Source organism: Motacilla alba, chromosome Z, assembly GCF_015832195.1.
Source record: "Motacilla alba alba isolate MOTALB_02 chromosome Z, Motacilla_alba_V1.0_pri, whole genome shotgun sequence".
NCBI classification, from domain to species: domain Eukaryota; kingdom Metazoa; phylum Chordata; class Aves; order Passeriformes; family Motacillidae; genus Motacilla; species Motacilla alba.
Window position 1 is genome coordinate 17484806 of NC_052046.1, and position 72089 is coordinate 17556894.

The 72089-nt window shown below is 41.2% G+C and overlaps 1 long non-coding RNA gene across 1 annotated transcript; it reads right to left on the minus strand.

Moving 5' to 3' along the window:
* Positions 1–11178: 11178 nt before the first annotated feature.
* Positions 11179–31340, minus strand: LOC119696172. Its single transcript, XR_005255516.1, has 3 exons — positions 31287–31340; positions 18215–18315; positions 11179–17262 (listed from the first exon to the last, which is right to left on the minus strand). It is a non-coding gene; the product is annotated as an uncharacterized LOC119696172 (long non-coding RNA).
* Positions 31341–72089: the final 40749 nt, after the last annotated feature.

Genomic DNA, 72089 nt, shown 5'->3' on the forward strand with positions numbered 1-72089 from the left:
TTTGTTGATTAAGGACTGGAGAAGGTTTTGTAACTCTGGGCACATTGAAGAGAAGCAAGGTTGATCTCTTTCTCTGGGTCTAGCTGTAGGAATCACAGAAAAGGCCACAGAAGGATTGCCCAGACCTTCAGGGCCCTGAGCACAGGACTGACTGTCATGGTGCTATGTAATGATGTTGTCATAAAAAACCAAGACTAACCAAACCAGGTCAGTCCAGAACTCCTACTAGCCAAGTGCCCTATCTCCAAAAGTGGGCCACATTCACAAAGAGAACAAGAATAAAACCAGACTTGTGGTAATAATTCCTCAGAATATTTCTCCAGAAAGTGTGTGGCAGATGGGGGAATGCATTAAGGCAGAGGGAGAAGTTTGGATTTCCCTCATGTGGATACACAAGACATAGTTTTGTCCCACATTGCAAAAATATCACAAAAGGGATGGGAAAGTGGCAGCTATTTTAATCATGACCTGTGACATTCCTGAAACTAGGGATGGATGGTGACAGTGATGAATAAAGGTCAGAGAATGTCGCAAGACTTTTTAAAAGGAAAAATGAGGAGTGGAAAAATCAGGAGGTATTGTCCCATGTTTGATCTTTTCATGTTAGTGACTTCTGCTGCTGCTTTTGACAAGTGAGCTGCCCTCTTAAATTTCCTCAGTGTTAAGGTTCAGGTGTTATAGGAGTTTATAGGTGCTGACATCCAGCACATGTAAACAGTGATTAACCATTGATTAGATGGTGTTAGTGTTGCAAACTAGCACGTCCCAGTTACTGCAGTTCTTCCCTGTATTTAGAATCAAAAATAACTGTGGTGACTGTGGCCTCTGCTGTCAAACGCTGACTTTTGGAGTGCTGCCTCTTGTACATTGGCTTCTGCAGTCAATGTATTTGTACGTGCTCCCTATAACAAATAAGCAGGGAAACAACATAAAACACATTCCAGTTAGAACTTCAAGGGCACTGAAAACTCAAAACCATTAATTCTACCTCATAAAACATTTATTGTATTAAAAATTGAATGAAATTATGAGCGAAGGGCTTGTGAAAAGCTTATCAGGAATAAATATTTAGAAAACTTTGCTATCACAGCATCATTCCTGACAAGTTTATCTTAAAAAAACTCTTGCTTTATACTATCATCCAGCCCAGAACTTGCACAAAAATGGACATTCAAAGTGGTTTCATCTGAAACATATTCAGGCTTTCCATATCTGTGTTTCTAATGTTTCCCTAGACACCACTTTGAACTATTTAGGAAATCTCAAGGGCAGTGTTTGTTTAAGATTGGTGAACAGAATGGCACTGCAGCCTGGGAACTGCACAAGCAAAAGAGAAATACTGTCCTCGTGAAATACGCTGTGGATGCCTTGAATTGCTTTGTGTTTAACTGATGCTAAAATTAGCATTGGAGTGTTATTTTTGCAGAAGCACAGGGAGTGTGCTGCAGCACAAGCAGAGCTCCAATGGCAGCACCCAGGCCTGGACAGGATGGAAGCTTCCACTGTTCTCCTGCTTGCAAATGCCATGTTTCTCTTACATTTCACAATTCTGAAAAAGTACTACTTTTACCCTGTGCTGAAAATACATGGTGTGTCAACTTTCTTTCTCTGAGTACACTGAAAATCACCATTATTTTTGTGTGCTTAATGCTTTAGTCCTTGCAGTTGTGAGGAGAGCACATGAGCAGAGGCTGAAGACACAGGTATTTTCATGAGCAGGGATGTTTCATATTGATGAAAAGAGACTTGGCATTTTATTTTTACCTTCCAGCAATGGCTTTTTATTAGCCATTCATACTATTGTCTGAGTAAAATAGAGACAAACAATGAAAGAGAGTTTTCTCCAAGGTTGTCATGACTGCTTGTTTGTTATGTTTTTTCTTTCTAAAGTACAGAAAACTGTGACTAGAACTTTCAGCCCAGAGGCGTGTTTCTACTTCTAGCTGTGATCCAGCCCTTCTATGCTTATATGTCCTCAGACTCCTTGTGAATGTGGAAACAGATATTTTTTTTAAAATTTATTTAAGGAAACAGGAAAATGATCAGAAGCTTGGCCATACTCCCTATGGTTTTATACAAGAAAAATAACAGAACAAAAATTGCAATCACAGTTTTGCCCATTGTCTGGAAATAAATAAAAAATGCGTAGTTTTATATTTCAGGCATCCCAGTCATATTTCAAGTTCCTTCCTTATCCAGCTTTGCTTACAGACTCAGATGGGAACAGGGCTGGGCTCACTCTGTCATATCTATTTACCTGCTTGGACACTCTCTGTACCAGCTCTTTAGTCAGGTCCTCCTGTTCAGTTCTGTAACCTCTTCTGTGTGGGCAGATAAATTTCCACTGTTACTGGTCGGGACTGGTCATGCTACAAAGCCCGCTTCAGATCAGCTCTGCTCTTGGGTCTCAGACTCTTCCTGGGATAAGGCGGCTGGTCAGAGCAGGGCAGATTCCTCCTAGGCAGCAGCCAGCCATCACTGTGCCACATTAACTCAGAGCATGCTGGGGAAACCAAAGTGTTTGCTAAGCAGAATGTTTGTGAACCAGTTCAAGATGTCACATGGAGAGTAAAGCAAGTATTGTTCAGGACATTAGCCTCTTACCAACAGCCTGTCCTTATCCTGTAGGTAGCTACAAATGTAGCTGGGCTTGTAAATTACCCTGCAAGTGAATGAAAAATTTGCTGACAAAAACCTGGGTGTTTTTCAGTATAGATTGAATATATAACTATCTCCAAAATGCAGCAAAAATCAAGCAGCCAAGCAGAAGATCCTTTCTTTCAGGAACCTCCCATTGGCACTTTTCCCCTGCAGGAGAACAGCTTTTACTTAAAAACCACTCTGCATCAGAGGTGTGTTGAATCACAATGCATGCAAAGAAGCTCTGGTGAATTTTCAACGACACTTTAAAATGCTGTCCTTCTCCCCAAAGCTGTCTGTTCCACTTATCTGACAGAGGCTGCCACTAGCACAGGAGAGGATCATGGCAGGTCCAACCTGCTTACTCCCGTCACAAACACAGAGATGCTGGCTGGGGGCAGCAGCACACAATAAGTCTGCTTTAAAGTGCATGCTGCTTGGTCTCCATGGGTTGTGCAAATATTTGCTTTGCTCCACAGTATCATGGCACTCCCTAAGTTTCTGCTCTGAATGGGGCCAAAATGCTTAAACTGAGACCAAGTGAAACTGCCATTCTTCAGGTGGTTTTGCACTGAAACCACATCAAGGTACATGATTACTATTTCACTGAGTGTTGTGGAAAGGTATATTTAGAAAAGATAAAAAGGGCAGTGACACTTCAGCAAACTGCGGTATTTAGAGTTACTTTACACTGAATGGTGCCTCCAGAGCCCTCACGTGTTGAGCTAAACTTCATGCTGTCCATATTCATTCAGCAGTGTTTCCAACACATGATCTTTCATCCCCCAATATTTAAGATGCGAAAGCATCAGATGAGGTCCTGACTCACCTTCATTCCTGGTCAGTCCAAACACCTGACTGTGGTGTCAGCTATCCTCTCTTCCTAGGGGAGGACTAGGGCCTCAGCTGAAACTCAGGCTTGACATTAATATTATCAGAAACTATTTCATGGGAGAAATTGTTGTAGATAACAAGCCACGATTATGTTAGCTGAAGAATAGCTGGAAAGAATAATTACAGTAAAGAATAAGATTAGTAGCACATAGTGACCAGATTAGCACTTGATGGGCTGCTGTAGGTTAAAGATGCTAAATCTCCCCTCTACCCACAATACAAACTTAACAGCTGGTGACTTGAATTAAAGCTAGCCACTCCTGTCACCTCAGGTGAGCTCAGAGACTGTGTGCTTTTTTTGTACTGGGGCAAGCCTACATTTAAATTACAATGTTTATATTTTTCCTAAACCCTTACATTTTTGCTAGCAAACCTCAATACCTCTTTTCAGCAGTGACCTTCTGAGCAGAATTCATTAAGAATTTAAAATCCTTTTGAAAGCAGAACATACATGTGAAAAGCAGCGGTAGAGCACTAGCTATCAGGAGTACTGTCTCACCCAGAAGGAAATAGGTGACTGTGCATGTCTAGACTGAAGCTGCTTTGCTGCAGAGTGCAATCTGAGCTACTGGGCAGATGTCCATTCCCAAATATGTCTTCATGTAGTGTACAACATATAAAACTTAATACTGCAGGGAGCAGTGGTTAAATGCCTTTAATGTTTAAACTACCTTAAAAAAAGTAGCATAAGCGCTCAAGTCACTTCAGCCTGTCTGACCACGTTATTTTAGTTGCTGAGTGGTAATGCTTCAGAAGTGTAACGTGACACATTTGTAAAATAATTTGATTTTTCTTTAGAAATGGCTGTCATGGAATGTAAAACAAATAATCTCTTGAGTAAATAAAGACATAGCATGAGGGCAGTGAACACTTTCAGAAAGCAAAACCACAGGTAAATCCAGGACAGTATACCATCTTTTTATCAAAAGAACAGACAAAAATGAGGGAAAACAAGCCTACAAAAATTTAATCTTGAAAGATGTCCTGAAATGCTAATACCTCAAGACAATATTGGTCATTAAGGCTTGTATTGACATGTCAACCAGGCCACATCTCAATTATGTCTTTATCCATTCAGAATCATTGAGGACTGATGCTATGGTTCAGCATCAACAGCTTGTGCTTTCAAAGGGGCAGTGCTGGTATAGATGAGATGCACACAATGGCTCAAACTGGGCAGGGAAGGGAAGGCACTATAGCCAGGAGACAACAGTTGGGCAGTGCTTGCTAGTATACTGCATTTTCAGGTAATTTTAAGTGTTTTTTCCCTGCAGACGAATTAGAAACTCTCGTTTGTATTTATTCAGTAGGCTCTGCAACCTGCTGTTGAAGAGAGGATCAGAAGATAATAGCAGCTGGACTCTTCCCCCCTCCCATGCCTGCACACTGCTCCATGCTATGCTCAGTCATATATTCTGGGACAGATCCATGTTTTACTGTGAGGTTTGGTTTCTGACCCCACAGACTGTGGGGACTGGCTGGTGTTTTTAATCCATCTGCTGCAAATATCGGTGAAGAATTCTTGTTTGGAACCACTTCCTTGTTTGTATTTGACAGAACGATCTACAACAGACTATAAGAAATGAAGAGAAAAATGGGTGTGTGTGAGAGTGTGTGTGTGTGTGTGAGAGAGAGAGAGAGAGAGAGTGTGTGTGTGTGTGTGTGTGTAGAGGAAAGGCAGAAAAAAAGAGAGAAAAATGATTCAGAAATGTGTCTGTTCTTTCCGTTCAAGCCACTGTACAGAAACTATGCTTCTATTGTGGGACAAAGAGCTTTGAGCACAGTGAGATGTGTTTATGCTGCTCCTATCAAAGAGCCTTTCATCTCCACAAAGCAAATTATTAACACATTCCACTGAAGATGTGGGGGTGGAGGCCTGGCCTTGGAAAAAAAAGCTGGCCAAAAATGAACAATTTTTTTATAAACACTTTTAATGATAGTGAATGGCGCCTTGCCAAGACCCTCATGCCCAGTGAAGCACTGCAGGCTGATTGTTTGTCTGGAGAAGTCCCGTGGGCTGAGTCTTTTGTGCCGAGGAATTTCTCATTTGAAAAGCAGTGGTGTGGGAGGTGTGGGCCTTTCCAGGTTCATCGAGTTAAGGCCTGCACTGCCAGTTGCCTTAAACCTGCACCGGAGACTAATTTATTTTGGATGAATGAACAACCGCCTCTGTTCCAGGCAGTAAATCTTGATCTTTCAGAAGAAGCTCAAAACAAGAGGAGTACCCTACACAAAATATGCAGAACAGCTCTGTTAATAAACTACTCCCCATGCATTCCCAGCATCCTGCACAGATGTCTAGCTATCTAGCAAAATTTTTGCTTACTGTTATTATGAGTGAGTAAATATTTTATGTTTTCTCCCTTGCCCTGTGGATCAGTATTGGCTTGCTTATGGAAAAAACTTATTGTTAGTAAATGAAGACCTGAAGTCAGTGTAAAAATAGATCTGTAAAAAATCTGGTTTATTTTTTATCCCTATCTTTTTTTTTTTCTGTTTCATTTGAATGTAATGCCATTATTTGCATAAGCTTCATATTTCTTCACTGCTATTATTGCCATGAAACTACATATATATATTGCAAGTCATTTAAATACTTATCTATACATACATATGTGTGTGTGTGTGTGTGTTTGTATTTAAATGAATTGCAGTAATTGCAATGAGCTCGACAAGTTTTGTATGATTCAAAGTACAGCTGTCCTTGGAAGACAATATATTTCTTCTATGACAACACTGAAATTTAGTTCAACTCACTGTAAGGGGAGTACCTTCATGTTTCTGTCCATGCCCAAATGCCTCTTTCACAGTGAAGATTTGACCTTTGGGCAATCATGGATCCCAGAGTGGAATGAGAGTTTCTGTTTGCTTCAGTTTCTATGTGCTTGTGCATCTCTGATGTTTGTGTTCCTGTATTAGATGATTCCCAGGTAACTTAAGACACTTAAGGAGATGCTTCTTGAAAGGTTCTTCTCAAGATATAAACGTTCATATCCAACACTGAGAAGTATCTCTGGAGTGTGAAGTAACCCACTTGCCAGTTCCAGTTTATAATGCATAGACTGGCCTGTGGTTAGTATTGTGGAATAGCACCAGTTGAGATGATAAAAACTTTCAGCTTCCTGCTGAAATAAAAATAGACATTTCATGCTCAAAAATGGAATCAGAACTGGGTGGAAAAAACTGCTTCCAATTTGTGGAAGATACCAATACAAAAAATTAAATCTTGATCTATATCTCTATCTATATCTAATCAAGAGTTTAAAAGCACCCCCTGAAAAGAGGGAAGATACTGGTTTACAGTGCATACAGTTTCTAAGCTATAAGTCATAGGACTCCCTTAGTCTTAACTTGAAGACATCTGATCTGAGAACTGAGGGCCTAAAAAATCCTGAGGGATGCCAAGGGCTTATTTTCTGGGTAGCCAGAACACCTGGGTCCTTGGTCACCTTGGGACACCCTTTGGTCTAGGTAGACAGGTGAGGAAAAACCAGGAAAAAAATTCTACCGAAAACCCACCATGCAGCTAGAACTTTTACAGTTTTGTACAAGTTGGCAATTTCAATAAAAAAATTCTTGTCAAAAGTTTTCCAGCAGTCTTGATTTGAGTAGAGCTGAGTTAGGTGTAGCCTAGCAATACAATGCTCATTATTCAAGGGTTGTAAACCAATATAATGTTTAGTATACCCAGGAATATGAATGTTTCATGTTCTGATCCCTAGACAAAAAGTCTCACTTAATGAGTTTTTCTCTCTTTGTATATATGCCCATAGATGTATAACATATGAACGTACTCCATAAGTTGCAATGATATTGATAAATACAAGACTTCATTATTTTTGAAGCACACTTAGGCAGGTGGTTTTGGTTTTGGTTTTGTGATGAAAGGAGAAAGGTACCTTACAAACAACTTGGCAACTGTAGCTGATCTTTAGCATGAACAAGCTAAATGTATGTCTCAGAAGTGCCCATTGTAGTTGTTCACTTGAAATGGAAAAAAAGTGGGGTTTTTGGTAATACTTTTTTTATACTTACACATTTTGATAATTCACTCAAATAATGAATTTTCAAAATGTTTTCATAATAAGTTTTTAAACTTCCCGAGTGGATGCTGTTTATAAGGTGTGTGTCCTCACTGAGCTCAGTGGTTAAAGCCTGGCTCCCCTGCAGCCAAAAGCAAAGCTCCTGATTGATTGTGGCAATAGCTAGGATTTCACTCATCCAGTTTCACTGACAAGCACATTTCTCCATTCACTCCTAGCCTCCTTTTGGTTTTTCTTCTCCAGAAACCCAGTTATTTGGCATTATTTTTTCCTCAGTCAGCTGTTCTCTGTTCTGCTGGAGGACAGCTGAGTCCAAAAGATCAAAAGATTCCCAGACTCTTAATCTACCCTTACTTAGAGGGGTTTGTTTTGTTTTGTTGTTTGCTTGCTTTTCCACTGAAAGCTGTTTCCCTGCTCTACTTACCCTGCGTGAGAAAGTCTGAGTAGAAACAGTCCTGAAAAGACTGTCTCTGCAGTATCTGTGATCAGAGGCATCCTTTCACCAGGCTAATGGAAAGCAATTGTTCAGTGAGAACCGGTTCTGGGATTCACACTGTCGAACCCATCAGGATGTTTGTTGTTTTCTACACCAGGGAGCAGTGCAAACATGCACATGGGAACAGTCTCTACTGCAGAAACCTTACTTATCTACTCTACCAGCTTAGGTATTAGGCAGTAATGTCAGTAATGTCAATGTTTATTATGTATCTTATACACAATGTTTCAAGAAGATTTTAAGGGTTAAGACAAGTAAGATTCAGTTCTCCTCAGATGCATGAATCTGTGTAACTACTTGGCAGGCAATATGTTATTGAGGCTATGAACACAAGGAAAGACTTCACAGTTTAACTGTGAAGTGTTTAATTACCCCAATGTGTGAGGATGTGTGCTTGATTAAAGTTAGAATTTATCCTCCTGTTCCTAAATAAATTCAGAATAAATTTAAGAACCTCCTAGGATTCCATACTGTTTCAAGAGGCCTATCTTCTGATTTTAATCCATATGTTCCTATGTGATAAAATCAATGATTTTCCAATGACTTTGGGGGTTGCCATGGTTCCTTGCACTTTGCTTCTCTTTAAAGGTAGCTGCCCTTCAATGTGATTTTATAAAATGCTCTAGCCAACACAGTCCAGTTTGTGGTTTTGAGTTCTTGTCTCAGCTCTGCTTGCTGAAGCTTCAGTGGTTCCACATTTGGCTTGAATGTAATGCTAAACATTAGTAGTATCTACCTATTTTAGACTCTTGATTTCCTTTCAGCCAGCACTACAATGTCACTTGAAAATATGAAGGTTTGCACATATCAACTGTCTTTGGCAGCATAGTTTCTAAAATATAAAGTGTCTGTTTTCTGATATACGAAAACACATAATCACAAATGTTTTACTTGCTGTGTTTTGAGTTGCATAACAGGCCAATGCTCTGGTGAGTCATAGGGACCTGACACATTGATGTCCTGCACATCATGACTATACTTTTGGGGTTATGTATGAAAGTTTTCAAGCCCTTCTCAGAGTTTTGTTCTACATAATTTTTCTTCGTTCAGAGTGCATTTGCCATTTCTGTGGGACTAGATCAAGATTTCATAAGATTTCATAAGATTTCATATTCTTTATTATAAACACCAATGTTTTGCCTTTGTTCATTTTCCTAAGGGGACTATTTGAACTTGGACTTTTGTTTCTAGCTCTTTGCTTTTCTGCACATTATAGGCTTCAATTATGAGGGCTACAGTCCCATGCACCTAATCCCAGCCACCTAATCATACCTAATCTGACTTGCCTTTTAAGGATGTATATCTTCTCCCTTGGGAAAAACATTTATTTTACAATGTGACACACTCTGATATTGTCTAGGCAATTATAAATTCCAGGTTTCCCTTAATATTTTAGTAGGAAGAGGACTAAGGGAAGTAAGTCTAGGTTTGAATAAACTCAGTGACTGAGTGAAACAAACATTACCATCTGAGCAGGACTGGTATGTCAGCCTGCCTTCACTCCTGGTTGTGCAACACTGCAAGAGGGAAGCCCAGCGGCTGGAAACACTGCTTGTTATTTGACTGCACAGACTGAAGTCCAGGGCTAAGATCTGTATGGCTGGCTCTGGCAGTAGGTTATCCGAGACATGATGGTTAAGGATACAATCACAAAAATTAGTAATGTCTATACAAGTTTAAGTTCTTTCCTCTTTACAAGGGTCCAAGGACAGATTTCACATAAATACAGTGACAAACACCAGCTCTTTATAATATTCTTTCAGTCTATGGCTTAGTTGGAAGCTTAGTTTCCTATTCCTCTTTGATTCTTTTCTGTTACAGATTTGTCACTGCTGCCAGCAGCTGATTTCTCTAATAGGAGACAGGAAGCTGCTAATGGGGAAACACCTTTCTGTCTCTTGGTTCATTTTTCATCAGGACAATATTTCCTAGGATAGGAAACTCTCAAAGGAAGTGAGTATGTTAGGAGGATGGGAGGAAATTGAGAAAGAGGGAGTCCTAAATGGTCTGACAACAGCACTGCAGCTGCTCCAGCCCTCGCACAAAAAATACCTAGCATTAAAGGACTTATTTATATGTGTGCTTTTAAAATATATTTTGATTTCCAGGTAACTGCCTAGCTGAGTTAATTTTAGATAATTTGCCAGGATGTGAAGTACATTGTATTATTTTTAGCCCAGAGTAAACCAGAGAATTAAGAATCTGAGCTTCCCACTCTGGCATGCAGCAGCTCCAGCTTCATACAGGGTCCGGGAGAGAAACAGATGCAAACTGTTTGTCACAATTTTCTCCAGCCATTATCTCCCTCTCTGGCCTTTGCTAGTAGGGCAGCAAGGTATGTGGCAGCGGCCTCTTCCTGATGATAAACAGCAGCCATAGCCAGCAGAAGGACTCCTGTCTTTGTTTCCCTTAATGATGCCCTGAAAATGATCAGGGTGCTGAACCAGTACAGGCACAGATACCCAAGAGTCTTAGAATAGTGTCTATGCCATCTCAGCTTGTGTGTCCTAATCCTGCCCTGAAAAACACAGCTCTCTGCACTGCTCCATGCTGACAGTGGTTGTTTTTGGGCAGTACTGAAGCAATGTTCCCATCTGCTTTGGCCCTGTTTCTGTCTGATAACGCAGGCTGCTGCCTCTCTGGCACTTATCCATCATGTTGTGTCTGGAAACTGGGTCAGAGAAGACTAGCTTTTTGACATACACTTTATAATCATCACTCTTCTTTGTGAGCTGCAAGGTCACACAATTTCGTGGCCTGAGGAGAGACACGGATGCACTGAACCACTGCCAGAGCAGCTGAAAAAGAGCTCCTATTCATTGCAGATTACATGTTTTGACCTAACTCTGACAGAAAAGCATACCTGTCAGCTCCATGGCAGGCTGATTAGGTTAATTAAGTCCTTGTCTATGAGTACAATAATTAGAACTGCCAGTTGTTTAAATGATAATAGAAGAAAGGCAAGATTCAAGGAGAAGCACTGGAGTTTGGAAGTACTAACAATCTAGGAGGGAATTCATAAAAGGCAGTGATTTAACACTTCCCTTCAGGCAACCTCATTTATGAATAATGCTGAGGAGAGGAGAAAGTTGTGTTCAGTGGGAGTTTATTTTGTTTTGCACTGAAAAAAATGAAAATTGAGATAGTCAATAAGTTTACAAATCAGATTTACAGGCTGCAAGCTTAACTGTAGCCTTGGGGTAACCTTGGAAAACACTCTTTTCACAGGGACAGTGTACAGAACAAGAAGAGTAGTGTGTATTTTCTCATCCTCCCAACAAAGGTATGAATGAGGAACCATCTTGTGTATTCTTGTAGTTTTGGATTTGTCAGTACATGCCATGCAGCAGGGCGATAAGTTATAGTAGTAACATGGTTAGTAGAACAGCATGGGAAGAAATGGAAGCTGAAAGAAACAAACTCAGGAGATCTATATGTAAGGCTAAAAAATAGGACTCTGGTCATTACAGAGAAGCCTCCTAGCATGTTTGATTTTATGCCTTTTATTTTTAGATATAAATACATTTGCAGGAGATCAGAGAAAAGATAACAAAATAACAGTGTCTCTGGAACACACACTTGCTCGGACCAGAATAGGATTTTCTCAGTTCAAAACCAAGATAAGGCTGTGGAGGAAGAGAGGATCCTCACAGTTAACCCTTCCAACTGGGTAGGTGGAAGTGTGATATTCACTGAATCACATGGCAAATCATATGGCAAGTGAGAGACAGGAAGAGATCACCTGTCATTGTAGGCAGGAAAGAGTATGATGGAATGAGAAAACTTCTAAGTTTTAACATGTAGATATTAGAGAAGGCTTTCTAAGGGTATGTTGAAATACTGGAAAGAAGATGATAGGTAAATATTTATTTGCATTAGAGGAGGAAGATATCTTGCCACCTCTTACAGCTCTATCCACTGGTGGCTGTGTAGGGGATTATGCTTTAACCATATTCATGCCAGCAAACCATCTCCTACAAAGATCAGGAAAAAGAGGAGAACAAGGCTGGAACAGAAGGGACTGAAAATATATACGCAAGACAATGTTGGGAACTGCCATTAGGAGGAGGTTTGAAAATATGAGTAGATCAGTTTATGCAAGGAAATGTGCAGAATGGCCTTACAAAAAGTCCAATATCTCAAAAAAGCAGTACAGACACCCCAAAAAAGGCTGTTGTAATGATAGACAGAGAGCAGAAATGAAAAGATGGAGAGAAAAGTAATGGGGACTGATCACTTTTTGTAGAAGAGAGTATGAGTACCAGCACGTCTGAGGACAAACCGGAGGAACAGAGACCAGGAGACTTCTCCATGGAGTTGTCATTGAAAGCCTCAGTCATGAAAGGACTAAGGTACTGTGTTTTGAGGTACAAGAAAGTCTTTTTGGTAACTACACAGCATTAAAATTATATTTAAATAATTTATTTGTATGAGTTTTTTAAAAGAGCACATCTGTCCCAAATTTTCCTTCATGCATGCATACATCACACACACAAAAAAATCATGTAAGCCCAACAACAATTAGAAAAAAACCCTCCAGAAAACACAATCAACCTGTATTTGTGGAACCAAAGACTTTCTCATCCTACTTGCACAATCAGAGAAATATAGTGTTAAAAAGTCTGTATGGATTGATTTGGACGTGGTTTGTGGAAGGAGGGGTAACACCCAAATGTGAGGTTCTCAGACATTTCCTCACCTTGCTTAAGAGAATATAGTCATTGTAAAGGCGAGAATATTTCATAAACATGGCAGTGATAACAACCTCATTTTTAACTGACACTACATAAATCTTCTGTGCAGTTGGCACCAGATACTGGAAGAAGCTTGTGAATTATATCCATCTCAAGAAGTGCCAGAGCCAATCCCTTTCCCACCAGCAGGAACTGCTGATGTGTATCAGCAACTTTTACAGTTTCATAAATTTTGTGATTAAAAACAGTGATTCCTCAGGGTAAGGATTGCTGGTGCTGTTTTATGTTAAGCAGAGGCAACATCTCTGGCCAGCACAGTAAGTAATGCTGCCTGCCCACTGCCAGCTGTTAAATGCAATTTGTTGAGGAAACCTCACTGCAGCTTTTTTTCTTTTTTTCTTTTTTTTTTTTTCATACAGGAGAAAGGTAAAAGTTATTTAAACATCACAATATAATGCTGTGGTCTCTGACTATGGTGAATATCAAGTGCTTTAGCTGACATCTAAAGATGAAGATCACAGGTTCTGATAACAATGGCATTTCTTATCCAAGCCCTTCCTTTGCCCTGCAGTGCTCATCCCTGGGCCCCAGGGCACACAGACACCAACCTATCTCCTCTACTGATAAATGCAGAAACAATGGTGGAGCCTCTGCTTTACAACTAAAGTAATTCAGAAATGAACAGGGACTAAATCTCCAAGTCACAGTAATGCCCTGAAATTGGGTTAGGAAGAGAACACTGCTATTTACCTTCCTTTCAATGCTATTTAGCTAAGGAAGCCAGAAGTGTCTGTACTACTGAACCATGAATATGAGGCATTACAATTTTATTTTTAAATACTTTTTCTTCCTAGAGATCTCCATGTATAGAACACTGTCACATTTCAGATGCTAAAATTGGACTAGTGGCTACCTCACACAGTATTTTATAAAGTGAAAATACTTTATAAAGAAAACTTCCAGGTTTCAACATAAAATAAGTTACCACAGGATCATGAATCTTCACTCCTCAGCAAGCAGACTGGATTGTGCATGGCCTCACCCTACTGCAAGTATGTGGGGAGCTGAGATCTCTGTGTATCACAATGAAACAGGGAGAAAAACCCCTGAATTTATTGAGGGGGAAAGGGTTTCATCACAGCCACTGAATATGATGCTCTAACTCCATTTAAGGACTCAGTTTTTACAGACCACTCAGAAAAAGGGGACAAAAAAGAAATTATATTTCAGCTGGAGCTCTAGGAAATTTTGACTGAACTGAGTTACACCTCTTAATTTTACAACTTCTGAAAACCTGTAAACCCACATCTTTTTGGCCCTATATTGGTCTCTTAAATTCATATTTAGTGACATCTGCATGAAAAAGGCATGGCTTTCCTGAGCAGGGTGGCTTGGAGATCAGAGCTGGTGCAGTGGGTGAAGGCTGAAACTGGTCGACGTGGGTACCCAAGGGCAGGCATCCAGCCACACGCTGCACTGCACAAAAGGATAAATGCCTGCAGACCTGCTGCACCCTGTGAGCTTTGGATGTGGGTTTTGTATGCTTCTGTGTAGGTTTCTGTGTAGGACTGCTGCTTTTGGACTTGGCAGAGGTATCTGCACCTAGAGCACAATTATTCAGGTGCGGAATTCATCCAGAGGGGCTTTGTCTTGTAAAAGGTGGTTTCAGGGAGAAGCTTGTGGTATTCTGGAGGTATTGCACATCCAAGCAGGAGACAAGACAGGGTTGGTCATTTGATGCCTTCCTGCTCTGGATTTACAACGTAATTGCTGAAGCCAACAGTGCATAATGAGCTGTATTGATAAGAGAATTGTATTTATAAGAGATAAGATTATATTGTATCTGTAAGAGAAAGACAATGGAGGACAAATCTTATGCTGAGGGGGTAAAGGCTAAGAGAAATGCCTCGGGGGCTTTTGAGCATGTGCATTTCATGGTCTGATGAGGATGTCATTTATCTAGTGTAGCACATACAAGATGCCAATGACATGAATAAAAGAGTGAGGGTTAACTGGAGGTGGACTTGTAAAAAAACAAATAACAAGAAGAAACAGAGGAAGCAAGCAGTAAAACCTCAGATAATAATGTCAGACTTTAGCTGCAAGATGAAGATCAAGACCAAGGACTTTAACCCTTCCTAAATTAGAGATTGTTTGGATGTGTGGTTGTATTTCAGGCATGATTCTATTTATAAATAACAAAAAGGTCTTCATGCAACCTGCCAGTTTATGCAGATGGACAAAGACAGCTTTGGAGGCTTAATAAAGGCTTTTTTGTTTTACAATACTACATCTGTTTTAGATCATGCAGGAATGCTGTTTAATAAGATCTTTCATATATGCTTCCCATTTAGTATCTCTCCATAATCAGTTCAGATGCTCATATTAGCAAAATTAAACTATACAAATGGTACAATGACAAGAGTCAGATCTGAGCAAGAACATAAACCAGTAAACCAGATGCCATCTGTAGAAATGCCCTGGTCAACAAACTAATAAAATTTTCTTTTTTTCCCCTTTGATAAAGGTTACATTTTATTAAGGAAGCCCCTTTTGACAGCTATGTTAATACAGTTAGATGATGTTTCTGATAAACTAATCAGAGAAATGTCTGGAAATAGATGAGGTCTTCTCTTTGATTTAGAAACAGAGTGAAATTTTTAATAAGACCATTTAAAAATAGATTCAGCCTCTGACTTGCTATTATTAATAACTCACAACTAATTTTTTGACTAAAATCTGACAACTTGGCCAGAGTTTTGACAAGATTGCAAGATCAACAGTGTCCTTTTATGTCTGATGTCACAGTAATTCTGAACAGCATTCAAGATTTTATCTGATTTTATCATTTAGAAAAACACAGAAGAGTAAAATTTATAATGAATCTCAACTGATATAAGCCCACATAACCTCTTTTGCAACAATTCTGTCAAAAGCATGTGCCCATTTAAAATTTTACTGCATCCTAAATCCAGTAAGGTTAAGTTTTTACCTTGAGGACTATTTTAAGTGCTGCAGTTTAAAGAGCCTTAGCAAATATACTTAATTTTGCCTATATTATCTGTGCTGACTCTCTGCCTCCCCTGACCAGCTCTTGAATAGAAAAATGGGTAGTGGCAGAGATTGCTTATGAACATCAGAAGAAGGTGTAGAGCTGAATGCCTGTCTTGCTATTCCAGACAACATTGCTGAAGCTTGGTGCCAAAATAATTTTCCAGTCGTGCTAATTCCTTAATAGTAGCATTGCACGCTCAACAGCATTTCTCTGCTCTACATGGCTTGACAGAGACCTTTTGTTAGCACTGATTGCAGGAGGAAGTTTCTCAGGTCCACTGAGATCCTCCACCCAGTCAGCTGCAGACTGCTCAGCAGCCCGAGCTTACAGTGAGGGAGGAACAATCTGCATGGAACAATCTGCATGGCTCCTGCGAGGGGATCCTGGAGACCAGTGCGGCCCTTGGCTGGCGGAGCATATTCCTGGTGGCTGGCAGAGCGTATTCCCTGAGCGATGCATGGTCTCCAGCAGCTGCTGGAGCAGCACCAGCTCCTCCCAGATGGCTGGGCCATGGGGTGGCTGTGGGTGGGGGCGAAGGGAGCCCTCCCAACTGCCAGGATTTGAGAGGAAGCGCTGCCATTCATGCAGCCCAGCTTGGCCCCAGCCTTGCCAGCACACTTGGCACATGGTGACAGTGTAGCCTCTGTTTGTGTCAGTGGCTCTTTCAGCCAGTGTGCATTTGGAAAGCCAGTGTGCTTCAGAGGGAGTCACTTTAGCTGGGGGAACTTGGGGGTCCTGTCAGAGGAAATTCCCTCATCCCCACAGTCATTTGCAGGCATCATGGTCCAGGTGCTGAGTTGTCAATGTCTTAGATCACCTTAGAACACCTGAGTTGTCCTCATGTGGGACAGAAGAAGCAAGGCAGGAACCCCTTGTGTGTTCTTGAGTGTGTCCATGCAGGTATATGAAAGCTAGATTGCTTGGAAAAGGCCATGAAGTCTGTGAAATCAGGGATTTAAAACATAAACAATCCAAAAAGTTGAAATTGAACATGGAGAGCGGGGAGGAGCCAAGACCATTGCAATGATGGCCATTGCAATGGGAGCCAGGAGGAAGCTTGTTATATCTCACAGCCTTTTGCAGACTATGCCAGCATGGTCTGATGATTCCACTTGTCCATTGTCCATCCTGGGCATCCAGGTCCTTCAGCCCAAAGGACAGTGGGCAAGCACAGCATTGGGGCCTGCTGCCAGAATGCCCTTGTTGCAAAGGCTGCTGAAGATGACCTCCCAGTCCCCATGGCCCTGATGGTGCTTGGTGGCACGGTGTGCACGGGGTCCTGCCAGAGGGTGAGGAATGCACTGGCTGAGGGAGCCTGGGAGGACGGTGAGACCTGGAGCCATGGGCAGAGGGGCAATCTCCTTCATGGTGGAAGTCAGCAGAAGCCAGCAGTGCTCTGACAGGAGCATGGCACTTTTGTTCTTGTCGGCAGTGAAGGACCTTGAGCAAAGAGGGTAATCATTTAAGATCTCTTATTGCACCCTAAATGCATTCATAATTCATGATACTCTGAGTCTGAGGCAGTACTGCTTTTATATGTGTGGCATAACATCAAAACAGCCCACTTTAAAGTATTTTCCCATAGGTTTTACTGATAATGAAATAGAGGCATTTTGGAAATGTTGTTCCACAAACCGTTTTAGCTTCTATTTTGAACTAGCTACCTTACCTGTTACTACAATTTTCTTAGATTCTCTGAGAAAGCAACAAGTGAGAAGGCTTTCTGATTAAACCACAAATGTTTAGTGTCCTCTGCTGCTGCACTTTCATATGTATTTAATAAAACTGTATAAAAACCAAGTGCCAAATCCTTATCTGCAGGTGGATTGCTTAATGCACAAAGAACTCTTGCATCACAGTTTGCTTTCCTCACTGCAGTGATGGTCTGTGGTGTGGTGAATCAGGAGGTCCCCAATCTGACACTGCAGCTGCTAATATGAAGTAAAAGGTCCTGACTTCACTCTATTTCTTGCTGTCTGCCATCACCTGCTATTGCTCCTGCTGGATGTCACAGGAAGCAGCTATATTTTCTTCTCCTTCTTCCTAAATGTGGACATAACCAAGGTGGTGGTGATGAAAACATCTCTGAGGAGGACAAAGGGAGCACAGGGAAGATTCCAGCCTCTCTGCATAACAGGAGATGAACAGTTGCTGGCCAGTTGAACAGGCTTAAAATCTCTGTGGGACTTGAAACTTGTCTCTCTGCTGCAACAAATGGCCATATATACCCTGGGGTAGAAATCAAACCTGAGGATGAGTGTTTGGATAGGAATTGAGAATCAGAAGTTGACATCTCAGGAAGCAAAGTCTTGATCGTCTCTGATCTTTAAGTTCTTTTGAACATCACTAAAGAGATGAATTATTTATCACCTCAGTGAATCTCTCTCCCTACCTGTAATTCCCTGGGTGTGTTGAGTTGGCCATCACAGTGATAAACAGATGATGCAGTCCTGACTGTCCCTGGCAGTGGAGTTCCTGCATGTGTTTTCAATCCTATGGGAAAATAATAAATATTGTGAGCATCCCACACACACGCATACACAGGCATATCACAAACAGCATGATGTCATGTTCAGTTCCTGCAAACTGTTACTATTGCAGTGGATTCTCATATGGCGGACTGCAATGAATTCATTTTTCTTATTAAAAAGTCAAGGGAATAAAACAGGCTTTCTCTGATTAACAGAGAAACCAGATGTTCTATAATTATTGAAGTGCAGGCAAATTCAAAGCCAAATAAAGCAAGCATGGCTGGATATAGTCTCTTCAAGATCTGTTTTTTCTCCTTTCAGTCTCTCAGTGTGAAAAAATAAAAATCTTGCTGAGTGGTAACACAAAAGTTGATGATTAATTGTATAACTTTCTCTCTGGGGTATTTAATTTCTGGGAATCATGTCACACACAGCCCTCACTGGGCTACAAGCATTTTCCATATGCAGTAAAATATTATAAAGACTTCTCCCGGCATTGGACCCCTCTTATGATGTAAATAATGTCAAGGGCCCAATTTTGCTTCCCTATGTAGAGTTGAGGCACCATAATTTAGGAACGTTGTTAACAACATTTTCAACTTGAAAGGCAGAAACTCATGAAGGACATGGCAAACGTACTCATGACAGGAATGAGTTATAATTTAGAGTGAAGATTTGTTAATTAAATTTTTGAGACATGTGTATGTTTGGTGAACAATGTGCTTATTTGTATATACAAACATGGTAACTGGGCTTCTACAAGTAGAGTATTTCTCGAATGTGTAGTTTTTTTATAGTCCATATAGAACAATTAGTTCTTCTGTTCAGTAATCAACACAAGGCAAGTGCCAATTCCTCAGGTGTCGGTTTGTGCCTTTTAAACAGTGAAAACATATTCACCTTTCTAAGTCTAGGGGCCTTTCCAGAAAGAAAATTCAGCCAAATTATCAGTTTGGGGGGTGTGCAATAGGTCAGTCCTTTATGATGTTTTAGTATATACCTTCCTTGGCACAATTTTTGAGCATGCACTGCACTCTGCAATGCACACAGATGCACAGCCCTACTGTACAGAAAGGTGTTTATTTTAAACTAGAAATACTTTCTTCTTGCTGGAAGAAGGAGCTTGGCTTTGGTCTGATTTGATTTTTTTGGCTTTACCCCTAAAGGATAATTTAGGAAAACAAGTAATATACAGAAAATTTGTAGGATGTAGACTTCAAAAAGCAGCAAGATTCATTATACCAATGTCTATTGATGTTGAGCAATCACTTGATAATGAAGTCTTCAAATCAAACCCTACTGACACACTTGAATTTAGTAACTTGACTGAACAGAAGATAGGGATCATTTCCTTTATTCTTTTGTCCAGTATATTAACTTTGATCTCTGTATATGGGCAATTCTCATTACACTACACTTTTCTTAAATACGAACTCCCTACATAAATCTTGTATGTATTTTGGGCTATTCACTTTGTTTACCACCAAAGAAAAGGGGCTGTTCAGCTGGATATGGATACTTTTATCCTAAAGGAGGTCAGAACAAACTATGCTTTCTTTTGTGTATCACAACAAAAATCTTATCACAAATTATTTTTCATTAATCTCAAATTCAAAATATATTGCAGCAGAGGTATAAGCCAAGCTGATATCTTTGATGGATCTCCATTCTTAAATGAAGTACAAAGAGATTTTAATTTTACAGCTCCATACCCCTTCTCAAGTTGCCGAGATGAACTGTTTTTTCCAAATTTTGAAAGAGAAAGAGAGTTGCAGACATATCACTCACAAGCTGGAACAAAGCTTGACCAAACTGTGGAGTCCCAGTTTTGGGGCACTAAGGATGTGCCTTGTCCTCGTGTGCATCTTTACACAGTGCTAAAAGCAACAGCACCACTGTCAGTATAGCTGTGATTGCTTTGCCATACTGGCTCTCACTCTCTGCCTCACTGCTTGTTTTTGATACACAGCATATTTTCACTGCAGCTAGGCCATCCCAAACTCCAGAGATAGCCTTTCATCCTATCTGGCTCAGTGTAGAGCAGGTTCTGCAGGGAAGGCACTGACCAGGGATGCAGTGATCAGAGCTTACTGCAAGGCACGGATATGTGTAGAAAACCAATCTAGCTTCTGCCCTGACACAGAAAGGACAAGAGCACATGCTGCTCTTTCCCAGCATGACCCTTCTGTGTTGTTATTCTTTTCTTGTCTCCCACCTTCTTCCTCATCTAGCCAGTTTCTTAATTCTATAATCCAGTTCCCAAACTGGGACTTGGAGACCTGATGTAACCTAGGGTAGCCATGGTTAAGACCACAAGTAAAGGTGTGTAGAGCTTCAAGCTAGATCATGCATGGTAGTAAGCAAAATCTTCAGTAAAAAGTGCCAAGATGTGCTAGGAGCTACCAAGCACAAGTAAATTGTAGATTTGAAAGGTCTGTAGCTCTGCCAAAAGGCGACAGGCTTCACACAAAGCATTTCTGCCTCACCTCATCAAAAACTCAAGCGATGGTCTTTCAGTTTCCAGAGCTTAAACACTGAGAGAACATGTCAGTAACAGCACAATTACATTTGGATACACTCAAAACCGTTTCCCTCAGCCCGAGACTTCTAGGAGTAAAAACGGCCCGGGGTGGGGTAAAGTCCATGGCATGGAAGAATTTCAGCTCAACATTTAAAGTGCGACAAAACTCCCTACAGCAGAAAAGGGATACCTCTGCCAAGTCATGCATGTGAAATAATTAATCCATGGAAAAACAACCTCAGGAGCTGCTGGATGCCCACGGAAGCACCACGTGGCCGTTTCAGTACCCAACACGCTATTCCCCTGGGAAAGTATGAAGAGATTAGGCGAGCCGCCAGAATTTAGGGAGAAACCGCACCAAGGTTAGCACACCCTTTCCTGTTTCTTCCCGTTTTCCCCGCGGGAGCAGCGGCGCGGGCGCTGTCCGTGGCCAGCAGAGGTCAGCGCGCCCCAGCGCAGCCCCGCCGAGCGCCCGGGCGGCACCGGGCGGCACCGGGCGGCACCGGGCGGCACCGGGCGGCACCGGGCGGCACCGGGCGGCACCGGCACCGCAGCTGCCCCCGCGCCGCGCAGGGGCCCCGCTGTGCCTCGTGGGGCCGAGCAGAGGTTAGTGCTCTGCTTCATGTCCAAGGGTCTCTACGGATCTCTGCTGAGCCCCTACAAACGGGGGCAATCTCTGCCGTGCGGAGCCTCCAAAATCTTTCCAGAGAGGTGAATTAACTTTTCACCAGTGTCGTCCAGTAGGTTAGCAGAAGAATGTTGCATTTTCTGAGCCCACCTTTGGGAAACCAGCCTGATCTTCTGTGTGTCTGAGTGATTCAGAAAGCTTCAAGGCTAATTCTCCAATAATGCAACATTTGGCTGAATACATCTTCACCATTTTTAGGTTGACAGGCCTCTTCTTCAAGCATAAATCTGTCACAAATCCAATACAATGGCTCTTTCCCTCTTTTCTCTTGTTGTTCAGGAATACTCCATTATTACTACCTTCCTTCCTTCCTTACACTGGGCTGCAAAATCTCTCACCTCATTTGGCGATGCTGTGCACAAAAGCAGAGGGACCCCATCATTCCTAAGACAATTCATTTAAAAGATGCAGAACAATATTCTGGAAAGTTGTTTTCCACATGAGAGGAACATCCTCTTCCTGAATTGCTTACATTATAAGGTATTCCTTCCAATGCCTGGTAAATTCCAGGTTATTGCTAACCTCTCTCTGTTCTGAGACAAATTTTGTGCTTTAAATTTTAAGTTAGCCAAACTAGTACAGCATTTTCACTATTAGACGATTTTTGGTTCCTAATTTTTGATTGTTGGTTCCTAGGTAAATAAAAAGTAGTATGGAGAACTTTATTTTCTTTCTGAGTTTGATTGGGTGTTCATTTAGACATAGTCATAAAACAGGTCATAAAATAGATGCCAAATTACATAAATTGTACCCCATTACAGCTGGGGTCTCTTGCTTTGTATCTACAGGATACACTGATAAAAGCTGCAAGAAGAGTCTTAAAAAGAAGTAGTGTGTTTTCTGTATTTTTAATATTTTATGTTCCTAATTTAAAAGATACTAAGAGAAAAATTATTTAAATGCAGGCTTTTCACACTGTGGATGAGATCCAGCCATATCAATTTCAAAAGCCTTGTACAGCTTTTGTATATTGGAGGGAAAATAGAGAAGAAACTTGATACTGGTCTATAATTTACTGCAGTGGGAGAGAATACTTGAATCCAGCAGGATCTGTAATTAGAAATAAAGTGGCAAATTGAGCCTAAAGATTCAGAGGTCAATTTTGAGAAACTAGAAACTAAAGGATTCTTGTACCATCAGAAGTGTCTGCCTGCTGGAACAGCATATGAGGGGGTGTAGGTGGAAAGCAGGCACTTTTCAAAATGTCTGTCTCTGCTGGGAGCGTGCAGGGGACAGCATCGTGCAGCTCTGGATGTGATGATCCGTCTGGACTCCGCAGATGCTCATGGAGGGTGCTCTGACACCCAACATAGGGCCCAGCATGGGCCTTTGGATGCCACATGAGCACAGGCTGTGTCTCTTTTTCCAGCAGAAGCCTGGGTGGTAACGCCCAAAGGTAAACATAACGAACAGGAAACAAGAAAACATGTGGAATTAATCAGTTCCACTGAACTGGCATTTTCTCATTAAAATGTGTTCAGTCAGGCCCATGAAGCGGAGAATTGTTGCCCTCCCTAAAGTTATATCCTGGTTCTCACACAGCCAGTTTATTCAGGAAATAAAACTGGATGATGTATCCTCCCAGCTTCCACATGAATTCCTGGTGCTTGTTTACATTTGTGGCAAGTCAGGATGGTTTCTTGACTTCATTAGAAAGCAAAAAATAGCTCTACAATTTTTGGTGACTCATGATTAAATATGCTTTGCAAAAGCTTAGCTGTGAAAATATCAATAATATTTTGTGTTGAAAGTAGCAAGTTATTCTCTCCAATTATACTTTCCAGCAGCTGTATCACTTCTTCAGCAGCTGTATCATTTAAATGAGCTTTTAGCACACTTTCTGCTTTGAGAGTTAAATATCCAGGTCAGAGATTTGCTGGTTTGACCCTTACTTCAGTGAAAAGAGAACATATTTGTGTATTATTAATCCAGACACATTTTGCTATCAAAATCAGTAAAGAAAACAAGATAAACTGTATGGGCAAAATAGCTGGATTAATTATGTTCAGATAGTGACTTGAATTAGTGGAAGCGAACCATTAAAATACAGCAGTTTGGAAGGAGACTTTCCACAGGAGAAGACCAGAACTTATTTTCCAACAAGTGCAGTATATGAAGTAAATTTTAAATAAGGGATCCACAAGCTGCTAAGGAAGAAAATATGACTTTGAAGGATCTGCATGATACTAAGAGACATGTTTCAAACAGATTTGAATCTTGGTTTTTAAACTTATTTCTCTTGTTTATTACAATCTTCTTTTCTCCTAGGTTTATGTCAGGCTAATGTGAAAGCAATCTGTGCCATATTTCTATTCCAAACATATAAACCTGAAACTTCACAGCCAAGGTGTCTCATATATCATTGCATCATAGAATTGTGAAGGGAAGGGATCTTGTTGCAGAATATGGCTGAGAGGGAATAGAGTGGCCTCTAATGCTGAGGCTGCAGGATGAGGTGAGAGATAATTATCCCCATGTTCCCATTCTGTAAGCATTTCCCAGAATGGCCAAATGTGGAAGTCCTGAGGTTACACCACCTGGGTCAGCATCTTTGTGGGCCTGTCTGACTTTGGTTTACAAGGGTGTGTTGGGGGAATCCTGCAGCAATTTCTTCTCATTTGTGTGGGAAGGCAAATCATGTATTTCACTATACCAGCATTCTGTCCTTCATTTGCACAAGCCCAGGAGGGTCTACCTGACACTCCATGCTCTCTATTTCCAGGACAGTCTGCTCTGGGTCTTGGGAGCTGCAGAAGTCCAAAATACACCCAAAGGCTGCGTAGGCCTCACTCTCCCCTGAATGCTCTGGATGCCTTTCAGACTTGTTGACTCAGCCAGGCAACTGTATCCTCCATGTGCCAGAATAGGGACAAGGTGCACTCCAGATTTGTAGTATTCATGGGCAAATGAGCACCTGATTCTTTCTCTGCCCTGCTCTGCTTCACTGTGCTTTATGCCAGACACCAACTCTAGTGGCTTCAGTATATATCACTATCACTGCTTTATCATGTCTCCCTGCTTTCCTGCTTTCCACTGCTTCCCATTTTTGTTTTAGCCGGTACCGGCAAGTATCAGTCCCATGTGAATACATTTATGCCTCAATTATATCTATGTCACCAAAACATCAATAGGATTGTACTGAGAACTTTGTAAATCCCAGGCCTCACTGAGACTGATGGAAATTAAATGTTACTTTGCGGTATTCATCATAGCTGCATTAATGTCAAACTTATGCAAAACATGTCAAAGCATGGGCTGTGATTTTACACAGACCTTTAATAAAGCAATTTCTAATATTTTTCTTCTGTGAGCTCAACTGATATGGTAGAATCTCTTCTGACTGAAAAACCCCTAGAGAAATGCTTTGTGTTTCCAGATAGGCACCTTCAGCACCTTCATGCCTGTAGAGCTCAGTAGAAGTGGCAGTACTGCCTCTGAGCACTGAGCTGTGCAGTCCCATTGAAACTGTGTTTGTTTTCAAATGTCTGTGCTTAGCAGTTACGGGGCAGTTTGCTTGGAGAAAATAAAACCTAGGAGCTGGCGAATGAGAAGTCAGCATCTGAGGTGCCGTTTCTGACAGGACACATCAGTTCTGCTGTATCAGTTGTGCAGACCTACAAGCTGGGCTGTTATCTGGATAGGCAAACTGTTCCTTTAGCTAAGATCCTCAGTCTTTAGTGGTGAGCTGCCTTGGCTTCTCTTTAAGGTAATTGGCGATGTGGCTCCTTTTTGTTTTGACCTGAGTTCAAACATCTGTTTCTGACAACTATAGTGAAAGTAAAAACATAATCATAGTCACAGCCACATGAAAAACTCACGTGAAGTTTTCCCTGCAAGGCATTTAGCCCTTCTGTGCTGCTTTAACTGCTAAGCTGCACTTACATATACAGCTAAGAGCAAGCCCTCTTGTCATGCATTTGTGCACATGCATCCCACATTGCCTCCTGTAACAACAGCCACATTATGCTTCCTTACACAAAACCAGCTGTCAGTTTAGATTTCCTTAATCCTGCCAGATTCCAACTCAGCCAGCTAACAACCATTATCTATGGGAAACCCTTCTGTGAAATAAAGCAATGTCCTTACAGAAATGACATGTCATAAAAATTAGTTTGGTCACCAATCCAAGAAAATACTTTGTTTAAGTTTGAAAACTACAGACTGGTGGTATCATGTTCCCTGGTGCTATATATCTCAAAAATGATGAGCAGGACAGCACCATAACAGCACTCAGGGCCAGATCCCTGCTTGCCCTAATTATATAACACACTTAAACAGTGCAATTGTGTTTTGCAAGTTGCTGCTATGTAGACAGTGTTCACGTATGGCACAATAGTCTCCAGCATAACCTTTCCAAACTCCATCAGTGTAAACAAGGAATGTGAACCATGAGAGTTTTGACAACATTGCGATGGCTCTTTTGAGAGCAGCCTGCTCTCACCAGTGGAAGCATTAAAGGGGACAACTCTTCCCCATAAGGACATGGTAAAGGTTTTGATGGGCTGCTCCTTGGAAGGATAAGGACAAGACAAAGACAAATGGCAAGTACATATTACAGAGACTATTCCTGCCTGAGGTAAACAAGAGGCAGAAGAAAACCAGGCCATGTCTCCGGACCCTGGTTGCAGAATACCATATGGATCAGTGACCATGAGCATCTTCAATACAGTTGTCCTCAGCCTTTTTAGCCCGCAGTGAACTCTACAAATATTTTATACTTCCCCATGCACCTGGCTCACTGGGCAGGAAGAGGGAGGAAAGCTGTGTGCATGCTCAGCCAATAAAGACAATACCCTCTCAGGGGAGAAAGGGAAGCTGTTTCTAACTCAAGTCAATCAGTTCAAATGCGATGCCACTGGCAGGTCTATAAACACCTGACACTTCAACAAGAATTGCAGCTTCTCAGCACACCAACTGGTGAAAGCTGAAAATTTTCTCCAGGTTTTTCTGTTTGGTCATTGTTTTTGTGCATTTGTATCAAAAATGGTTTGCAGAGTTGCTAAGCGCAGTCAATTTAAAGCCAGAAGTAAGTGTCCAATGTATCAGTAGTTTGTCTTAAAAAGCAAATTCAACAGTAGATTGTATTAAAAAGCAAATTCAAAGGTGGGATTTTTTAGTTATATTGTAGGTATTATTAGAAGCAGTTAAGGTCATGTTTTCCCTCAACATAAATAGGAGAGAAATCTCTTTTTTTGATTTTTGCAATGAAAGCTTAGGCCTTTATCTGTTTACAAGATTTGGCATCAGGGATTTTCAGAAATAAAATTGTGATGTGCAATTGGACTCATGATAAAATACCAAGATCCGCCAATCCATGCACAATCTGATAATCTTTTTACATCCTGATCATCAAAGACTGTAAAGTTTTTAGTGTGTTCAAATATGAATCTCTTAATGACATTTCAAGCCACGCACCAGATCTGGTTTTCAGTTCACAAAGTAGAGTACAGCCCACAGCTGTGCTGTAACCACACAAATGAAAATATGTACTTCCTTTTTCAGGAGTAATATCATGCCTTTTTGAAGATAACTTTCATGTGGATAGGGAAACAGAGCTAGTATCCCTTCCAATAAATGCAATAACCAGCATTTTATGAGCTTTTCTTTAGTATTTTTCTTTTCTAAGTGAAAATTATGCTTCTTTATTAACAGTTATTTCCAACCTAGTTATTTTGGTTCTCCACAGTTCAAACAGCTATTTAGAGTGGAAAAAAACCAAAACCGCAGTGGCTAGTTCCCTGTAGGTTGATGGAGACCTCTAGGCAATCAAAATAATCAGAGCACTGTCTCAGGGTCAGCCTGATCCCTGCAGAGATCCCTGCAGAGGCTGTAGCTGAGCTCTTCACATCATGTTTGAGAGCTGTGCATGTTTTGTGTTAAAGGTGACAAGCACAAGCATGCAAGAATGCAAAGCATGCAAGAAAGGTGTTTTAACAGGACAGCAGTGCAAACCTGTTTTCAAAACTGAATATTAAATCACATGTAGCAACTGTATTTTTAGAAAGAGGGGAAAAAAAAAGAAAAAAGAAAGAAACTCCACACCACAAAAAAAGTTCTCCAAAGCATTGTTTCTACACTGAGAGCAAACAAGAAAAGTGATGGTCTTATTCTAAAATGCTGAGAGAAAAGCTGGGGCTGCAAATCTATTTCTGTTAGAGACCTCCAATGTGATTTTATCATAATGTCTGTGCCTACATTTCTTTTTTCTACTGAAGGGAGGCAGCAGTACACCCTTTCTGGACCCCTTTATCTGTCCAGTCAGTTTAGACTTAAGTGCTTAGTGGCAGACATTCTCTCCTCAGTGGCAGAACAGTGTCCTGCACAATGAAACCCTAATCTCTGGCAAAGCTCAGCGATGCTGTGACAGCAGTAGGAAGAATGAAGCAGAAAGTGCAGCATTTAAAGGCAGCAGGAGAACATGGTTAGGCAAGATCACCTCAGACTAAACCTTTCTGACTGAGTAATTATAGAGTGATGATGGATGAGTAGTGTACATAGTCTGATTAATTTCAAAGCAAAGATGGCTTTAGAAATCCCACTGCTTATGGGCATTGGCAGGGCTCCTGCATCCATTCTGATGGATGAAAGACTTCAAATTCCTATACATGGTTCTTAAAACTTCAGTGTGTGTATACATTATGACAGAAAATCTGTGAGAGTGGTTGAATTTTCAGTTGAACACTAAAATGCCAAAAAACATCAGCAGAACTGTAATTCAGCCTCTGTCCTATGTACTATGGTAGTGTCTGAGCACTATTATTTTGTGGTATAGTCCCTCCCTCGTTCAGTGCAGATGTTGGATAGTGGTTGAATAATGCTAATTACAACTGCTGCCATAGGAAAGATTTTGGAAAGAGTGCATTTACTGCTACTCTATGCTAGGGTCAAGCCTACTACAGTTCAGAAACAAAGGCCCTTAGGCCTTTAGGGAGTTTAGAGAAAGGGACACAGACCTAAAAATCCTGATTATTTTGGAGAGCTCTTCTAAAAAAAGACTAAGCATGAAGAGAAAAGCAGTCCTGGATGTGAAAGAAGGTAAGGAGCTCTGGTGGCTAGAGATACCTAGTTGGTAAAGAATCCTGTTGGGAGATAGAGCCAAAAGGGCCTGGTTCCACCCTCCCATGAGACTCACCATCACTTCTGAAAGTTTGCAATGGGCAGGACAAGAGGCGCAGGAGAGAGGACACGGCCTCATGGTAAGTGTGATTTAAATATTGCCCTGGAGAACTGGATTTTGTGCATGATCATGCTGCAGCATTTTAATTGCTAGGGAAACCACTTAAAGTATGTGGAGATTCTCTGTAGGTTCCTCTTTCTCTCTGTTTCCTGAGATATCTAGGTCTAAATTGCAGGAGGCCGTAGAAGATACTGTGGCAACTCAAGGCAGTGGAGCTGCCACTATATCTGCACGTCCCTGTCCCCAGCCCACCTCGCTGTGCCATGGTGCCCCATGAGCAGGAGATCAGTCCCTTTCTCACAGAGTGGCAGGGCTGAACAACTCAACACTTGTGTGTTGAGATGAAGGTGTGAGCAGCCCAGCAGTGAGTAAGTGAGCCTCTTGTCAGCTCAGCACCTGTGTGCTGTGCTGGGGACACCTCTGTACCACAGGGCCACACATTGTCAGCCGTGAGATGTAATGCAGCCATTCCACAGGCAGTGTCCTTCCTCTGCCCTGAATGGGCACAGGGAGCCCATGGGGATCAGTCACTTTAGTGTTCTTGTAACATGTGTCCAGCACAGAGACCAATGGCTCTGCCTTCTGGGTGTTTTCTTTGCCATTTGATTATTAATAACCTTGCCATGATAAAATACAATCTCATTTTCTGGTATGAGAATTACTGCTGATTCAGGGACATTTTAGGGTCATGCAGTGTAAAGAAGTGCCTTAGTCCCAGAGTGCACTGGACTGATGTTCAGAGAGTGCAGGACCTTGCTCACATTTCTATGCTCTACCACCTCTCTGTACATCTGCTTTCCCGTATGGAAAGCATTGTAATGGTCCTGAAAGTACTTGGTTTGTGGTTGCAGAGCCTGTTTTGATGACATGTGTTAAAATACCTCTCAATTCCTGCTCATGTCCCAGTGGACTTGACCAGTTTGGATATCCATAGCAACAAGAAGAATAAGCTGAAAGTAGATCTGTAGAGATGGAACACTGCAAAAGCCATAGAAGCCCAGACTGGCATATTCTATTCAAGAAATACTCTATTTTCTTGCAAAACCAAGCATGTAGTACATGTGCCTTTTGGGTGAAGGGTGCTTATAGCTAATTCAGCTCAGAACAAGTGGAACTAGAATACGTAAAACTTAGTTTTGCTCTTTTTTTTTTCCACCTAAGACTCTTGCATTGAAAGGTTTGTCTAAATACTAAAAAAGCAGGAATGTCATGAACAGTAATAAAGAAACTTAATTTCATGGAAACATTATACAGCAGTGTGGATCAGAACAATGTTAGGCAAATAGCTGTTGATTTTTCTTGTGAGTTTAAGCACCTTCAAAGTCCTGAATGGGCTGGTCTGGAGCCAAAAAAATGACACTGTGTGATAAGTGAGGAGAGCAAAACTAGCCAGGGGTGTGGAATGAATCTGCTTTGCTTCTGCTGACAGAATGGAAAGATCTATTTTATGAAGTGTTCTAATGATGACTGTTGGTTTATTTTCCCCTCTTCAGTTCAGGCGGAGGTGTGTCCTTCATTTCTCTTGACATCAGTGTGGCGTACTCCCCAACTTCACTCTGGTCTCCCACTGGTGGTATTTCTGCTCACTGGGGTCAGTGCCATCTGCAAAAGCACAGCCTCTTGCTTGAGGGAGCATAGGGAATATAGCATTATCCAAATCATGCAAGCAAAGAAGCTGAATTTTAAGCAAGCATTTCCTGTACAAACTTCTGATATTTCTTTTCTTTGCGCTTGCATTTCTCTAAAAGTATTTCATGTGGCTACAGAAGCAATTGTCACTACTTATTTTGCAACACGAACCATCTGGAAAGTTACATGAGTAAGACAGCTTACAAGTTTTGCACTTGAGAGCAACCAGACCTAGCTCTCTTTCACAGTTGTAGGTCTCAATGGGAAATTTTGCATGCATGAATTTGCTTCAAAAAGATTTCACATCAATTAATTTATCTTTTATTTTTTAACTCTACAGCTTATAAAAGGGGGAAGATTTCCTACACAGGTTATTGATATAAAAGCAGAATAGCAACTTGCAGCAAAGATTTTGCTGATTGATTTGTAGTAGAAAAGCAAGCGAGAAAACAACATAGAAAAATATATCCTGAAGACAGATGACAATGAATGGAAGAAGAGATGACGTCTGAGAAGAGAAATGAATGTCTTCTCGCCATGATCTTCTTCCCATAAATCTGCAGTTTCCTAGGGTCTTCACTGTACAAATGTTTGCATCAGTATTTCTGAGATTTCTTGGTTTGGATTACACCTGTGTTAAGGGTGATTTGTCTGAGCTAGTTTTAAAAATCTGGAAATTTGTTTCTAAAAGCAATTTGGATAAAGAAAGAACTGTCTTCTTGAACTGTTTCTGTGGAAGGAGTTGTTTCCCAGTTACTTTGCTTGACTCCAGAAACTGGCTACCAGACCGATACTACTGTTCTTATTGACCAGCTTTTGCCACTGAACAGCTTTCTGATTAATTTCAGGAAATCTCAAAAAACCTGAGAGAAAGATGGTCTCTTTGGGGTATCCAAGCTTTTTAAATGGTTACTCAAACTGGTAGTTTTGTATAACATAAAAATCCTATAGGTTGTACAGGTACATATATTTACTTACCGTAACTTCTTTGTGGGAGATACAGTAGTGGTGCTCTCTCTCAGGAGCTTGCCAAGCTAATGGGAAACAGACACTGGACCGGATATTAGATGCACTGATGTCTACACTTGGTTGCACTGTGACTCAATGACCTGTTGCAAAATTTGTAACCTTTCATTTTTGCCTCCTTTTCTCATCTTATCTTCTGTTTGTCTTTAGATTGTTTTAGCCTTGTCCTGTCCCTGTACCACAGATACCACAGAAGTGCAGGCTTGCTCAGGGTTTTGAGTAGTAACAAAACACAGAGATTAACTAACCACTGTGGCTAGCTGGAGACTATACATTTTGTTTAAACAGGAACTGACACACATCAGGTTTAACAGGAGATTCCGGTTCTGACCAAGTTTCCTGTGAATTCTCCCTTATGCTGCATTCCTGTATGCCCAGAGCCTCCCCAGGGAAAGCACTTTCCCCCTAAAGATTGCTTCTTTTTTGGGGTTTCTGTATACAGCAATGATATGTAAATATTACAAATTTTGCTCCCTGGAGCTGATGGCATCTAACTTGGGGAGTCTCTATGTTCACACAGCAAGGATTGGTCTCAGATATTTTCAATTCTGCTAACTCTGCTTTTGTTGCAGATGTATAGTGAGTCCATAAGGCATGAGGGGTTTGGGGGCTGAAAAAGGTCCTACACTCAGGCATGATCCCAGCTGTTACTGGTGTGCAGATCCTGCTCACTGTTTGGTCACCACTGCAGAAGAGGCAGCCACTCTTTCTGTAGTGCAGAATTTCAGTTCACTTACTTTAATGCATATTCCCACCTCTTGGTAATGTGGGGAGAGGTTCAGAGTAGTGTGGCTCCTGGCTGGTGCTGCCCACAGTGGTGAGGATGGGGCAGCAGCAGGGCTGAGCTGTTGTGGTTCCTCTTCTGTGCTGTAGTGCCATACAGCTGCACACCCAGTCCTGCAAGCTGTGTTTGTGCCTCCGTCAGAGGTTTAGCTATTGTTTAGCTATGCTCTTAGCTATTTCCTCAGCTTTGACCCTACCAGGCAGACTGGGAGACTACTCAGCTAGGGCTGAGGACAGCTCAGAAACCGCACCAAGTTACTCTTTTGGGGCTCACTGCCATTCCCCAGCCATTTGCTGGCCACTCCCACTGTTCAGCCCCAGAACTTTATTGCTGGTTCATGAAAGCAGGCTCCAGAAATTCACAAAAGTTACTTGAAAGCCATAAGATTATACTGAGTTATAAACCATGGGATTCCTAATAAGCTTTTGGTGTTTTAGCTTTTGCCTTGAAACTACAAGGACCAAGTATTTATTTTATCTTAAATATATGCTATGGTTCCCACATAATCATATACAGACACAGGCCAGGCACCAGAAAGCAGATGTGGGAACAACCAGAAATTGAGGGCAGTGCAATTAATGTCAGACAACCCATTTCCTGTAACAATTATCATGCTGATGAGATTGTAGTAGGTAACATAACAGTGAGAGATACAGATCATACATGCAGATGAGATGGATTGACTAGCAATGTGGCTCTGTCTGGGCAATATGTGCTTTAGTTATGGAGTCACAGAATTCTCTAGATTGGAAGAGATCTTTAAGATCATCAAGGCTGATCTTTAACCCAGCCCTGTGAAGTCCACCACTAAATCATGTCCCATATCCCCACATCTACATGTCTTTTAAATACCTCCAGGGATGGTGACTCATCCACTTCCCTGGGCAGCCCATTGCAGTGCTTGATGATCTGACAAAAGGCAGAATTGCTGTGGGAAAGCTGAAGAACATAGAAGGAAAGGCACACCACTGGAATAGATTCAGGGAAACAGTGGATAATAACTAAGCATCAGCTCCCAGGATGATGATATTCCTAGCTCTATGAAACTATTACTCCAGGAACTTTAAAATAAACATTGACCATTACAAGATTCATGATAAAGTCATGACAGCTGGCTACATTATCAACCTCTGTCCCCTCTGGTGTGCCTCTGGCATCAAGGTCTCCAGTGTGTGTGTGAGGGAATGTGTCTGTGATTCCTGCAGAAGAGCTGGTGTGCTCAGTGGGCTTCCCAGGGACTTGTGTCTCCTTCCTTGGATCTGCTTGCTTGGAGGGGCAGTGCATAAGGATGAAACTCTCTGTAGCTCTCTGATTACCTCAGGTCTTTGACTTTCCTGCTAATGGATGTGCACTGTAGTATCTGACAGGTGTTGTTTTGCATGAGTGTAATGACAGAGAACACCATAGGACTCAAAATTCCATCATAACCTTTGTCCAGCCCAGCCAGTGGGGTTGCCCTCTTCTCAAGGGCTGAAGACAATGGTGAAGACTTACCCCAAAAATGCATGATTTTGCTGGAACCATGAAGCGTGACAAAAGGGTCTGATTAGGATGCAGCACTGTTGTAGAAATCCAGAGATTATGAGAAGGTGCAAGTCCCAGCAGACTTTGTAGGGTTTGAGCTGTGGCGGGGAGAGAGATGGATAAAACACACCTCGGAGCTGGCAGTTTGAAGAAGGTAACCAAATCTGCAGCTCACACTACTGTGGCTTGCAGTCTGCTTCCTTCTGAGGCTTTGGCATTGTCTCTCATTTGAAAATGTTTATGCATCAACACTTTGTGCTATGCCTCAGTCAAATGGAAGGGGTGCATGTCTTGCTCCTCTTCCTTATGCGTGAAACTAATGCTTTCCTTCCCATTCCTTGCAGAGAGATGTATGCTGTCTTCATGTAATGAGATTTTGATATGTTTTTGAATCTCTTCTGAGCTCTGAGAGGGGAAGCTTGCTGACAGTGTTTGTCTCTTTGGGGCAAAAATATCAGCAATATTACAGAATTCATAAAATATTGGCTGTGTTGCTCCATTTTTCCTATTACACTCAGGGCTAATATGGTGTGCAATTTGTCTTCAAAAAGTCCGTGGGTATTTCTAAAGTGAGAAAACTGTGCAGGCATATACAGAGAAGACAAGTTGTAGTGAAGCTTTAGTGGTGCCACCAGGGGCAAGTATTGAAGTTCATCTTGGTGGCAGAGAGCATAGCAAGCCAAAGTGGTGGGCTCTGGGAGAGGAGTCACAAGGCAACTACATGAATAAAGTGAAACAGAAAGTGTCAAGAGGAACACAGATGAGAAAGAGCAAAATGGAAAAGGAGAACAAACATGGGGACAGAGCCAAATAAATGTGGAAAACATAGGAGCATCATTAAGGGACACTGAAAAAAATGTTCAAGGGCTCAGATATATGATTCACATCCTCATTTTCATGTTAACTGCTTCCAGTTACCTGTTTTCCAAGGTCTCTATCTGCTACAGGGAAGGTCTAGGCAGTTATCACAGATCAAACATCAACCCTCCCTGATTTTGTCTCAGGGAAGGGCAGTGGCACTTGGGAGCAAATTTCAAAGCTGTTCAGCCAGTTGTTCAGCCTCTTCCACATGAAAGAGCTTTCCTTTATGGGACTTGGTAACTTGAAATCACTGTCAGTCAGTCTGCAATAACGTGATGTGTAATTGTTGCTGACCTCTGAAAAATGCTCAGTTTACAGCATTACAGGCTGCTGTGAACCCACTTGCTGTTGTCTTATAGCTAAGCCTCTATCAGATAGGGAATATAAACGTCAGGCAAAGCATGGCTCCTGCCTTTCTTTACTGAGAAACAGAGCAGGAATGAAAACTTTTTCACCTGGAATAATTTCACCATAGTGCATTATTTATTTGTAGTAATTATATGTAAGCTACACAAACACACACACATGCACACGTATATGCTATATGGTGTATAATATGCAATACATCCTTATATTATGTACATATAAATCATATCCAAGGATTTCAGGGGACAGTTTCAGAGGAGACTTTGATCCCTACAACAGCTGGTAAGGACATTATAGCAAGCTGAAGACTAGCATCTTCTCTCAGGCAACAAGTGACAGATTAAGAGGAAGCTCTGTGCCAGGGGAGGTTTGGATTGGATGGAATCAGAAAGATTTTTTTCACTAAAAGAGTGGTGAGGCATCAGAATGGTACATCGGGGGAAGTTCTGGAGTCACCATCCCTGGAAGCCCTGGAAGTGTTCTAGAAATGACACGATATAGGGCACTTAGTGGTGTGGTCTAGTTGATAAGGTGGTTATCAGTCAAAGGTTGAACTCAATGCTCTTGGAGGTGTTTTCCAAACTTAATATTTCTGTGATTCTATGATTTGCATGCTATTACACATGAGAAGGCTTTAATTTTTAAGTTCATTATGAATTTTGCTTACCCTTCTGTTAGTGGAGGACATGACTTAGTGGTGAAAATGGAAAACAAAAATATGTGAAAGGTACTAACATGTAAAATGTTGATATTTTCAGCATCTGGAGACCCACAAGATAAGAGATTCTGTGTGGCTGCAAAAGCATCTCTGCAGGGTCCTGAGCAAAGTTTGCAGCAGAGCAGGTTTGCTTAACAAAATACAAAATGAGGATAAGCACAAGGAGAAATTTGTGGAAAGTCTGTGGTTAGTAGTTTGTCACAAATAAAGAACGTGGCAGGACTTGATGCATATGGGAAAGAGCTATTAGCACAGATAAGATTCCACTGCTGTACTGTCACTTCTGGCCAAAGTAGGAATCTCTGAAGTTGCTCTCTTGTCACACGTGGCATATTGCTCTGTCTCAGGGGCATAACAAGTCAAGAGACAGGAACTTCTTGATCCTGAAACGTAGGAGAGCATCTTGCAGTGTTAAGGATGCAGCCAGGGAGAGATCACTTGATATAATTTGACAGAAGAAAAAACACAGAAACAGAAACCATATTTGCAAAAAGCCTGTGGTATTTCCATTCATAAGGAGCATTAATCAGAGATACAGTCTGCTGACAAGTCAAAACTAAATACCAATCAGTTGAAGCCCTAGTCAAACAAGACCAAAGAAGCACAGTTTTCAGTACTGTTGGAGATAGACCAGTTTCTCAAACATGAGGAGTGTCCCCGGGGAGGGCAGACCACAGGGCAGCCTTGCTGGCTGCTGAGTTGCAGAGAAGCAAGAAGTCTCCTCCTGCCCTCTAAGACAGTTTTGCCTTTCTCAAGGAGCTTTCTCCCTCAGTGGAGGGACACTGATCATGTCAAAGACACTCACTGCTAAGTGGTAAAGCTTTATGGGCAAAACATTCTTGGCAGTGTCCAGAAAAAAACCCCAAAGAACAAAGCAGAAGTGCACAGAATAAAGGAATGCCCACTATTGGCAGGAGTTTGAAAAGTTATCTATGATAGAAGAGGCAGACGCTGCAGAAGTTGCTTGAGTTTAAATTTGTGCCCTGAATTATAAGCTGGGTGTAAATATTTTGCAGATGAGTCCGCAGTTAAGAGGAAAAGAGAAGTCAGAATTTCCTGGAGTTCCAGTCCCCAGTGCAGCCCAAGCCCCCTGTAGTGTGCAGAGGCAGTGATTTAGGCGCACTCCAGTGCAGCTGTGCCCGGCTCAGAGTCACAGCACATGCTGTGCATTACACAGCCCTGTGCTGTGGGCAGGTGAAAGTGCTCATGTGTCAGGGTGGGTTCAGCACACACACTTAGAGGGATTTGCTCTGAGGTCTGCCTCCAGGCTCCAGGACTGCCAAGATGTGATTGCACTTTTGCACTCTTTTACTGAATGCTGAATTCTGCCTAGTGGCATTTTGCTATTAATCATGAAGAAAATATTTTTTTGAATTAAAAAATCATATTATTTGGAGCATGATCACATAGAAATTATTTCTCTAGACAGACATAATCTGGATAACCTGGAATGCAATGTTCCATTTATTACAGTGAGGTTATATATGTGTTCAGAGGTTGTCTCATTCCCATTCTAAATGAGCACAGAGGCTGACCAGCGAAGTAACTGTCCTCTCAAGCCAGAGTCAAGTCAGGCCTCTCATAGTCAGGATATTTTAGATTTTAAGTGCTTCACTGTAAATGTTCCAAACCTAAACAGAAGCTGAGAAATCACATAAAAATAATGAAATATTAATGTACATTATGTATTTTCTCCAGAGAAATAAGTTCTTATAAAATGATGCTAATTGTTGAATTATATTGGGTTTTGGCTTAACACATGCCCTTTAATGGGCAGATGCAACTATCATAATGCTGTCTTCTGTTCATTTATTTTTCAGAATAAAATAATAGCAAAGCACAGCACAGATGGCCCAACATCATCTGATGCATTTAATCCCAGGCATAAATCCAGGATGCCATTTAGGAAACAACAGACAAGCTTTGTTCACTTTATAGATCTTTGAGAATGCAAAGATATCTAGCTGAGTGATGTACTTTAAAGTTTTTAGTAATAGAAAAATTGATTTAAAAGGAAAAATCTTTAATCTAGAGAAAGTTGAGTACTATATTGAATCAAAATTAGAAACCAGGTCTAGATCTGAGTAACAAATTATTCCACCTCCTTTAAAACACCTCTGTAAGCAAGGAGGGGTAACTAAGAGATTCAGCATCTATCCAAACAAGGATTTTTTCCTTGTCGAGCCATAAGTTTTGTAGCATGGGGAAAATGAATCAAATTTCAGCATGAATATGATACAAGTCTATTGGCAAGACAGTACCAACAACGAAGCCATCAATACTTTCAAAATTAGGTAATAGAAAGGAAAAGGGGGCTGTCCTGTTGGGATTCCAGTCAATCTTTTCAACAGACATTGCATGTCAGAAAAGAAAATCCTTCCTTGCAGCTCACACCCAAGTGATGGCTCTGAGGCACATGGTGGTAGAGGGTTGTCCAATGTTGAAGAGAATTGTTGGGGATGCAGGAATCATGTGCAGTATTGCAGTCAGCAGAGACAAGGCTGCCAAGTTCCTGTGTAAAGCAAACAGAAAACTCATCCTGTTCCCCTTGCCTCTCTGCAACTGCTTCCTATTTTTAAACTGGGTTTTGTTGCTGACTGTAAAAGAATGTATTAGTAACATGAAATGACAAGATTCCTCATGCAATGGGTATGTGTAAACTTTGGAAAGTTGCTTAGGTCCCTAATTCCTTTTAACATGGATGAAGCAAGGTGCCTGAATGCCTCTTTTCAGAACCCAAAGGTTTCTCTTGCTGTTTTCATCTTCCTTGGCTACCCCAGGCAATCTCCTTGTGTGCCCCAAAAGAGGGGCTTGGACAGGATAACAAGGGCTTTTGGCTCATTCCAGATGGGCTGACCTTGTGGGCACAGCAGGTGCCTCATCACCAATCCTGCAGAGCAACAGTCTGCTGCCTCCAGGAGGGGTCTGCCTGGAGGGGACCCTGCACCTGGACATGTGTGTCTGTCAGTGAGCACCTCTTGCCTGTTATGTGTGATGAAGGACTTGCAGCAGTGCTTGGTGCTTGCTGACCGTGAGGCACTTGCCTGAGCACTCATGGCACAGGTTTTAAGGGAAACACCCTTTTCTTCAAATTATTAAGTAACCTTTATTTTGCTGATGGTGAAGGCTAGCCAGTTATTTGCTCTTTGTGTGCAGTTTGTTTTGGTCATCTCCTAGGCCCTGTGATATAACAGCCTGTCATATGAAAAGTAAACACAATAATGCAGGTGCAGCTGTAAATTAGGGAAATTAATGAGAAAACCAGTTCTTTCTTACACTGTGCTTCACTTGAAATCCAGCCTGCACTGAGCAAGGCTTTGCTTGGGAGATGATATGCAATTGCTTCTTTTCATGGTGGAAAGTGGCAGTGTGGTGTTCAGTTAGCCATTTCCATGCACAGAAACCTTGCACAACCCTGTTTGTCCCCTCTCCCAGGAGGGAAGGCTGGTGCCCTCCCTGCTGGCCACTCTTGTTTGCTTAGCTTGATCTCTGGGCGGTATTCCCTCTGCTAATTCCAGCTGAAGTCACCTCCTGAGCTGACAAAGCTGGCCAGTGAACTGCCCTGCCCAGAATGCTATCATTACTCATTCCTCTTGCCAGAAAAATACTTTCTTTTTAAAAAATTATTATCATTTTTAATTTTCAGATTTGGCCAACCAATAAGTAAAAACTTTGTCTCCCAGGCAGAGGTGAGGTCATGCAGATACTGAGCAGAGCTGGGAGTCTGAATGAGCCAGTTATGTCAGCCAGTTAATAACTTCACTGTTGTCATTTATTTGTCATTCATCCAGAACAATCCAAAAGTGCTTTGCATTCTTTACAATCAGATTGGAGGATCTTCTTGCTTCGCACCCCACAGAGAGCCCGTCACCCCTTGGGAGCAGTTCAGAGCTCCTCCACGGCTCCCTGCCACTCTGCTCTGAGGCAAAGTCTGAGGGGGGTAACTCTAGTAGCCAAGGAGTTTGGTAGTCTGCCCAGGTGACCGCTTGAAAATTGTTCTGCAGCCTTGAGCTGAAGCTTCCCACCAGTACAGAGCATTGTGGTGATGGGCCATGGTGTCAGGGCCACCACACCTGTGGGATGGAGCCCTCTGATGCTGCCTGACCTGCACAGCTGGGGCTTTTCAGTAATGTGGGCGTGTGCCTAGGGACTTGGCTGTTTCTCAGTGATATTATGGAAAATATTACATAGAAATTCAACACCCAGAATCACTTCCTTCTCTTGTTGAATAGGGAAAATATCTCTTGCTGTTATGTCTCAGAAATAGTTTGCATAGAGGAATTAATTCAGCTTTGCATTAATTCAACTTTGCTTTTTTTTTGAGAAAGACTCAAAAAGAAATAGAGCATCATGCCCTGTCATGGCACAGGTTACTTCCCGCACTGAAAGAAGCTTCAAGAGTGAATATGTGGTACAGAAACCTTCCAACTCAAATCCCATCACATAGCTGTTCAATAGCTGCTGTGTCCCTCCCTTCTGGCACATCTGTGCCAGGAATGGGCTGCAATATTTTCAGATGTGTTGGCAGCCCAAGCCCATGCTTCTTTTCAACATTCGACTAAATACAGTCTTTTCTATCACACACACTCTTTGGGGTGCTGTTGGTTTTATTTTTTTTTTGTTTTCCTCTCTCTGAATGACTTATTTAGTGAAACAAAGTTGTGAACCCTTGTCTGAAGTTTTCACACTGCTTGTTGTTTCCATGTGAGCAGGGAAATAGTTCAGCACAGCTCATGGTGCATTTGTTTGTGTGTCTCAGTGCGGTATGTTCTGACAGTAGAGGGCTTCTGTTGCTTGAGCTTTCTTAAGCCTGCAGGGAAAAAGATGCTGAAGGGAGGAAGAGGGACATGCCATTTTCCCCTGCTCTCTCTGAGGTCATGCTGATGACTCTGGGACAGCCTCCTGTCCCAGCAAAGAGCCCTTCTTTGACACAGTCACTGACCCATCTTAGCCTTTCTCATGTCCTCACACATGTTCCAACTCACTACTACTTTTTTCCTCCTCCTTGTCCCTGGGGAGCTCTCTGATGCTCCAGCACCCACTCCAGCTCTCACAGGTTTTCTCACAATCCTCTCAAGGTGCTCATCCTGTCATTGCCTTCAAAAGCAGTTTCAATCACACTGCTGTGAAGTCCTCAGTCTGACATTCCTAAATGCTTTAACATCAGAACAGTTGAAATTTCCTATCCCCCACTCCAATTAAATTAAGAGTAACTTGCCAGTGTAAATACCCCTAGACAACAGAACTCAGATGTGTGAGGTGCCTGTGATTCTGCAGTTCATGGAAGGCAAGTCCAAGTCCTCTGTAATCCAGAATAAAATATCCAGAAGGTTTCAAAGCAAGTTTGGAAATCACCTTCTGACATTGTTGTCTTTTTAAAAAAAAAAAAAATTAAACTTTTTTTTTTTTTCACGTTGTATGCTAATGGAAGATGTATAGATATGCAAGTATTTTGCTGTTCACTCTCCCTGAATGTGAATACTGACATTTTTTGGCTGACACAAAACTATTTTGTTTGGAAAATGAATCTTATACTCCCCTTTGCCTTTATAGCCTGACCTTTCTTGCCTCACTGTATTTCCTGTGGAGCCTTACATCCTGTGCCTGAAGGGAAATGTGTTGGTGTGATGGGATCAGAGTTGCAAGGGAGATAGGAGATGATCTATGATATAACAGACATTTTCCTTGGTAGAAGTATATTTGATCAAAGCCCTTCTCTATGAAAATATATCTTCAAAAGAACACTTAGAGATTTATAACTAATGTAATTAATCCCATAGGCCCTGTTTCCATTTGTGAAAGCAGCTGGGAAAGAACAAGTGTTATGCTGAGCTTCTTTGCTGGGTTAGTAAAACCCACAAATATTTGGGGTAAAATAGCTAATGCTCTGGGATGTGTAGGGTTAGGAAGAATTTTGGTAAAGTGGAAAACATGTAGATACTTCCTGTTGCTGCAGTCTGCACTGCCTCATTTCCATTTCCTGGTCCTTTCCTGCCAGTCTCTAACACAAGAGCAAACAGACTGAGACACTGATGCCCACAGGTCTGAGAGGAATCCGTGTCAGTTCTGTCCACCACTCATCTGTCTTAGCCAGAGAACATGCCATTCAACTTCTGTCCATTGATTGTGCTGAAGTGAAGAACACTGCTGTTGCTGGGGCTCACGGTGTCTGTCATTTCCCTCCAGCTCAGTATATTTAATGTCATTTAATCTGAAGGGAGAATGCCCAGCTTCAGCACAAATTTCAGCCATGCTCTGTTGTAGGGTTTAGGTTTATCTCTACAGAGCAACTGCTGAAATCACAGCTATTTCCCAAACCTGCTGCTAAAAGCCACTTTAGGTGACCACCTATGACAGTATTGCTTCCAGCTCTCTAACATGTGTTATCTACATTCAGTATATCCAATGCCTGTCCCTCCTTGCAAAGGGTGACAGACATTGTCTTGGCAGCTTGTTGCAAGCAAGGTACCCTGAAGGTTGATACTGGGACCATTTTTGATCAATGTCTTTATCAGTGAAAGGTTCCACAAACTTGCTAGATAATTCTGCAGTTGACCTGATGCTGGTGATAAGCCTCTTTGAGATAGAGATCAGACTAGAGATGCACCCACAGGTCTAACTGACATTTCTATGGTTCTGATTCCTTCACAGAGTCAGGTTTGGACACAAAAGTCCATTTGCCCATACACACATATAGGAGAAGTCTCTGGGCTTCCCTGCCTCTATCTGTTAGAGTTCCTCCCCTGAACCAGCGCCACCTGATATTCATTTGACAATGTACCAGACAGGTCCTATGATTAACTTTGGGTCAAAATCAGTTTGGTGACAGTCATCAGTTGCATGCAGAATTTGCTACCTACAAGGTTTTCTCTTGGCTAGGTCTCTTATGCATTCTTGTGTAGTGGAAATAGGCATCTTATTTCTCTTAGTTCCTATTTCAGGCCTGGCTTTTCAAACTGACTATGAGCTCGAGAGATCAGTCTAGATAATAACTGCTGGCTGCAGGTGTAGCTATTTCCAAGCTGTCTGAATCAGATGACAGAAGGTTTATGTGAGTCGGCTTGATGCAGGAAAATGTTGCAGAGTCCTTGTTCCACCTGCTCTGTGATTAATATGATGTTGGTGCAGAAAAGGGCAACATCATTCTAAAATAAATTCTGTATTGAAAAATGAATCCTTCATCCCAAAAATGAAAACAGTATACCCATTGATTTTTCTTTCTTAATATTTCTGAGATGCTTTTAACTACTAGAAGCCACCTGTGCCTATCCATTATCAGAAAATCTGCTTGTGATAGTGCCCATTCACTGGGCTTTAGTATGTGAAAAGGGCATTCTGATTTTTAAAAAAATTTAAATAGGTATTGCTTCAAACATCTCCTCCAGACGACCTGCAGACCCTGCAGCCTTGGCAGATTTCCTCATGTAATTTGCTAAGAGTGGTATTTACCTGAACTGCTGATAAAAGCCCCACTTCCAAACCATACTTAGTTAGCCTTCAAATCCCTGCCAAGAGTTGCAATTGAAATACTGCCTTTCTGTGACCTCTGTTTTGGCACACCCAAGAACAATGAATAAGAACGTCTTTTACTTCAGCTGCTAAAACTCATGAACTGCACTTTCTTTATAAATTAAATCAAAGTCCTGCATCTCAATAATAAAATCTGCATTCTTCAGCATCCTACCTACAGGCCATTTCACATTTACCATCAGCAAATTAAAACCTAGTACCTAGTTTTGAGAAACAGCAGTGTGATTTGCTGCAAAGCTATGAGTCCTGCATTTGTTCTGAGTACGACTTCACATCTGAAAAGAGATTAATTATAACAAATGCTTTCTGTATACCAAAGTTCCATGCATAATATGCCTCTCATCCTAGGTTAAAAATATTTTCAAACTGAGTTTGGAAAATGAAGTAGAGACTGTAAATACTGATACGTTGATGAGGTGTAAAAAGCCATAATAATCATCCTGGTCTGAGAAACCTAATTCTGCTTCCATTTAACCCCATTAGTAAGTAGAATACACTCATCAATACATGAAAGCCAAAACCAGATAATAGACTAAATTATCCAGTTCAGCATGTAGCAGAGTGAACCTGAGTCTTTATTCCTCTTCTGTAATAAATGCCTAATGCCTTATTTGATGGATAAAACAAATCAAAATAACTATTACTCTCATTTCATTAGATGGTGGTGTCGGTGAAAACATTTATCCAGGTGTCTCTAGGGTGAATAGCAACTGATAACTGATGAACCTCTTTTTTTCCTTACCTTGAATATCTGGTGTCAGATGTAATATAGGTCACAAAATGAATGATTTTTTTGTTAGCTGGTAGTTCTCCAAGGTTTTGCATCAATCCCCTTCCTCTCTCTTGTGCAATGCTTGTGCTTGCCCTCCTCAGGATGAGCAGTGGCTCAGTGGACTCAGTGACTCAGTCCTGTGAAGCCAGGAGGCAGACCCTTGCAGTGCTACCATGCAGGTGTCTGCTACCAGCACTTAGATCAGCCAGCTGGTCCGTGGCTACTCCAAGGTGTGACTGTAATTAATTAATAGTTACTAGTTTTCTTCAATCTATCAACTGTTAGAATAAGGTAAAGAAGCACAACATGATTATTTTTGTGTGTGTGTAAAGCTGAAGAAGAATGAGAGCTAAAAATGAGGGAAGCAGCTCTTTCCCATGCATCTTTTCAAACAGATGGTGCCTTAAATGTGGCTAAGTGTGGCTCAAGGAACAAGAATGAGAATGCACATCACTAGGCAAAACAAAGTGCTGAGAATACTCCTCTGTCAGCTTTTTATTTTGGTTACACTGCTATGCAAGAAGATAACTACAATTAGCTCCTTCCACCTCCTTTAAAAAAATAATGTAATAAAAAATACACAGAAGAAATTAGCTGAAAAGGGAAGAAGCTTGACTATGAAAAAAACCTACATGTAGCTAAAGCAAGCAAGGGGAAAGAAGACTTTCATCATTTTGCTAAGCTTATTAACAATGAAAGGTGGAATTTGGATCTTAGTAATTTGTTCAGTTCGCAAAGTTTGTAGAGGTAGGTGGTTTCTGTAATTGAATTGGGCTTTGCTGCCTCTCAAGCACTGGGTGGTGTTTGTTTAGCAGAGTCTTGTCAGGCTGAGGTTTGCCTTTCAAACAAGTCAATAACAATGGTAATAAAACTCTTTTCACTTTTAAATGCCCTTTCATCTGAGATTCCAAAGGACTTTGCACAAATTGAATGCTTCTCACTGTACCAAACTGAAGGTATGGATTATTATCCCAGTGGCAGCAAAATCAGAACATGGAATCAGAGTGAGAAAATGGTTTGGTCATGCTGGTGACAAAAAAAAAAAGGAAACATAATCTGGGCACAAGTTGCTGCACAAACCAAATGTGGTTCACTTGCAAATCTGCTGTCCTCTGTGTGTCAGTGCTGAGATGATACTTAACTTTTATCCTGTCTCAACCATTACACTTGTTGTGGTTTTTAAGTTATTTTTGTGATGCTGAGTATTCAAGGGCAAATGCAATTTTCATAAGTGTCTCCTTTCCGAGGAGGAAACGTGCATACTCAAGGGTGGGGGGAAAAAACAAAAATGTTGATGGCTAACAAAAATCATCTGAATTTCCATATCAAAGAGGCAAATGCATATTTTTCTAATAAGCAGGGACAGCCATGCTCCTGGTCATTTGGCATAGCTGCATGCAAGCTGGGTAAGAAGCTACTTGAAGAAAAGGCATATTTTCTCTCTCCTTCTTCTCTTCCACATACCTCTACCTCTCATGAGAACTGCCAGCTGCCCAAGTACTTAAAATCCTCTACAACTGGGATTTTAGACTAGTGAAGTGTCAAAAGAGTTGTCACAGCCCTAGCTGGTATTGCAGTCGCTGCATATACGGTGTCTTTCGAAGCAAATCAAGGTAAAATAAACATACAGTAAAGTACTTAATATAGTGAGATTGGGTAGACTGAGCAGAAGCCTTTCTGCAAACACCCTCATTATTGTGTACTGCTTTGATCGTGATGCTGGAGCACAGGGTGCAACCAAGCCCAGCAAGAACAATCAGGCAGCACACGTCACATGGCACCACGCTGTGAGCTAGGCTGGGGAAGGGGCATCCCCAGGCCAGAAATCCTGCTGTCCCTAACTCCCATGCTGTCTGTCCACATTACTGCTTACCATCAGGGTGCAGGTGGGCCTTGAAGCCTGCAGGGATGGGGTGTGTTTGGATGTGCCTTGCATCCACCCAGATTGTATGCAGAGGCAGGTTGGAGCCTACAAGGTGCAGGAGATGCTGTGGTTCACCGTCTTCAAAGCCTGCTGGAGTTTACACTGCGGTGAACTCTTGTATTGTGTCTGAAGAGATGGATCACAGACATTGAGCAAGCCCAGCATTGAGACATGCCTCACAGCACCTTTATTGTGCCAAGTGAGAAATTTGCTCTGTGTCACTGTATCTTGAGGTAACTGAGAACACAGCTTTGAAAGCTGTGCCAGTGTCTTTATTTAAGTTAAACTTTGCATTTCTTACTCTGCGCTTCACTTGTTTGGAGTCCAGGAACAGGCCACCAGCAGACATAAATGAGTGATGGAAGATCACTGATTGCTGCAAGGTTTTGAGAGTCCTGGGCTTTTCTGTAGCCTGCAAACCTTCAGATTATTTTCTGGTCCTTAGCGTGATGGTTTTTGTTTACTCTTAGTTTGGTTTATATTTTTTTAAATTTTTGTTTCTTTTTAGTATTTTACAGGAAAAGGTAGGACAAGTGGAGCAGAGCTTAGGTACTCAGTGAGTTGTTGGCTATTACTGTTCAGCAGATATTAAGAAATCCATTTGGGTTTCTGACTAACTGAAAAATGCCCTGTTTCCCAGTGTCATTGGGATACTTTCAGATTTTCTATCTGGCAGTTATCTCAGTGGAACAGCAGTTTCCCTCCTCCCATCTGTGCTCTGCACTGAAACAAAGAGGAAACTCGTATCTGCTTGTTTTACACAGCTTGACCCCAGCCTGCAATTTTTATGATTTGTGTGGCAGTGAAAGGCAAAGAAAGGGGAAAAAAGCAAGAACACAGGGAAGACAAGGAGAAAGAAGCTTCGTTTTTCCTAAGCTGCCCTAGGACTGACCGCAACTCAGCTAGGGCTGATTTGTGGCCATCGAGTAAGCGAACACAAAAGCATCAGGGAAAAGGCACAAAAGGCTCTTCTTAGAGATTGACAGCTTGTTAAGGACCATTATTAATACAAGTTCAACTTAAATGACAGGGTCACCTATATGATGCTGTTTGGGCTCCCTGCCCTGGTCAGATAGCATTTTGCTACATTTTATTCAGCGGGTTTTTCTGACAGGCCCATAACCCTGAATTAAGCAAATTTTATTCTCAGTTACCCAATTTTATGGACTCTGCAGTGGTTTATCACTGAGTGAAAGGACACCATGCTCATCACTATCCTCTCTCATCTTCAGTGAAAAGAGGAATCACTTTAAAAAGAATCTGTATTTTGTTTGAACTTTAAAAGTCATATTTTATTAAGCAAAGGAAATAAATGAGTGGCAAAGGAACAGATACTAGAAATATTACAGTGGTCTATTATTTGAAGGCATTTTTGCAGACTTCTAGTATAGCAGCTTTGTCATAGGGATCCTGCAATCCAGGATGATGATTGGTGTCCTGACAAATGGAAGAACCATTCCTCATCTCTGAAATAGTAAGAACATGATTTAAGAGTAGACAATTTACCAAGAGAAAGTGAAATATTTTATTTAATGTTTGCTGGTATTAATTGGTTTCTTACAAGATCTAAATATAAATACCCAGATTTTATTACCTCCTTTTTGATGTATTTAATGAGAGAGGCTTCAATTTCATTAGACATGAATGTTTCAAAATATTATAAATGGTATTTGATGAGCATACTGTGTATGGGAGAGAGAAAGTAAAAATGCACGTTTTTCAAGCGGTATAATCTTCTTGGTTGTCAGATGTGTCTCTCCTGTTAAAGAGCAAGATATTAAGACCTTTTCTTCCTTCCTGCCAGGAATAACTGAAAAATAATTACTTAACTGAGAATTCACCTTCAACATCTGCTATAGCCAGTCCAAGATGCTCCCCTGTTTCCCAGCAGCATCCAGGGAATGAAAGTTAACGGTAGGGTGATATAGTCCATGTCTGTCCCAATTTTCTTTTGCTAAGAGGCTGCGCAAAGTCTGTGTATCCTTCACATCAGTAGCAGCAGATTATGACTTAAATAGCCTGTTCTGACTCTCAGATTTTGCATGAAAGTAAAAAACCCACTTGGAAACCGACTTCTTTTGTCCTTTAGAAACCAGCAGTAATTAGAATATGTAGTAAAAACCAGTGGTAGAGCAAAGACAAAATATATGTAAAAGGCTCAGCAGATCTAAATCAGCATGAATCTATTGACTTCAGTGGAGCTACACCAATGTGGGCAATCTGAATTTATCGTCACTGTTATCACTGAGTACATGGCAGACTTTTTGGGAGAAGATTTATTTGCAAGAGCTTATTTTATTACCTTTTTCCTGCCTAACCCATACTTACTTTGGATTGTATTGTCATCGCCTCTGTAGTAATCAACCTTTTCCTCTTTTAGGTCCTGAAGTTAAGCATTATGCAACTTTAACAGTGGTCAGAGTCAGAGAAGAGGCCACCTACATGGTGAGACTCTTCCTTGATATTTGCACATTAGAAGAAAATCTAAGAAAGTAGGACAATTTGTTTAAAAAAAAAAAAAAAAGGTTGTGTGAGTTTAAGGCTGCTCAAGGGCAACCTTAATTTATGTGCCAATAAGTTACACAAATATTTTCTCTACTATTCAATTAAGAACAAGTAGTTTCCTTGGCAACGGCCACATTACATGGAACTTACCCGAGCTCTGAGTTCCAGCAGAGTACTTTCCCTAAGAAAGGAACATACTCATCTATCATGTAAATGTCTAATTTGTACACGGTTTTGAGAGAGAGGGGAGAAAATGGAATTTCCGGCAAATTAACACAGCCCTTCTCTTTTACTGGAGTCATATCCAGGCTATTTTCTCCTGCTTTTCATTTATATCTCAATGATAATTTGTCTATTTAAAATGTAAAAGAATAGGATTGTGAGCTGGCTGTATTAAAAACTGAAAAAGGAGGGCAGGCTGCTGGTGAAGTGGATTTGGGAGGGTCTGGTTTAGAAACAGGAAGGTGGCACTCTTCTTCCATGCAGAGTTGTCACAGAAAATGTGTTCTCTGCTTCATTTATGATGATGGTGATTAGTCCTTTTGTGGGCAAAAATTAAGGATCTTAGTCTGATCACACACCAAGCTGCTATTTCCTTTTAAATTATCACCTTTCTTATGGATGCGTTACATGATCCCATAGCCCTTGGCAGGCTCTTGGCTCTTTGCAGGCAAGTCCCTTAGGAGATGTGTTTGCAGCATGTACCTGGGAGTGAGCTGGGAATCTGCCTGGCTTTTGCTGTGCTAGGAGCTCTATTACTCTTCTGAGGCATTCCCCAAAACAAACTGAGCAGCTGGAGTCGGAGCCAGGCCTAAACATCTTCTTTGTGTATGGAAGTATGCAGCTCTGTATCAAGGGGAACAGCCTGCCCCACCTCCACCTTGAAATGCCTTGATCCATTTCCACAAGGCCTCTTCCCAGTGAAGGCTGCAACCAGCTTCCCTAGGAAAGTGCTCACTATGTGCTCCCATTTGCATAACCCTGCCATGGAGAATGGATTAGGTGTTGTCAGATTTAATCCCCGTTGGGACTTCTTCTGCAAAACTGGAATGAAGTATGTCACACTGCTTTCATCTTCTGGTTTTCATTCCATCCATAAGTCAATTTTAGGTTTTTAATATGTTATTCTACAGCTTTTTCCACCATTGCTGTGCCTGTTGACACTGTGAAGCTGGGAATAATTAGTTTGAACAGTTTGAGCTGCAGCTCTTTGCTTTTGGAAAAAGACTCTTATTAGACCATCTTCAAACTTTAAGACTCTTTGAAAGCACAGGTACTCTTTGTATGTGGAGATCTTTCACAGGAGGATGGGGATCATTTCCATCCCTTCTGTATTAGTGGGAATATTGCTGTGGTGTACAGTGGTGGAAGAATGCTGCACCTATGTGCCTATTCCACTTTCCTTCCATCTGTCTATTTGTTCTAGTTCCATTAATACTAAAACTAAAATAATCAGTTTTAATTGTATTTTTTATCTCTTGCATATTTGATCTCATGTAGGATTATTTAATAGACTTACTACAGCAGTACTTTTATTTTGAACTGCATTCTGCTCTGAAGGAACAGCAATTCTGAGCAGCTTTGCAAAATTTTTTCATGCAGTTAGCAATTAGATTATTTCCTGTTTGATAAGTCCCTAAGGTACCAAACCCTAGAAATAATATGTAATTATACTTCTCTGAGGCCAGGTCATTGTGAAGATGTGATTGTGATGAAATATGTCTTTCTTCTTACTTGATGAAACTTTTTGTGTTGGCTATTCAGAGGTTAACATTAAGGATTAAGGACTCTGTCATAATTTATTTCATTTAAGTGCCTGAGCACTATAAATGCTGTGACAGATTAACACAGTCTCGTCATGTAGTGGCCTTATCTAGATCTGCTCCCTTCCCTTTCAGCATTTAATTGTATGTTTGCCTTCAGTTTGCCTGTCTCCCCCTAATTACATTCTGTAACACACAGATTTCTGTAGCTTCTTTGGAGGCTGGGAAATGAAAAGTCACTGCAAAGTCACCTCATCTGTGAGCAGACAGTGTGGGGTGAGACAGGAAACACAGGTCACTGCCTGTAGCTATGTGTGCAGACAAGGTCTGACTTTTCTTTTGTCCATTGGGAGCTGACACATATTTTTGCTAACTTTGGGATATTTTTTCCTTGCCCTGCTAACTCTAGTGAGAAGCTGCTGCATACTGGGATTTTGTTAGCTCAGGAGGTGTGTGAATCTTGCCATCATTTTCTGGAGATGAGGTAAAGGTAGCCCAGGATCAGTATGGTGACTTGCAATTACCCTGTTTGCTTGAAAGTGTTAAAGTGTGTAAGCATCTTGATGTGGTTTTTATTTTTATTTTCTTCCCTCTTTCTCCCTTCTTTCTCCCTCCTTCCCAGTATAGTAATGGTGCTAAGTTACCTGATCTATTTGTCAAATACTGTACTACTATGCTGTGCCAAAAAGAAATCACTTCTAAGGTCCATTTTGAAATCAATATTAAATATTGTCTTGACTCCTTCCAATTAAATTATTTGACAGCATCACTGAGAACTCATAAAAAATCTGGCTTGTTTTTTCAACTCCTAACCTCATCATAACCTTCCATGGAGCTCTGAGCAATTCAGCCATGCCATTCTCATAAATATGGACATATTTTTTAATCAAAATCACTATGACATACTGGTAATTCTCCTTCCTTCAGGTCATATAATATTAAAGGCCACAATACTGAACATACTGAGCAATATCCTAGAAAATGCTTTCTGTATCCTTTCATACACTTCTATTTTAAAAGGAAATTTATGGTTGGGCAGGAAAATGACGTGACAGAAACCACCATTGTGTGTAATCAATTCACTAAAATGGCATATAGAAAAAAATGAAATTTCCTTTGAACTTTTCTTTCAAAGAAACCATAATTTAAGCATTTGGGAGATGAACTGAAGTATTTTCTTAAATGCCAGGAGAACACCTAATAGGTCTCTTCATATAGGCAGTGTAAGCTCTGCTCAGTTCTGGTCAAATTGCACCGAGCTAGGCCAGCATCTCTTGTGGTGTTTAGGGATAGTGGACAACAGATCAACAAATAGCTGCGTAATCACATTCAGTGATGTGTTGCTGGAGAGCTAAACTTCCATATACAGTGGAAATAACCACTCTCCACTGACTTAATCAAAATACAAGAATTTATTTGGATAACAGCAAAAGAAGAATTAACTTTTTTTTCTTTTTTTTTCTTTTTTTTTTTTTAACCATGGTGTATGATGTTTTTTCTACTAAATATTTGGAGTTGGGAAATACGTGAAGGATCAGGGAACACCAGATAGCTCTGTAATTAGCTAGGGGTCACTTATATAAAAACTGATTTTTAAAAGATGGCCTTTCATCTCTAATCCTGAACCTTTGCTGCCAGTTGGACTCTTCCTTATTTTGGAGCATTTCAACAGATGTGTGTGCTACAGGCACAAAAGCAGTCTTTGCCGTTAATAATTTCTTCTAAGACTTTGCTGTCTGAGGAAGGGAAGTTGCATGTAATCATTTATTTTTGCTGAAAGAGTTAAATAGGTGACTTAACATTCTTGTTGTGCGTTATTCAGCTGCCTAATACACAACATCTCTCTATTTTCAAGACAGCTTACTGTGCCAGTTCTTTTTGATGCAGTCTTTATGAGTACAGAAAGCCCATACAGCAACACTCAACTTGTAAATGGAAACTTTTTGGAACAAGTTCTGTAAGCTTGACAATGATTGCATTGATCATAATACTGAGACAGGAGTCTAGTCTTTTACATTCACAGAAATGATGGGGAAGTGATGCATAGGTAAGTTACATGCAGAAATACAGAGAAAAGTTTTTCGCTTGGTTTTCTTCAGGAGCAGGGCACAGCTATTTCCTTCACACAAATAACTGGGAAATGCATATCCCAGTTACATACTACTGCATTTTTCATTGCAGTGGCAATGATCTAACTGAGAGCTGAGAATGGTACAATGTGCTTTGATCTGCCATCTGCTAAATTTAATGAAGTGACAGGGGATCTTTTAAGCTGGATTTGGCCTGGATCGTATGATTAAATGGGGGAAGTGCCCCTATTATGTGTTGGATGTGCTTTTGGGTAAAGATCAGATTTGTGTGGTTGCATGAATTCAGGGTATTTTACCTTTCTTACTCCATCAGAGCCAATAACTATTTAGTGCCCCTTAAATTTTGATGGCTATCTTTCATTTTGATGGCAAGAAGTGAAATTTCTGCACGCCTTACTAACTTCACTTAATGTTCTTCATCTTTTGACTTCTTCTGATTTCTATCATTTTGAATCAGCCTCTTTTGATTTCATAAGAAAGACTATTTGCTCCAGAAAACAACAGAGTGCATGAAGAGCTATGCCTGTGCTAGCCACCTGGAACCAGTAGAAACAGGTTTCTTACTGGAATTTCCTCTTGCAATAGGCAAGTTAATACATTTAATCTGTGTGCTGTTGCTCCAGAGGCTTGTGGAGGCAAAGGTACAAAATTAACAATTTCTTCCACTTTTGGGTGACAGCTCAGAAGCTCCCCTGTGCAGAAAACCATTCCTATTTTAGCAATACTGGAAGAAAAGTGTGGTGGGGGAAAACCTCAGACACTCGGAAGAACATACTGCATTGAATTATTACAATAATAGGGCCTGAAATCCTCAGCTGAGATCATACACCTGTTTTGGTAAGTGCTGTAGAAACACTGAGTAAGAGATACAGCCTTCGGGGTTCCCTCTTTGACCAGGAGAGAAATGGATACTAAGGAAATGTGGATTCTAATCCACATTCAGTTTCATGCCAGAAGCATGGCATGGACAAGATGAAAGCTTTTGTTCGTGTCAAATGGAAGTCTCTGATAAAGTGAGGAGCATTTCTTGGATGTCCATTTGTCCATTCTGCTGTGTGGCCAAGAAGTTAGTCCCTGCTGCTGCAGTGATGCCAACACTACCATGGGAGAACTGGCTGTGGGAGAGCTGCAGCACTGCTGGTGCCAAATGAAGCAAGTCACACTGCAGGCTTTGTTGGCAGCTACATTTTATTACTTGAGGGAGGAACTGGGGGATATATTGACCAGGGGAAGACAATCTGATGAGCACTGGTCATCAGGTTCATGACAGCGACAAACTTTGTTGTGCAATACAGGAGTGCAACTGGTATGACATGACTTCAGTGTCATGGAAACACTGCCATGCAGTGTTGCTTGTTTTAGGTTACACTGCTGGTATAATCGAGGTTTGTCATGTTTTGGGGCTCAGTGTCTGAGCTCAGAGCTGTGTTGTGCTGTTTGACCTGTCACTGCTGCTGCTAGCAGGCTTTTTGTTCTTCCCATCTTGTCCAGAGCTGCACAAAGAAGCTCCAAACTAGATGGATTAGATATAATGCTTTTTCTGTTATTCAGGATGGTGAAAATGGTGATCTTGCATCATATTTTCCTTTTTTATGTGGCAGTTTTAGCATAACTTTTTTCTCAGACTTGTTGGGCATAAGGGCTTTGCTACAGGGTTTATCATTGTCCTCGCAGGCCATATAAAATATAGGTTCCTCTGGAGAAAGGATGTAACAGCACCATTGGGTGCTCTCGGTGCTATTGGTACTATTGGGTGCTATTGGTATTTCAGGCCAATGACAAATTGGCAGTGTCAGCAGTGCCATAAGAGTTAACATTTGAGGAGGAAGTGGTACCCAGCAGCCAAGGCATATTAGGTAGGAACAGGCTGGTGCTGAGCTGGTGCTCTGCAAAGTTTCCTCTCTGCTTTGCTGGGAAGTTCCTAGTGGAAGAGGCAGCCAAGCCGACAGAGCATGTGGGCAGGGGTAGAGGCTGGTGAGATGCCTTTGGGTGAGCCAGTGCAACCTGGAAGCAGTGCAGTCACCACTGAAGGCTGCTATCACTAACAAGTCCCATGGACAGACACCACAATGTTGCATGGATGCTAAAACAGCACTTCCAGGCTTGAGCTGAGACACTATACAGAGGTTTACCATCCCTTGTCTCCTAGCCCCTTGAGCTCCCAGAAATCTCTGGAAGATGCTCTGTGGGACATAGCAGGTTTTTTCTGGGAGTCCCACATCTGGTATCATGCAGCTGCAGGGTAGGCAGTTATTGTGTCAATTCAACAAGCATGGGCGTTACTCTGTGCTATTTAGAAAAAGGAAATAACCAACATTTTCCGAAAATTGAATATGGGAAGTGAGACTTGAGAAGTGAAACAAAATAATTTTACTGTGCCTTGACAGATTTTGCATGTCTTAATAAAGACAGGCTGAACATCTCAGATGTGCACAATCAGGACTGGCTGAATCAAACAATAATTTTTTCACTTGGTAGGTGAGAGAAACACAAACAGTTTTAAAGAAAAACCAGTGTCAGTGTACTCCTTTGCAATACAATTTTTCCATTGACAAAAATGTACTTTTGCATTCACATCCCCCCCTGATTCTGAGCAACTGCATTTATATTGATGTACTCTGGGTGATCTGCAAAAATTGTCCTATGCTGGTGCCATGGGAAGTATAGTGCATCGCCTGGGAATGTGCCTTGGGAGTGGTGTGGTGGAGAAGGCAAAGCACTCTGGGGTGCCCCAGCACTCAGGCAGTGGGAAGGAAAGGGGGCCAGCAAAACTGATGACACAGGCACTGTTGGGGGGCCTTGCCCACACACACACACAAAAAGAGGTTATACTGGGCTGGTTACAGGGAGACAAGAATATGCCAGCCAAGACTCCTGGCAAGGATGAAACATAGTGAGCTGTCATGATTAATAATAGAGTTTAATCCAACACTGTGAGGCATAAAATATATTCAGAGCCCACCATATTACTGACACGTTGGAAACTCCTGGCGGAAATGTGTGCAGAGTTGCCAGATAGCAGAGAATTGGGAGAAGCATAAACATTTCTGCACCCTGCTTCCTGCGATGCAGGGCTTGAAGGCTGTGCTGATTTTGGACCCAGATTTTTGCATCTCTCAAGCGTGTTGCCTGCAGGCACAAGGTGACAGACCTCCTGGGCTCACCAGCTGACTGCACTGCTGCCATCACTGGTCCTGTCACAGCAGGAAAACCCCCAGAGCTGCAGGGGCTGAGGTTCATACACAGCTGATGCCACGATGATATGAACTCTGTAAAAACCTTTTCCTTTTTTTAGCTATTTTATTTTCTCTTGACCTGGAACATTTTAGAACCTTGCAATGTTTCTCACCCCAGAGATTTTCTTCCAGCAATTGACTTAGTCTTAAACCCACAAAAGCTGCAAAGAAAGTAAGAAAGAACCTTTTTGTAAACAACTATTTGAATTGAAATATTTGAGGTGTAGATTAATGAATCATAAACTAGTTTTAGCACCCAAACAATATAAATTTTGCTGCCTTTTGCTTTCATGTAAAAAGAAATGACCCTGTACTACACACAGGCAGGACCCAGAAGAAAGGAAAATGGCTGCAAAACAACGTTGTGAACTCAGATGCTGAAAGACTGGAGGATTTCTGTTAAATCTCTCTGAAACCAGTTTTTTATAACACATTCCAAATTACGTGACAGCAAAACACTTTCCTGTTGACACTCCAAGATATATGCTTTATCACATATGACCCAGACTGATTAAATGCATTTATTGTTCCATTTACCCATTACTGTCTTTATTGATAATTGAATATTTTATTGATAACTGAATATTTTTCTATTCCTGTTCTCCAAATAAACAGTTTGTGCTTGGGCCCATTACAGATATCATAATTCCACCCTTCTGAAATGAGTGCATGTGAGCTCAGATAGTCTTAATTGAGGTCTCCTGACCACAGATGTTTACTGATTCTGTCAGTGAATGGTTTACCTGAATTTTTGCTACTGCAAACATTTTTACCTAACTTACTTAATAAAAAAAAAGTACTTAATTTAATTTAAATAAATTAGTTTACTTAATTTTACTTATTTTACTTAATTTTGTGAGGTGTAGCCCATAAGAATTTGAGTTGTGATTAACTTCTCTAAAAGCTTAGAGACAAAGCTTAAACACTTAGACATGTGTTTAAAGTAATCTTTGACGTCAGATGGAGAATTTTGGCTTATTTCATTTATAGTGAAGCTTATAAAGTAAACTTCTCTCAAAAGAATTCTCATTACAGCTTATAGCTACATCCATGCTGCATAAAATAAGATGAAAAAGTGGAGAGTCCGATGGTAAAATAAAAGCTCTGGAAAAATCTCCCCCATGAGTTGTCTGTATCTAGCTGTGTCTAATCCTGTGAAAGGCATGTGTATATATGTGGAAGTCTCTAAGGAGAGAAAAGTTAGTTTCCAAGCACAATCACATATTAAATGTGGATATATCCAAATATTTTTATTTTTAACAATGGTCAGATGTTTAAGGCTACCTTCGAGGAAGAACATTGTATATAATTCCAGTTCAGGGCAAGAAGAGTACAAACCAAGGTCTGAGCTCAAAGAATTTGGATGTTTCATTTAATTCCTACATTGTTAATTTAATTTAAAATTGGTTTCTACTAATTTTAGTCATACCTGAAACTAAATTCAAACACAGAGGATTTTTTACAAGGAGAAGATAAAGCTTTACAGTGGAAATTCTGGACAAGCATCTCTAAGATGAACTCACAGAGAAAGAACCATCCAAATGGAAGGTGGAGAAGCAGGAAAACACAACTCTGAGCCATGCTTCTAGGACTGCCTCCATCTCAGATTTTTGCATTAGGGATGATCCTTTGGACTGCTGGAAAAATTGGTTACTGGTGGTGAAATTTATATGACTGCATAGAGAGGTTACATGCTTCAGTACCACTGACCATAGTAGAAATCAGACATTAAATCCTTGAAGTGTTTCTGAGAAACTGATACTGAAATGTGAGCAAAGGTTACAGATCAAATCATTTGCAAGTACTGAGCAGGCACAGTTCTGATGTCCACCAACAGCAATCTCATGAGTAATATCCTGATTATTGTCACTCACATCAGCAGCCCCCGCTTCATCCACAACAAAGACCCTGCCCCTTCCTGATGAAGACTGACGTGTGCTCTGTGCAGCTTCTTCTTGGGTCTGATGCCACATTTCCCGTTATGAGGTTTTTTTGGCCAGAAAGAGCAAGTATGAAATTCAGAGAGGCTTATCAAACTCTGTGGGTGGCACCAAGGAATGAAACCTAAATTGCTGCCATCCAGACAGGTTGAAAAAGGGAACAGCTCTCTATAACCTTTTGAACTTTCTGAGAAAGTCAAGTATTGCCTCACAGCCTAATGTTTCTGTTTGTCCCCTTGGAAGCTGTTTATATTCTTCTCTATGGAAAATGCAAGATGTTTCAATCTAGAGGACTTTTTATATGTGCTTCTGTGTTGCCCCAGTGCACAAATAAACTGTGTAGGTGCTTTGTGATCAGAACAATCTCACATGATCAGTCATACATTGTTCTCTTGTCAACAGCAGCCATCTAGGACCGGCCTTGTGTCCTGGACTGAATCCAGAATAAACAAGCACCCTGATGTAAATGCTCCATAAACACCCAGAATCTGGAGACATTCTTAGCTCACAGGATGCCAGGTTTTTTCTGGGAAGAAAAAAACCTCAAACTATTCTATTTGACATAGGGCCTTTTTTTTTTTTTTTTTCTAGAATATTTAGATACAGAAAACTGCAAGCAAATGAATTTATAAAGAAAGTTTGGGAGCTGTACACAATTGTTTAAAAACTATTTCAAAATAAAACCACCATTCTTTTCTGTGTACTGGATAAGATATACATAGGGTCAAATCTGTAGTGGCAAAAATGAGAAAATATGCTGGAGGTAATGAAGCTGCTGCTCACTCTCATCCCTAGATATTACAGTCCCTTCACACTGCTCATAGCACAGTAGAAATTCATTACATTAGCAGAAGACCCTCTTCCTCACAGTTCTTGAGAGGCACATTAGCTCCTTGTCCCATGCAGCTGAATGCATCAGTCATCTTAATGGTAGATAAAGATGAAACTGTTTGGCTGGCAGTTATGCCCCAGGAAACTGATTTTTCATATGATATTCATATGCAGTTTCAATTTTAAAAAAATAGCATTAATACAATTGTGGGATTCCTACCTTGCAGGTGAGGGTCTGATAGGATTTTCAAGAAGATTGCTGCTTTTTGGGGTTGTTAGTGATTTTCAGGCTCCTAGTTGAGACACAGAAAATCTTTCCCAGTATGTTACTTCTTCTTTTAGCTCCCCAGACAGGGTTTCTAGGGCTGACTCAGGACCTCTGCAGGACATTAATGTCAAATTGAACAGCAACACCAGAGCTCCACAGTGCACCATTGATAAGCATATTATAATCTGCACCAGAATCTTTAGGTTAATGACCCCCTGAAAAAGAATGAAATACATTATTAAAAAGATTTTAAATACAGGGGCAAGCTGAAGCTGAAAAAACACCTGCATCCTTTGGTGCTGACCTAATGAAGAATCATCTTGACATTACAGGAAATAGTATTTAGCCCTTAATTTTTTTTTCTGTAGTAGTGCACATGGCATTTTTTACAATCTTTGTGCTTCTACCAATGCTTTGCTCTAGATAGTGCCAGCATTTAACAGCATGGGTTCATATCTGACAAAGGGATCTCTAACTACTCTCCAGTATTATCCCATTTACGGAAATTGCTGCTCCTCCATAAAATCAGTAGCAAGAATATTTCCTCTGAGAAAAAAAAATTCCATTCTCAAACTGCCCAAGGGAGGAATAAGAGCAAAAAGTATATACATCACAACAGGACGTATTCCAGTGTGTTACTGCTATTTCAGTATGCAGACCTTTATCTCCATTCCTGCCTTTCACTCCTCACTGTTCATTGTCTTCCCCCTTCCAATGAAGCTTCAAGGCATTTCCACACTCTCTCTGCAGCTGGGAAAGAATAAATTCTGGCAGAGTATTAGATTAGTGTGTCTAAGGGGGAATTCTCCTACTTTGGGTTATGCCCTTAGCAAGCTGTGTCACAACATCTGTATGCTATTATACTGCAAAGTCTGTCGTTCTACCCCTAAGAAAACCTCCCAGCTGCCCTGAAAATCTGCTGGTGTTTTACTAAAAAGTAATTGCTGAAGCATTTGCATGTGTTACAAAGGGGCCAGGAGATCACCAGCAGAGTGCTGAAAAGGAGGAGAAACAAGAGCATTGCACCCTTCCCTTGCTTCCTTCTTTCTGAACTCTGTAGATGAAAACGGAGCATCCAAGACTATTATGATTATGTCAGATTCTGGTCTGACAAAACAGTATGGGTTGAGCCAGTTGTAGTGCCACACAAGTGGTGGCAATTTCTATGCAATATGGACAATTGCAAGTGTGAGCCATTTTGTCTTCTCCCTTTCCTCTGCCCACAGAAATACATACTTGGATCAGGTACAGCTACAAAGGCATAAATATTTCTCAGAGGAAGGGTGTAAAGATGGGAGTGTATGATTGCCTGATTTTATATGACTGTGGTACTGCCAACATTTGCAGAAAAGTTTTCAGAGAAAACTAATTAATTTTTTTTCCATCTTGAGTTTGGAGGTGAGTGGGGGAAAATGCTTTATAAAGTCTCAGGCCAAATTTCCCTTGCTGTTTACAGTGAGGGCTGGCGAGTGCATCCCACCTGGCAGAGATCCATCTGCACGGCACCAGGTGTCGGCCTGGAGGCTGATGGCACATCACTGCAGCAACCCGCAGGACCAGGGCGGGCAACCCAGCCACCCCCTGCTCCATTCCGGCAGTCAGGGGCAAGGACATATCTGGCACGAGTTGCATGCAGATTAGATGCAATAACAACCTGGAGCACAATATGTGAGAACCCATTCCAGATGTTTTTAGACTCATTGTTGCTAATAGGCAGGGTTGGAGATCGCTGCTTTATATGCAGGTTTAGCAGAGCCTGAAAAGATGTGTTTGTAAATTGGAGTCAAATCAGAGAAAAGAAACGCAGATTTCAGAAGCAAGGAAGTTAGAAGTAATGATACATAACAATCATTACTTTGAGAACATTCAGGTTGGAAAAGGCCTCTATGGTTATTGAGGCCAACTTTGAACCTAGCAATGCCAAATCCCTTACTAAACCATGTCCTCAAATGCCTCACATACACTTGAATTAAATACCTCCATGGCTGGTGGCTCAACCTGTTACTGGAACCTGGTCCTCAGCCTTGGAAACCTGACACAATGCTTGACAACTCTTGGTGAAGAAATTTTTCATAATAGCCAATCTAAATGTCTACTGTTGCAACTTAAGGTCATTTCCTCTTTCAGACATGAGAGATCAAGAGAAGACAATAGTACACACATCCATTTTCTGGGATAAAGAGGGTAAGATGAATGAATTCTGTGAGTTTCAAGGAGATTTTGAAAGCAAGAAAGAGTGGTGTGTTAGAAGGATAATTCTGTTCAGGAACTGAAAGGCTATACACAAAAATTAAAGCGTCCAAAACAGAAGTAATCTAAGTCCAGAGATATCTCTTACATCTCTGGGATTCCCTGGGGAAACTCTCTTTGCTCAAGTCATTTAGGATAAAACCAGCATGGCCACTGGGGACATATATGTGTCAAGGGTGCGCTTGAGAAAGCAGGAATATCAGGGGTGACCACTCTCAGCACATATTCTTAAGTTGCTGCTAAAAATTCAAGCAAGACTGCCCTGCCACTTCATATGATTGGCAGCAAGGAAGCCCAGCTAGCCCAGTATCCACATTAACCCCAAGAGAAAGGGAACCAACGCCATCAGTGCTGATCAGACCCAGCTGGCTGGGCTCATCCAAGGCCATCTGTTTTCTGTGGACAACTCCCAGGTATCCGCTACCCCACATCCCAAGCTCCCTGAGCAAAATCCTGCACATCCTTATGTTCGAACTACTCAAAGGTTTAGGCACGTGGATTGTAGGATGAAAAGCATTGTCCATGCTACAAACGGTGATCTTTTATGTCTCTCATGGCTCTATTTCCTCCATTGGAAAACAATGATGAACCCAGTAAAAAGTCAAGGGTGACTGAGAGGGTGAAATGAAAATAGTATCTTTGCCTTGAGCCTTGTCCCTTTTGTAAAAGAATATTCATGCTAAAGGCTTATTAGATGCCAGATGTACCCAAGACTCTGATGTATGTTTATTTATAGTGACATTAAGACAGCAGTGAACTGAATCAATGAGAAAATTTAAATATTATCTGAAAAAGAAGAAAAATGACAGGGCAGTGATGTTGAGAATTGACATGTGTGCAAACACAAACAGATTTAGAGGTGGTGTTTTTACTTCCATCAGATAACTTTTTTGTTTTGCTTAGGGACTTTAACCCAGCAAGCTTCCTAAGTACTTTCTAGCACTTATGAATTATCAAAATCATTAATAATATTATGTAACTGTGGTTCTTTTCATTAAAGGCCTCATTGTAAAAACTAATCCTTCAACAAAATTTATGGCCCACTGTACGGGTTCTGTGAAGACAGAGTGACAAAGTACGGGTTCTGACTTCTTGAGAGCCACAATTGCCTGGTGGACTGCAGCTGCTCACATATCCCCCAGCTCTTTCAACTTTCCCAACCTCCTACACACCACCCTAATTCTCCCAGTGTCTCTCTGCTCTTTCTGCTGGGTCCTTCCCCTACATATCCTTGAGATGTCATCATGACATGATTCACACAGCTCATACACATGCAGGAGATGAAAGAAGGTTCTGGGAGACAAAGATAAGGAAAATTAAGACTTCAAGCTATGCTTTTGATTTTGCTATCTTGTTCTTTGGCTTGCTTTTGCATTGACTGACAGATACATCTGTAGAGCATCAATCTCTAAAATTCAATTATATATTTCATATAAGCTGATAGATATAGATAAAGATATAAAACATAGATAATAATCTAACATTCCAGCCTCAGAGCTCTACCTATCAGCATAACCCTGCTCGTAGAAGTCATCCAGTAGAATGATATTACTTTAAATCCCTGTGTACATACACAATTCCTCAGGGTGTAAAGACAGAGTGACAACTGCCAAATTCTGAGGGTTCATCCAATTTTAAATCAGCTGAGGGATTAGCACAGAGCATCTTGCCCTCCTGCTGAAACTGAGGATATCACCTGCCCAGCTGAGAGACCCAGCAGACCAGAGTGTGCAGTCTGAAAGAGGAGCTTTTGAACACTATAGCAGAGCAAGAGCTGGGTTGTTGAGAGCTGGACCATACTGAGTGCCCCTAAGTACACACATGACCACATCCTGCCCTGTCTCCAAGGAGGTCGTGAGAAGAAGGTATAGAACCCCCCCAGGGCAGATGGAGAAAAATCAGTCCTAGAAGTCCTCTACGCTTAACAGAAGCTGGTCAGGTTTGAGATGTGAGCAGACACAGCTCTTCTCTAACACAGCTCTTCTCTAGAACACATCTTCTCTAACACAGCTCTTCTCTAACACAGCTCTTCTCTAGAACACATCTTCTCTAACACAGCTCTTCTCTAACACAGTTCTTCTTCTCTAACACATCTTCTCTAACACAGCTCTTCTCTAGAACATTTCACATTCTTGCTAAGTGGTAAGTGTAAAACATTTGTATTGGAAAACTATCACATTCCTAAAAGCTAAGCTTCCAGTATGCATAACTGCAGCAGGAGACCCAGGATTGGATCTTAAAAATAGGATCTCCTGGAATCTGACAACTGATTGAGCTCTCTGAGTGCCTAGCGGGCAGTTTTTTCTTCACTTCACTTCACTTCACTTCACTTCACTTCACTTCACTTCACTTCACTTCACACAATTAACATTAACCTAATTCGCCACTATGTAGCAAAAGTAAATTAACTTTAGCAAAATATCTTTTGGGACCTTAAGATTTTTTCGTTCAGTTCAATATGGATTTGCTAATATATTGATCTGGAGACAATCAGGGACTAATCTGTTTTATAATTTAACTGCACGACTAGAATACATTCATTAGCAAAAAAAAAAAAATAATTATAGTTATCAATTTTTTTTGTTTTTACAGAAGATGAAAAAATAAATAAAAAAGCAAATTCCACCCTTGAGATGTTTTCCTAGTTGTTGCTTGTGCAGAGGAAAGGAGATCAGAGAAAGGGAGGAGAAGCAAGATAAGATAAAGGAGGGGAAGACTGTGGAGAGGAAGAAAGAACATTTAGCTATAATTTGTAGGACTTACAGAATGACCTTATGTCAAAATTTCAAATGTAAGGCCAAATTTGTTTCTGGTGCTGCTTTATCAGCCTCTCTGAAGTGCTGCCAGAAAGGGCTTTAGCCTAGTGTTATATGGCAGGAAAGTGGGAAGCTTGTTCTTCCACAGAGAAACGTGAGAGTAAAGGCTTACCCAGGAGCCATTAAATCCAGTTTTCATAAAGGACAAAAGATAAAATGCCACATGAGCAGCCCTGCCCTGCCGGTGTGTGTAGCCCCACAGCTGTTTCCCTGCAGCCTGAGCACTACTGGCTTGGCAAACTGCGTGGATATGACCGAGCCCTCATCACAGCTGGGCCAGATGGGGCTTTGCCTGCAGCTGGCAGTGCCCCACAGCACACAGAGGAGCTGGCTCTGCCCACAGGCCTTTGCCTCCCACAGTCCAGCAGCAGCCGCATCCTCTCCTCTCCAGACAGCTTGCTGAAAGGTCAGCACAGATCCAGCAAGGACGTTCCTCCATCTGTGCCTCTCCGGGTGTGGGTAGGATGCATTGACAAGTGACGGCATAGAAACACATTCAGCAATAACCTTTGCTGCAAACAGGCACTTGGTTTGCCATTGTGCTCTGTGTATTCTTTTAAAAGCCCTCAATTTAAAGCTGTTTGTTAAGAAGCACTGACAAACCATAGAACCTGACAAGTGGCAGATATGATGGAAAAAAATGGCACCACATTTTGTAAAAGTGTTGCAAAATTCAAAAATCTTTGGCCAGTACTGCTGGAAAAAAAATCCATTTTCCTTTAGGAATATGTTAATTAGAGAACAATTTCTGTTTTACAGGATTTGGAATGAATTTTAAAAAAAACCCAAACCTGTACAAAGACACAGCTGTTTAGGACTTTCTTGACTTTACTGACCAAAGGAATCCCCTCCCTGTTGGATTTTGCAGAACTTTACTGAAAGGTTGCTAAGATAATAGTAGCAGTGTATTACGGTAAAGTCAAAGTTGTGTTCACATGCCTGCCTCAGGCCCTGTGGTTTGCTTCACTTGTTCCAGCTTCTGAATAGAGACTGCTACTTGCAAAAAGTGCTAGTATTAACCACATTTCTCCCTAGTGCAATGACTTCTGCAATAAGAAGTGACCCCTTGGCATATGACCCGAACAAATGTACATAAGCTTTATCTATAAACTTCCAGAGTCTTTTTTTATGAAGTTTTCATTAAACTAGATAACAACAAACGAAACCATCACCAGCGGAATAAGAAAACTCTTCATCTAGTGCCAACAGAATTATTGCCAGGTCTTTTTATTGAAAAAAAGAATGAGATTCTTTGTTGAAATACAAACAAGGTTGCTTCTTAGATGTAGGCTGGCAAGTGGCAAATTAAAGAGTTCAAACCAAACCCCATTTGTGTAATAACAAACCTCAGAAGGATTCTTCCTCTTCTTTTGCCTCCCATTTCAGCTTTGTTATAATTGTCTCTTAAATACTCCAATTTAGATTTAATATGACTTTGGCTTTTCCAAATAGTCTGGAATAGACAGAGTACAGGTTGGGGTTTTTTTTGGGTTTTTTTGTTGGTTTTTTTGTTTGTTTTTTGGTGTGTTGTTGTTGTTGTTGTTTGTTTGTTTGTTTGTTTTACTGCCAGAACAATCACATGCCCTTTGTATTATAAAATGCTGTCTTCATGTTTTAGGGCTACACTCTGACAGTCATGATTACTCACTCACTAAAAATTGTAAGAGTTCAGTTTCTGAACTACTGTGGGGAAGATCCAGCCAGCTACTGACAAGGTTCAGTACAGACTCAGCTACCAGAACTCAATAAAGCAACATTATTTGAGAATAAAGATGGTGTATCTGTAATGCTTCCACATATCTCTCTCGATATATATATATATATATATATATATATATATATCTGTTTTGTATTACAAGCACGATGGTTAAAATATAAGAGCACTTAATGCATAAAAATATACCAAAGCTTGCACATGAAGCTTATTCTTTCAGCCTCCCATAACTGTGAACTGCAGATGTGGTCCTGGATGTAGGGTATAAGGTCAGGATATAAAGAATTTTCAGAGAGACATTTGACTTTGAAAAATTAGGAAAGATGGATTCATCTCACAGGTAGTGAAAATGCTGTGGGAATAGAGATGTGAGTCATGATCCTTCTTTAAAACTATAACCTCTGCAGGCTTGTAAATGAGATTGGATCTTCATTGACATTTTCTTCAGATCCTTCTCCCCTCTGGATCATTATAGGAATGTGAAGACCCTTGGAACTAGAGGACAAAGGTTTTCCAAGTAAAGGCATGCAAAACCGGATGAAAAATCTAACCAGATCAATGTTGCAAAAAAAAAATAGTGGATATTATTAAATACTAGGAGCTGTTTTCCTGTGCAATGCAGCTTTGCAGTCCAGCAAACAGGGTCATTTGAAAACCAGCAAATTTATTTGGTCACATGCTGTTTCTTGCTATGTTAACCAGCACTCTTTAAATGACGGGAGCATTGGAGGGTTGTTTTAGCTTTACACATGTAGGAAAAGAAAACACAATTAAAGCCAGGAAGTATCCCTTCAACTGTTCCTCAATGAATGGCATTATTCAATATGTGCAATCCTTCAGAGATTAAGAATAATTAGCTAATAAGATATGCCTTAGTGCATCTGTAACATCTGCAGTTTCCTGGTCACAGAAATGCATTTGTCACAGTGAGCATAGGGAGGAAACAGGCAACCATTCCCCAGCTGAAAACCTTATGAAAGCAGGGACCTCTCAAAGGAGGCTGGGCAGGGAGGGAGGCAGCTCTGCACTCTGTTTGCTCCCTTGCACAGAAAAAGCTGAGCTTATTTTTAAAAAATCCTCAAAAACCTGTGACTTTAAAGGACAAAACCAGAAAAAAACCCAAATCCAACAAAACCAAATAGTCATGGTTCTTCAAAGGTGCAGGGTCAAAAGAAACTGCCTCAAAAGCAAAGGAGTCTGTTAGGCTCTTTGCTGCTCTCAGCATCCATGTAAGTAACTCTCTCCACAATTATCAGCTGAGTCTATTTCACCACAACGGATTTAATTGTGCATTGACGCTGAGAGGGAGGGAGGGAGATGACAGGCAGCCTCGAGGAAGAGATTTATCCCAGCCTGTCAGGCAGTTTGATAAGGGATGTGGACTCTGCGATGTCTCACAATGGCTTTTTTATTTGTTTGCTTAATACTGAGCTGTTTCAGAAACGCACACAGCTGAGCTGACAGGAGATGCAAACAGAGCACACTCGTTTGGGAATTACGGGGGTGGTGGTACACAGGAAAATAGCCTCAGTCTTCTTCACAGGAAAGTCAGCTGATAAACTGATCTAAAGACAACGTATCTTCCTTCCTGTAAAATGCAATAACAGGCAGATCTTGTGACCTCGATGACCTTCTGCCGAGTTTACTCCCAGCCAGGGAGGGAATGGGGAAAGCTTTCCTTGGCAGACACTGCGCACAGCTCCTATGTGAATCATGTGGCTGCGCTTAAAGCGAGAGCCAACAATACCAGCATAGTGGGCCACATATCTTCCAAAGCAAGCGAGTTCACAAAGAAGTCCCCTGCTCGCGGAGATAAGCCGCAGCAGCCCTTTCATTAAACATCCGCTGTGTACTTCCCGTCGGAGCCGCGGGTTGGCCCAGGGGACGGCCGGCTGACGAGAGCCAGCAGACACTCTCATGGCTTCTCGTTTGTCTATTTAGGACAGATTTTCCCCGCAGCACTCGGCAGACGGCAAAGAGAAACACACCATTTATGTCACCCTATTAAATACACACAGCTTTTGCAGCCCTGCATCATGCTGCAGCCTTTCTCATCCCTCTCTTGGCTCTGCGCAACAGAGTAAACATCATAAAGAACATAAAAAGGAGTTTTCCTGAATTTTCCCTGACCTTCCTTGGCAACAGAAAGCTTTAGTGGGGTGAGTTTTTTCCCCCTCGAGAAAACATGCCTCCCGCCCTCCTTCCTCCTCAAATGAATTTGGCAAGAACCTAGAGTCTTATGCTTGAGGGTCATGCTCAGGGATCCTTCCAGGAAACTCCATTTGGAAGACTTAATGCAGCAGCTCACTTGCCTGCTTTGAATCATACTGCGTCTGTGCTCACTTTTCCTCCCCTTGAATTATGTTTGCTTTGTAGTACCCAGATTGTTACAGCTCACTCCTGCTGTACAGGCTGACAGCAGTAAGCCAGTGTCAGGCCAGGCTTTCCCCCACCTTGCACCCTAGATGGCCCTTTCCATATTTGCTGTGGAGTATAAAACACTGGTCTCTCAGATTTATTGGTACTGTGTACCCACCCTATTGCTTCTAAAAGCTGCACACCTTTCTCTAAACTATCCAAGAATGCTTCCACTTAGTCCTTTCAGCATTTAAATCTGTTAAAGTTTTTGCTGGTACAGAACCAAGAGCCTAGGGCAGGACCTAATTTTATGAGGTGCTATATGTGCGTCCTGATTCAGGAGCTTACAAGCCAAAAAGAACTAGAGGAGACAAGCAAGTCAGGATTGGGTACAGGCAAGATGCATGAACTCTAAATACTGTGCATACATGCCTTGAGTCAGTATAATGTCTTAAGTTGGTATATAATTGTCCTTATTGTTATGATGACGAAAATGAGGTTTAAATTAGAGGCTGAGTTATTTGCCAAGGGATGCACTTTGTCAGAGGTGTTATTGTGCCTGTGCAGTGATTGAAAACAGGATCAGAAATTTTGAAAGCAGGTCTGTGATGTCAGTAGTTGGATCATTGTACCAATGTATGATAAAAAATGGCATCTAAACCCCAGTAAGACTGCCTATGTCTTCACATGGAGCTGAGAGCTACAGCCACCAGAAATGGTACTGGGTCCCACTGCCAGGAGATGCATTTGGTGGCAGAGGTTTGTCAGCCTTAGGCTGAGTTGTGATTTTTAAGCAGATTTGTATTATACAGGAAGGCCAATACTCTTGATCATAGCTAATGACATCTCTTTCTCGGATGTCCTGTTTGGGGGTGATCTGCTTGAGAGGAACATGGGCATATGAGCTGCTTACTGACAAGCTGATTACAAATCCCTTCCTTTTCTGGGTCCCTGGGCTGACATTTGGCACCTCATTACCCAGCATTTGATGCCCATGTAACATTGTCCAAGTCAGACACAATAAGAGGAAATGTTCAAGGCATAATTCCCATCCCCTCCTGCTTTTTCACCTGAGGTACTAGATGCAATCTGCGTTTTATGGCCAGCCAGCAGTCACTGGCCCACCTGCAAGTGCTGTTCACTACTTGAAAACCATTCTAGATCTAGAATACAACTTAGAATGGAGAAATAAACATGTTGCAAATTCAACAAACACTCTCGGCTATTGAGCAGCATACCCTGAAGCAGGTGAAGTTGAGGTTCACAATTCTGTCTCCAATACAGGCTCAATGAACAGAAAGAAAAATCTAACACCAGATGTCTGCTTATTAAGGAAGTTTTGCCACTTTCCTCTCCTTCTTTTTGTCCTCTCCTTCTTTTTTCATCTGGAGGGATGAAAATCTCATTTATGGCCTCTACAGGGCATTTCTCAGGAGGAGGAAGGCACCCCTTCCCCTTTCTGCAGTGCACTTTAACTCAAGCAAACATAGACCCAGCATGGCTGACCCCAGGAAACGTCTGTGCAATGAGAGGTTATTTTGGCAGAGCTCAATGTGGATTTTTTTCATGTCTGAAATTCACCTGATCTATCTGATTGTGGATCAAATGGGTGGCAGAGAACTTGCTAACCAACAATCTGTAAATATGGCTGCAGGGCTCTCCCTGACCTTGTACTTTGGTGTCCTGGGTTTGTTAGAACGTGATCTAAATGAATGCATTATTGATACAAAAAAAACATGTTGCAAAAAAAATCACCCAAACTTTGCTCGAAAATTCAATTCACCTGGTGCAAATTCAATTAGTTCTGAAATAATCCGCAGTTTCTAACCTTTGAACTCAGAGAATCTCTGTTGAGATTACAGTTCTATATAGACTAGAGAATAGGCAAATGATCGCTCATAAAAGTTTTGCTGAATACATATCAATTTGAGACAATAACATTATCCATAAGGTAAAGATGCACAAGATGAAGAAGAAAGGACTTTTTATTAATACTGAAAAAGAGAAAAAGAGATGGAGAAGAGGGAGGTCTTCTCCCCACCTTCTTAATACAGCAGAGTTGGGAAGGTTAAAGCCTGAATCTTTAACCTCCATAAAATTTCAATGTGAAAAAACCCCAATAATTTAAGATAGTACCATCTTCCTGTTTGTATTCCTAAGCAGTAATAAAATTACTAACACAGCCCAAGAACATGTTTTGAGGGAAAAGCATAAACGTATTAGTGGATAATATTTTTGTAGACTTGTTATTTATTAGAACAGTATGCTCCTGTATGGGTGGAAGATAACTCTAGTCTCACTCTGTAGCTCCCTCTTACTTAGCTGGGTAAGTTTTTTGGAAATCTTTTATGAAATAATACATGAATAAGGACTGTTTTTTCACAGAACACATATTTTGTGAGCTGTTTGTTTACTGGTCAAGGCTGGCCTTTAGGATGAAACGTCAGTTTATGCAATGCTACACAATACTGCAGTGTGGAGTAGTCACAAACTCTGCACAGGGCTGAGCTGGGCTCCGCCACAGACTGTGTGGTGTAGGGGAACACATGTCATTTCAGTGCATCTGATAGCCTCAGCTGTAAGAAAAGATGGCACTTCCTCTTCCTGAGTCTTTATTCAGAGTGCATTTGTTGCGTGAGAGGGACTGTGCAGCTGTTTGCTGCACATTCTCTGGGGCCCAGCTCTAAGTGTCTACCTCAGCTGCACTGCCTTGAGATGGTGCTTTAATAGCAACACTTTGGTGAGAACAGCAGCTCTCTCACCTCAGAAATGGGGTGTGCAGGTGTAAGTTCTTCCTTCAGATCTCCCCTGAAAGGGAATGAATTGGAGCAATTATATCAAGTCTTCCTGCTTCTCTTTCTAACATGAACCCTTTCTCTGCTGTGGATCATTAGACACTCCAGACATCTTATACCACCCCTGTATCACCATACTCATGAAGTCTCTCATCAAGCTAACAAGCAAATTACCCATGACGGTCCTGGCCAAACTTCTGAAACACAATTGCACCCCCACTCTTTCTTTCTCTCTTGTAAAATCAATCAGACTTACACTTTAAATAGGCAAGTGGGCTAAAAGAGAAATTTTCCCAGGCTGTCAGAGTCCTGGGAAGGGGAGCTAAGGAGGCTCTTTCTGCTTGTCATTTATTGTGGAAAGAAAGTCAGTTACACCAGAATTATAAATTTTCAAATGGAGAGAAATATTTGTAAATAGTTCATAAATAACTGGCAGTCTCCTTACCCTCCTGGCTGTATTTCACATCCTACATTTTCTTATGTCAGACCTTTCTGATTTTGCTAAGGTGACAAGTCATTGTTAGAATGTGTTAAAGTCAGTTAGAGGAGTATATGAGATGACTGGTATAATTTAACATCATGCTTTGGGGGCCTGGGGAATAAGGAAAACTCTCTCAGTTTGCAGAAACCCATGGCTAACTGGGCCACAGATTAAAGAGCTGCTAGTAACTCTATGAAGATAGTCACATTAAATGGTTACCTCTCCAATTTGCAGGATATTACTTTGCGTGCCATATAAATTGTACGTTGTGCTTTCCCCCAGAACGCAATTCTAAAAATGTTCCCCCAGTTTTGCAGTATTTCACAGAGCTTCCACTGCAAGGGTTCATCTGCCTAAAGAGCTTTACAAAACTGACAACCTTTTGCAGGTAAATTATCATTGTTTGTTCCACTATTCAATGTCTTTTCCAGTGTTTGCTCATTATCTGCCAATTTGCAAAAAGTCTGCTAGAGGTTTATCACTCAGTGGTGCAAATCAAATGAGGTATTTCTGTAGAGATGAAAGGATTTTTAGTCAGAACTGCCAATACAAGACATTTCAGTATATTGAGTTGGGCCCCCAGTTTATATGACTGAAATATAACAAGCTACCCCTGCCCTCCCATTCCCACCTCCACCCTCACCTCACCCTCACCCCACCTTCTTGCTTTTTATGTGCCTTTTGGATTTTGAAACTTCTGGGGTTACATTTTCAAGCCTCTCTTCACAGCAATGTGATGTTTCTGCAAAAAACACAAATGTCACTCCGAGATATATTAGCAGGGGTGTTGGGTTTAAGACAAGAGAGGTAATTATTCTGCTCTACTTGGTACTGGTGCAACCTCAGCTGAAGTACTGTGTCCAGATTTAAGCACTGCATTTTATGATAACTGCAACAAGATGATAAGGGGTTTAGAAAACATGAACCTCTGAGAAAGGTTAAGAGAACTGGGATTGTTTAATCTAGGAAGTAGACAGAAGGAAGATATTAACACTTTGCACATAAAATTTACTCTAGAGTGGGCAGAAGTCAGTTTTATCCTTTTCCACAAAGGGTAGGACATGAAGCTACCAAATTACAGAATTGTTTATATTGTAAAAGACCTCTAGGACCATTGACTCCAGCCATTAACCCAACACTGCCAAGTCCGCCACTAAAGCATGTGGCAAGTGCCAGATCTACATGTCTTCTAAATGCCTCCAGGGATTGTGACTCCACCACACTACTGG